General features: G+C 37.9%; 2 pseudogenes; one reads left to right on the plus strand and one right to left on the minus strand.

The window, feature by feature from the left end:
- Positions 1–14119: 14119 nt before the first annotated feature.
- Positions 14120–14220, minus strand: LOC123813163 (annotated as a pseudogene).
- A 23795-nt stretch (positions 14221–38015) lies between these two features.
- On the plus strand, positions 38016–38603 carry LOC123813078 (annotated as a pseudogene).
- The last annotated feature ends 33486 nt before the right edge of the window (positions 38604–72089 follow it).

Here is a 72089-nt window from a genome sequence, read left to right on the forward strand (position 1 = left end):
CTTTCACATAAAGGCATTTAATAACGTTTGTTGAATTGCATTAGAAGCCATAATGGAGTAAGAAGTGTCCTCTTCATTTTTTTTAGATGCCATGACCAACAGGGAAATACCCAAAAGGATCTCCACCCCATCCCCATTCTTAAGCAAGGGCAGTTTCTTGGTACTTCATGCATTTGTGTGCAACTGCACTGGGGTCTGGCAATAAAACTGTAGTGGACAGCCCAAGGGAGCTACTCACACACTTCCTTCAGGTTTGTCTTTATCAAAGCCCAACACTGAAATTACCCCCCAAAATTATCAGAAGGCCCTAGCTCCAGCAGTGGAAACCAACAGAACTGAATTGTTGCTTATTTTTAAATGGACTTGTACCAGGTGGCACAGAGTGACTTCCTTAAATTCCATTTCCTGGGCATATATTATTTCATGCATTTTGCACTTACAAAAGGCCAAAACACTATGCATCAATATAATTGAAATATGGAACTCGATCTGTGCACTGACTAGGATTTCACAGACTATCATTAAGGAACACCCCTGATACACAGGCAAGGGACGAGTTCCCCACTTCTACTATCCTCTGTTGTTAGCAATAATTCAGCTCTGATGAGTGGTAGTACATACGGTAAGGCCACCTATAGTCCTGGCATCATCGGTTGTAGAAATTAGGATCCTTTGTGATGGGCTTCTTAACTGATCAACTTCCTTCACACAGTAGTCAAGGACGAGGGGAAGCCTTTCACAAAAGCATTTAATTAGCATTCTGTGTCTTTTTCAGTGATATAAAATGGAGTCCAATTTTTTTTTCAATGTATGCTGCAAGTAAAAGATCAGTACTTGTGAGCAGAGCACAATAATGCTGATAAAACACCTATTACATGGTATTTCCTGCTAAGTCACTGTGGACAGCAAAATGAGTCCACCCAGTCAAACACGATGAGATTTCCACAGACACCTAAAACTCCCATTATGTGCGCCATCCTAAATATCAGCCTCTAGGACATTTGGGCATATAGAAATATGGAATGGACTGTTTCTTCATTAGACAATATCACAGTAAGCACCTCCTTTAAGTCCCACTACTCTTCTTCTCTTTGCTTAGTTTTAAAAATCATTTTGTGTTTATTTCCTCTCCTAATGCTGTGTGTGGTAAATCTCATATACATTATACCCTATAGCACTTGAGAAAGACCTCAACTTACTAAATTATTGTATAGATATTAAGAAATACATTTTCACCATTATCTTTGTACTTTGCTGTCCATCCACAAATATCAAAAATGCTAACTCTATTACCAACCTGTTTTAATAGTGCAGTTGTATCGGGATGCCTTGATTTTACAAAACTGGGCTGGAAAGGGTGTTTGAAAACATATCATTAAGATATTTGGTTCATCTTTGTACCCAGCCCAAATCCAAAAATAAGAAATGGAGGAAAGTTAACTGAAGTATGGATATGTATTGTGTGTTTTTCAAATTTTTGATTCATAGTTAGGAAATCTGAAAGTTGCTTCACTGGATTTTCATAAAAAGCAAATAATTCTGCCAAAATTGCAGCATTATGATATAAATATGTATATTGACAACTTCAAGGAGACTCTTTGAACATCAATCTAATTAACTGCTTCTCTTCTTGTCTTGGTGATCATTTATTGTTAGGTGCCCCAAGACAGAATTGCTAAGGAAGTTGGACAGTAGAGAAAGCTAATAGTCAGAAGATCAAATGTAGCAGGAATTTATGGAGGTGAGCTATAGCACTTAAATATTCCTAATCCTCAAACATGAAATCTTCTGAGCTTCAGATGACACATTACTAAACTGAAATTTAAGGAGAAAGTTCTTGTCTAATTATAGAGTTGACTTTGAACCCACAGAGACAGTGATAGAAAGTCCATGATAGAAGAAAAATGCGATGGTAGTGGGCTGAGGAAATGGGAGGGTAACGTACAGAGAATCTAAAGGTAAGAAAATACATATACATCATCATAAAGTACCCTCTCAACCCAAGTTTATAACAAGAAATAACATTACCTGACTTTATATTTTACCAGGTATGCCATCCTTCTTATGTAATGACCAGTGTTTTGTTATAAGTAAGAGTAAATTGAATAAGCCAGGATAAAAAGACAATATAGAAAGCTTTGATAGAATTTGGTCCTTTTTATATCACAGTAGTTAAGAACACTTCTCTCAGTTTAATTCAGTAGGACCTTATTTGTGTCCACATTGCGTCTGGCGCTGCACTCAGTACCATAGAGACAAAGATGAATGCAACAAGGCCCCTGACCTCAAGAAATTCAGTGTCCAGTTGGGAAGAGAAACAGTGAAACAAATATTTGTGTTACATGAAAAATCAGAACCACAGAATTAAAACAGAAGAAGAAATGAGTTGTTTGGTCCAGGGGTGGCGATGAGTAAACAGAAAGTGCCTTCTGTCCAAATACTGAAGGATAAATAAAAGTTCAAGGATAAAACAGGAAGGGATTTCTAAGTAGATGGAATGATATGCACAAAACTACAAAGCCACAGAACAGCAGGTTATGTGGAGTAAGCTAGAGGCAAATTTTGAGTGAGTTACATGGAGATAGATAAGGATTGAGACAGGACCAGTGTCTTTAATTCCATGTCAAAGCACATGCTTGAGTGGTGTCCTATGATGATATCCAAGATGGAAAGAGAGGAAACAGGGTCAGGTGTATATCTTACCACTGTGCCCAGGGCAAGGAGAAAGATTGATGAAAGGGCTGTAAGACTGAAGCATAGAACCAACAGGAGCCTCTGCAGCAGAAAAATCTCAAGTTTCCACCTCGTTAACTGTGATCTTTAAAATGGAGATCTCTCTACCTTCTACAAAGCAAGAAAAGGTTTACAAGGCAGCTCATCTTGAGGCCAAAGTTTTAGATATCTAAGCCTTATTAAGATTTGAACATATTAAAAAGGGAAATGGTTATTTTTAAAGCATAAAGTGATTGTGACACTTAGAAGCATCATTTATGTTCAGTATTGCTCGGCTTGTGGCAGGCCCTAAATGCTTATGAAATGTATGCATAAATTAATAAATATAATTGCCCTTCAGATTTGGTCCTTTTTATATCATTTACAGCTCATTCTTAGTAATTTATCACTTTTAATAGTAAATAGAGTTAACTTAAAATACTTTTAAAAATAATCAAACTGAGTTTATTTAATTTTTTTTCTATAAATCAGACTTTTATTTAGTCAGGTTGCCCTTTACCCCAATTAATCCAAATCAGTAAGCTTTTACTGTAATTGAAAGTTGTGCACACTTACCATTTTCACTGACCCTCTAAGAGCCTGTAATGGCAATTGGAAAATTTCCAAGGTGCTCATACCTTTAATTTCTCCTTTACTCTTCTTCCAGACAATAGAAGTTTGCATTGTCAAGTTTAAATCTATGAAGATGCTCCCTCATATCCTAAATATCTCCCTTACAAGTTTGCTGTTTCTTCACCCTGACTTTACCTAGAAAATTCTTACATGAAAATTAAGTAAACTTCTTGCATTCACCATCTCCATTAATTTCAATTACCAACCACCAAGATAGAGACCTGAGTCAGCTTCAGCTTCTCACTCAGGCAATCAGTTATCAAGCCCTTTAATCTACCACTGAAACTCCTCTTGGATCTGTTGTTTCCACTCCATTCCTCGGCTGTTCTCTAAACTCAAGCTGTCACAATTCCTTGCCCAGTTCTCCTCAACGAGTTCCCATCTCTAACATCATCATCATCCCCCAATCCATCCAGAACCATGATCACTCTCTCAGATGCAAATCTGATTACGGAGGCCTCCCTTCCTTATCCTACATTTCTGTTTTCATTGTTTGTTACCCGCAGTCCATCACAGTCCAAAAATATTAAATGCAGAATTCCAGAATTAAACAATGTTTAAGTTTGAAATTTTGCATTGTTCTGAGTACAATCTGATGAAATCTCCCACCATCCCACTCCATCCCGCCTGGGACATGAATTATCTATTTACCAGTATATCCACACTGTATATGCTCCCCAACTGTTGGTCACTTCATACCATCTCACTTATCAGATTGACTATCGTGGTATTGCTGGGCTTGTATTCAAATAATCTTCATTTTACCTATTAGTAATAGCAACAAAGCACAGGAGTAGTGAAGCTGGCAATTTGGTTATGCCAAAGGGCAGCCATAAAGTGCTTCCCTGAAGTGGAAAGGTAGGAGCACTCAACTTAATAAGGAAAAGAGTGTATGCTGAAGCGCTAAGGTCTACTGTAAGAACAAATCTATTTGTGAAGTTGTAAAGGAGGAAAAAGTTGTGCTAGTTTTGCTGTTGTACCTCAAATCGCAAAAGCTACAGCCACTGTGTGACAAGTGCTTAGTGAAGATGGAGGCACTAAATTTATGCACAGATATAAATGTGCCTGTGCCTATTTTATAAATTAAATTTTATCGTAGGTATGTGAATATAGAAAAATCACAGTATATATAAGGTATGGCACTATCCGTGGTTTCAGGCACAAATAAGGGGGGCTACTCTATGTAACTCTCAATGGCTTTAAAATCCTTAAAATCACTTCCCACCATTCACAAGCCCAAATCCAAACTCTGTAGAATGGCCCAAATGGCCCCTTCATATATGGTCCCAGACCCTTTCCATAGACTTCCTTAGCTCTGTACTTTTACAACTTTTTCCCTCTTCCTGAAATTCTTCTCTGCCTATCTCCCTTCTTCAGTCAGCAAATTTACATACATCCTCTCAAGAAGATCCCAAGGGAAAAGATATATTAGTATAGTAGTAAAGAACATGGGCATTAGTGTGCTTAAACCTTGGTGTGAATCTTACACTCTTTCTAGCTTCATCTCAGCTCTACTACTACCTGGCCCTGGGACTTAGGACAAATTACTCAGTCTTTCTGAATCTCAGTGTCCTCTGTTAAAGAAGACTCATTTGACAGGGCGTTGTGAGGAACAGATGAGATCACATGTCCAAAGTGCTCGGTTCCATGCCTGTAACATCATGGCTGCAGCATAGTGACTATTATTTTTAAATGTCATCTCTTCCGTGAGTTTCTCTTTAATCTAGTCACCATTTCTTTAAGTGAAAATTGATTGATTCTCCTCCTGTGCTCTTAGAGTGTTTTGTTTATGCTTCTATAGCTCTTAAGTTTATTATAGGATGATTATGTCTTTAATAATAATCATAGTTAACCATGATTAGCACTTTCTACGTATGCCACTTATTTAAAGCTTCTAATGTATTATTTTCTTTAGCCCTTGGCAACCCTACTCGATGCACATGATTATTCCATATTAGTAATGAGAAAATTGAAGCCAGAGAGGATAAGCAACTTGCCCAATGTAGTGGGCAAGTTGCTTATTTTCTATATTCAGCTAAGTAGTAGTAGAACCAGGACTTGAAACCAGGTAACCTTGTTCAGAACACATTCTCTTAACTACTGTATATCCCACCAGAAATACAAGCTCATTGAGGACAGAAATTGTATCCCTCTCTCTATGTCATTAGTACATGCAGAGCTTCTACAAACAAGGAAGGTTTATTATGAGCTTCTGAAGAGACTCTTAGAACCCAAGTTCTGTGCTGCTGCTGAATTCAGGATGCACAGAAAACCCAGGCACAAAAGCCACCCACTTGACTTATTCTTCTCTTTCTCTCTACAGAATAAATTCCTCTACTTTGATCCAAGGAAAGTATGGGAAATCTTACTATACTAAAAATGGTCTAGTATCCTGCCTACAAGTACCCTGCTACCTTCTACAAGGAAGGCAGCAATGGGAGATTTCTGTGTGTTGAGAAGTTACTCTAAAACATAGGGACCCAGAGTCCAGCTTTATACAGTCATGCACAGCTCGATCATGGGGATATGTTCTGAAAAATGCATCCTTAGGCAATTTTATTGTTGTGTGAACATCACAAAGTGCACTTACACAAACCCAGACAGGAATGGGCTATAGAGTACAGCCTGTTGCTCCTAGGCTACAAGTCTGCACAGTGTGCCACTGCACGAAACAACAGCAGACTGAATCAAGCAGAAGAAAAATGAAGCAATCAGAAGACACAGTAAACCCGAGACTTATGAGTTGATGCCAGCATAGCACAGCACACTGTCTTATAGTGTGCTATACTTATAAGTATAAAATAATAATAAAAGTGTAATATAGTAAATGAATTAACCAGTAACAGTCATTTACCAGTAGAAAGTACTATGAACTGTTCATTATCGCATGTGCTATACCTTTACGTGACTAGCAATGCAGGTTTGTCCACACCAGCATCACCACACCTGTGAGTGATGGACTGCACTACCATGTTAGAATGACTACAATGTCACTAAAGGGTAGGAATTTTCTTAGCTCTATTATAATCTTATGGGACCACCACTGTACATTCTTATGAGACAGTCAGTGACCAAAACATTGTTACATGGTACCTGGCTGTATCTGCTTTAGCAAGGTGATGAATACAAAATTGTATTTGGCAAACTAGTCTCAAAGAATTCTTTGTTATTGTAGGAAAACCTTCCCACTTTATAATGGACTGAACTTAAGAAAATTCTGGAGACAACTGGACTTGAACAACAGTTTAAAAAAATCTAAAAAAAAGAAAACTTTGGATAAAATATATCTCCACATTTACATTCAAGGACAGGGAGATAAAGAAGATATATATATATATTTACATATTAAATTCATCAGTGGGAAATAGGATATTTCTGAAATGTGAAGTTTTTGCCAACTAAAATGACATTCTATTTGATATGGGAGTAGGGTTGTATCTAAAGGCCCAGACAGACACTTCATTAACTGCTTCAGCTACTTGTGTTCTTATTCCCATTTATAAACTAGGTGAAAGAAAAATTCCCTGGGATTACTCCATGTAGTTTACAATATTGTCAGCCTGTGTATTCTATGGGAATTTGCATTCGTGTTGTGACTATGGCTCCACAGATCTCTAATTTAAACACGCAACGCTCTGCTCTGCCCGAGTTCTTGCTGGGTCCGAGGTCGGATCATCAACACGCACACATTCGGAGCATTGCATGAACTATATGATGTTCACAGGTCATTAGTAAAAACTGAAAAAGTAAAAAGCCCCATAATTAGCTCCTGAGGTAACTCTGAATGTAACATTTTCACCTCAGATTCAACACCATTAAACAAAGTGACTGGGGTTTTTGCGCTAATGTCGCCTGAGAACCGTTCCACTACAGTTAAGCGTTGCCAAATGGAAGGACACTTGAACAGCAATATGTTGTGATTCATCGAAGCAAAGGCCACAGACAAATCAATAGAGATAGCGGCTGCATAAAAAAATGATAATGAACAAATGTAACAATATCACCAAGGTTACCTTGAGAAGAGTAAAGAAGTGGTTTTAAACCATCACTAAAAATAGGGTCAATATATCAGCCTTGAATGGAAGGCTCATTAATTTTTTTAGCAGATATAGGAAAAACTAGAAAAAAAGGGCAAATAAGTAATCATTGGGGAAATAATTAATTTATCAAGGTATACTGTAAGAGTCTGATCTCTTAACATTATAAGTAACCTGAGATGTGGTAGACCCACCAGCAATAGCTTAAGACCATAATATGACAGTTATAAAAGCAAATTCTAAGGAGGAATAGAAATCCAGTACACCAGATCAGTGACTCAATTCATATTTATTTTAAATGTCTTGAGGTAAAGAAGCAGCATATTAGTCAAGTAGCAGACAAAGGAAAAAAGAATGGAAATTGTCTAATTCTCTCCTTATTTTAACTCTATTTGATTATTTTTTTTTTGAACCAAAACCAATTCTTGGAAGAGATTATAACATTTCCTTAAATTACTCAAGTGGCTCTTTGCATTATTTATTATTTATTATTCATAAAGAATGCAGTAGCAAATTATCTATAAGCAATTCATTGCTAATCCAGATAAAAATTGTTACACTGATATAAACTCCAACTAGTACTTTAGACAGTTGGTGGGAAACAATCATAATTTTTTCCAGTGACAGAAGTCTAAAATCACGCAGCTAGAAGACACCTTTAGCATAGTTGACTTCAGCCCACCATCAACATTACCTTCCTTTATAGTACCCTTTTCTCAATATATTACAGAATTAAGATGCTTTTTGTACTAAATAAACTAACAAAAAAACAGGCTCATAGAGAACAGACTGACAGCTGTCAGAGGGAATGGGGTGAAAAAAGTGAAGAAATTAAGCAAAAGAACAAAACAAAACCCAGCATAGACAATAGTCTGTGAGTACCAGAGGGAAAGCAGGACAGGGTGGAGTGGGGAGAGAGATGAGGGCAAAGCGGGGATAAATGACTACAGTGATGGAAGGAGACTCGACTTTGGATGATGAGCACTCAGTACAGTATACAGATGATGTACTGTGGAACTGTGCACTTGAAGCCTATGTAATTTTATTCACCAATGTTACCCCAATAAATTCAATAAATTTTTTAAATAATAAAATAAAAGATTTTTTATATTGACTGTTCCAGAGTGAGTTTAAGTATATTTTTTTAACATTTTAAGAGAAACAATATTTAAACATTTTTCTAAACCACAAAATCTCTATATGCAAAATAATTAAATCATAAGGCAGACAAAGCTCATTTTAAAAAATAAAGCTTAGATTTAAGGTTCATCGTGAACCTGAATGTTAGACTCCTAGGAGAAGGCCACAGGCAGGTTAAGTCATATCTTCTCAGTTGTGAGGTCAGCCCTTTTATCTAGAATAAAAAATGTCAATAATGCGCTTTGTATTTTAGCAACAAAAGATGAACAACAACTTCTTACCTGACAGAATGGTTTAGAGACTGTTTTCATTTCGAGATCTTAGAGAAATATTTAGTCTTTAAAAATGAGCATTTTGTTTAATACACATACAAACACAAATTTCTGAACTCTTTTGTCTTGGAAGCCCAGCAAAATGACCACACTGGTATAGTTTTAGAGAATTTGTATCCCAAACCATCCCTAAATAGAAAAAAATTTACAGAGCTTTATAGAAAGAATAGATGTTTATTTATCTAAGGCAGGGGTATCAAACTCATTTTCACCAGGGGCCACATCAGCCTCGAGGTTGCTTTCGAAGGGCCAAATGTAATTTCAGGACTGTATAAATGTAACTACTCGGTAACTAGGGGCAAGGAGCTCAGTGCTGCTGCCAGGTAAAAAAAGGTGCTGGGCCAGAGAAAACAAGGTGGAGGGCCAGACTCTGCCCGAGGGCCTGGTGTTTGCCACCTGTGATCTAAGGAATCACAGGAAGGTTTTGTAAGTGTATGTGTATGAATGACAAAGAAAATGATGACTGTAAATTACATGTGACAATTCCAGTTCATGGCATGGCTTTATTCACCGTCACAGAACCTGGGATTATAAACTTTCCTTTTGTGTCTCTCTGCAGACAGTTCCCAAGGCCACCTGATAGTTTCTACATTATTGATTGTTTTCAGTAGAGCCCAATTTAAAAAGGAAACCCTTTCATTAGAACTATTTAATTTTAACCTCCAAAATGCAAATAAGATGCAAGGACAGAAGGAGAAATACATAATTTGGCTACAATGTAGGAAACAAAGACAAAGCTCTAGCACATGATTGACTAACCCCCCAACCCGAGTGGGACCACCTGAGCATATAGTTTATTTAACTTACTGAATTTTGCCTTTGAAAGTAATACTTCTAAAATGTGGGCTCTCTAACCCGTATTACAGCATTTTGCAAACTGGACGGCTAAAATTACTTGACAGCAGTGGTTCTTAATCATCTGAGAGACACAGGCCCCTTTGACTGCCTGATAAAAGCCCCAGACCTTCTCTCCTACAAATAAGCATGCAAATAAAGATTTTTGCACACCATTGCAAAGGGTCATGGACCACCCTGCTAAAGTCCATGCTCTGATTCTTGCTCTAGGCTACATCAGCAAAATTGGAAACCTTTCTTTTAAAACTGAAAATTAGCACATTATTTTAACTACCATGACATTTGAACATTTTAAATGTGTGCTGGTTTTCATCAATACGATTTCATTCACTCTACTTTATTTGCTAGATATTAAAAGGAAAAAATGACACCATATATTTTGGTCAAGGATCTATGTATGATGATACATAAGAATCATACTGTACATGTAAGCCTTCTTTATATACTTTCCCCAGATCTATAAATACATAATTTTTCTAAAATACGGAGAATCAAGGGCAAAAGAAAGAAGTATTCTGATCATTTTACTTTATATATAAGGTCTTGCAAACATGAAGAAATTGGCATAAATTTTAGGGTGTAAAATTGCTACCCATCTACATTAGCCTGGCCAGTCAAGAAGTGGTTTCCATTTATCAGGAAAGCTTCTACAATAAACCATGACATCACTACCTTCTTGAGTATCTAGCATTTCTAAGCCAAGTCATGACAGTTGCAGCCACATCAGTAAGGTTTGGTTATGCTCTACTGCTGTACTGCTCTACTTTCTCTAACTTGTAGATTCAAACATTCACAGAAGGGCAGCCAAAGAGCCTTCCATGTACGCTTCTAGCCATCTGGACATTAGACAACCAGAAGTAGAATCTACCCAAATCTCTGGATTGGAACTTACTGAGGCCAACATTCCAGCACTCATCCCTGTATGCAACCCACCAACTACATATTGAGTGTTTCTGTGCCAAATGCTATATTTAGGAATGAGTTAATACCAATAAAACAATTAGAATAATGCCTACTCATTATAAGCACTTAATAAATGTTAACTACAATTGTTATCAACATTATTGTATTTATGGTTGTACAAGTTCAAGTAGCTCATAATTCCTGAACTCAAGGAGTTGTGATCTAGAGAAGCACTTTTAAAGGAGAGTGTGATAAGATCATGATAGAAGTATGTAGAGTTGCCACAGAAACCATGAGAGTGGGTGTGGAAGTGTATCTAGTGAGTCAGAGAAAGCTTCTCAAGAGAGAAAGAACAGTGGTTAGCTAGACAAATCAGGACAGACATGTGACCCTTTAGGGAATTAATTATATATGAAAAACATAATATAACAGATAATTGGGTGATTACAGTAACTTAGTATCATTGGAGAAAACATTACATGTGGGAGTCTGACAGAGATAAAGCCAAAAGGAATGAAGAGGCAGATTATGACAAGTTGTCAGGTGCTAAACTAAGGAGTTTAAATCTTATTGTGAATGCCACAGACACACTGAAAGGCTTTTACACAATATAACTCTGCCACTTTTAGCTGTGTAACTTTGATTAATTCACTTAACCCAAGGCACAACATAATTACATTACCCAAGATTAAATATAAGGACAGAATCTTAAAAGCAGCAAGGGAAAAGGAGTTACCTTATCTACTTCCCAGATAACGTCAAGTTAAAGGAGCTCATCATCACCAAACCATTATTATATGAAATGTTAAAGGGACTTATCCAAGAAAAAGAAGATGATCAATACTATGAACAGTAAAATGTCAACAAACTCACAACTATCAACAACTGAACCTAAAAAACAAACAAAAATGAAAGACACAAACAATCAGAAGAGGAACAGAATAACAGAAACAGAGATCATTTGAAGGGTTATCAGTGGGAGTGGAGGCAGGGGAGGATGAAAGAAAAGGTGCAGGGAATAGGAAGCACAAATGATAGTTGGTAGTTACAAAATAGACAGGAGGAGGTTAAGAATAGTATAGGAAATGAAGAAGCCAAAGAACTTATATGTACAACCCTCAGACATGAACTAAGGTTGAAGAATGCTGGAGGGAGGGAGTGCAGGGCAGAATGGAACAAAGGGTAGAAAAAATGGGATAATTGTAATAGCATAATCAATAAAATATACTTAAAAATTCACTTAAACTTTTGGGTTTTGGTTTTTACATGTGACCGATAAAATGGGAGGGTTCATGTTTGTTGAGGACTCATCTGGCTTGAATTTTTTAAAAAAGAACCCATTGTTCTATTTTCAAGAATTGTTGCGCATGGGTCACCGGCCAGCAGTGACCACGGAACGCTGTGGATGGCTCGACGATAAACACGCGAGAAAGAACACCACATGCACAGAGACAAACTAGTTTCTGTGGGGAAGTAGGGACGAAATGGCCACCCTCCCTAGTGGGGAGCGCGCTGATTTACCGTCCATACCTGCTTTTATTGGGCTCATTTTGCATAATAATTCAGGTAAAGTACAGTACTCATTAGGGGAAGTAAGGAACTACAGAAAACAAAGAACTCTGCTGGTCTATTGAGTTGGGGTCAAAGAGCTGTAAGACTGAGGAACAAACTAACTTCCTCCTAAGACCCTTCTCATTCAACTGAGAGCATTCTAAACAAAGAAGGTTTCACAGTAATTTACATATTCTTTCTTAGGCCTGATCACCCCGGGAAATCCGCACTTCTCAGTACCGAGCTGTACTACCCTGTCATTGTTTCAGGCTTAGGTGGAGCAAGGGAACTAGGTAACTGAGAGATAAGGAGATTTTCTCCCAGACGCTGAGAACTCAGGCTATGTCAAAGCCGAGGAGCGAGGGTCCATCACCCCCTTTTGCTGCAGCCCCCCAAGTCCTTCTTTTGGGGGCCTCCCAAAGTGATCGTGCCTGGCTTAGGTCATTCCCCCCGTGGGGAATCTTACCCATCTTTGGCTAACCGACCAAGCTTTTGGGGGTTCAGTTATGAATAAAGCAGCAGAAGCAGCATTCCTGCCAGGAAGATAAGCTTTTGTCTCCTTGCTGGCTTACAGTTCCAAGGGTGTTCCCTTAGCCTTAGCTAGGTGGGGGTTTCAGCTTCTGATACCAGTCAGGGCGGTTCCCAACAAAGAATGACCAAAATAAAAGAAAGATTAAAAAGTTTTCATTTTGCAGTAACCAAATATAACTACAGAAACATTTGCATAACCTTTGAGCTTTACATTTAGCTTATCTCTGAAGTACACAAATGACTTTCTGATTTTGGCTTATGCCCTTTGCTCTATAAGCACATAAAAAACACAAACAAGCTTCCAAAAATTCCAAATATAACCTTCAAAATAATAATCAAAATGTATTTGAAGGCCACTAATAACTTTTCTGTTTTGAATTTGAAAAAAAAGAAAACCCCCACAAATTATTGTTCAATCATTCACACAGTCAGGTACCACTTCACTGGCTGATATTCAATCAGCCGATTAAAATTATCTAGTCAGTTACCTTATGATTTTCCAATTTTATAGTCAGATCAGTTGGAGATGTAAGTAATTAATTCATATCTAAACTATCAACAGTTTTAGTTTTGTAGTGAATGTCACTGAAATTGTAATTCTGATTGACAAGTATAAAATTTAATTTTCTTTGCAAGACTTGAGTATTTCAGTTGTTATATTGAGATTAAAAGGGTTCTTCGAAAGCTGCATCCATGACTCAAGCAGACATATGAATCTTATGAGACTGTTATAAATATATTCTTCCCACCCTCGTCTACATACTTCCCTTTGTAGGTAAGTGTAGATATGGAGTGGGAGGATCATAATCATGTATATTTTCTTTCATTCACTTCTTCTGGCTCTGGAGTCCTCACTGCTGCAAATGGTGGGGTGAAGAGAAAATGAGAGTCTTTAAATTTGACAATAAAAAGTATTTTAGTTACTTGCCAGGGTCTCATCTTCTGTCTTTCTCTTCTGTTTTCCTCTCTTTTCCCTTCCCCTAGTAGAAAGAGTGTTTGAGTGAAAGGGTGTTACTTTGGACTAGAACTTGAGTTCTTTCTTACTCGGTGATTTATTCTTTGTTGGTCTTTAAACTTTGGTTCCCAATAATTTAAGAAAAGTCCTTTAGAATTTAGGAAATTCCTTTCACTGGTTGGCAAATTTTCTTTCCAGATAATTGACTCAAAGAAAAATCAACTCAGAAAACTGATCAAGGTCAGCTAATGCCCTCTTAGTTCTAGGTGGTATCCTTTTCCTCTGGAAGCAGTATTTAGGCACCCAGGCAATGTATTTTGTGGAACATTTCTAAAATACATCCGTCTAGTAATGGTTAAAGGGGATATGGAAGACTGTGATAGGAGAATTAGAAATACCAAAAGAGGGGCTGAATGAGGGTAAAGGTATGGGGAATAAGTAGCATAAATGGTAGGTAGAAAATAGATGGGAGAGGTTACGAATAGTATAGAAAATGTAGAAGCCAAAGAATTTATTAAACTGACAAGAACAGATACTACACTTGATCTTAGCCAAAAGGCCGAGAAGTGATGAAGCCAAATCATTTATATGTACGACCCATGGACATGAACTAAAGGGGAGGAATGTGGGTGGGAGGGGGTATGCAGGGCAGAGGGGAATAAAGGAGGGAAAATGGGACAAAAATATTTTATTAACTTTTAACATTTTAAAAACGATTAGATTTTATTAACTCTAGATATGTCAACATTTAAGTGCTTCTCTTATATATCCTCTATTCTTTTCCTCTAATTTATTTCCAAGTTTAATGGTTTCATATAACTTTACCAAAAACTAAAATTACTTTTATTCATAATTTTATACTTTAGCCACATTTATTCAATTTCTTATTTTTATGCATTCCATTGTTTATTTAAACTGAAATCCTTCCAGTTTAATTCTTTTTCACTTTATTATTTCCTTACACTGCCTATCTCCCTTATTTTAATCTCTGAATCCCCTTGCCTTCCCCCCAAAAAACATGATTATCTTTATTTTGCATTATTTTTATTCACCTAGCTCTTTGAAAACAATGGTGAGGATTTTGTGACTGGGATAAGGAAACAATTATGAAGATAACTCAAGTCCTAGGTAAGAAGGCTGGATTTCTTCTTTTTTCCAGTTAAACCAACAGTGATAGTTTTAAACCCCTCCTCCCTTTATCATTCCTTCTAGAGTTCAACTTCTGACTTTAAAATTTTCAAGCTAAGTAAACTAATAGACCCACAGGTGAAGTCTTCAGGATAACAAATCTTGTCCCAGTGGCATTGCAGCGGAGCAGCTGGAATGGTGTTGTCTTCTCATATTATGTCTATAGGGGAATCCTTGGGAAAATCTCTGTCTGGGGACTACATCTCCAAGCTCCTGCATGCAATGTTTTTTCCTTCCTAAGAAAACACAGATTGTGACCATTTTCTCAACTGAAATCACTCTGCCCATCTCAGTAAAATATCTGCACTGAGGGAGAATAAATAATATGTGAAAATCCCCAACTTAATATAAGTCTTTCTCATCTATTGAGAAAGGTTTTGTCCCTCACATTTGAGGTCAAATGAGAATTTTCATATGAGTAGAATTTAAAGGGGACATTTTCTTTTTAATGGACCAAATGGGGTGGAATGGGAAGGACTGAAACCAGGTTACCCATTTTGCTTGCTGAATGGTAGACCCAAATTTCCCAGCCAGGCATGGCTGTAGACTAAAAGCATCACTCCATCTTCCCCATCCTTGCTTATGGCTGAGCCATGCCAGATATACAGGGAGGTTCCCACCATCAGACAACAGGACATGAGCAAACTGATGAGGTATCTACTACCACATGGGCAAATGCATACAACCTAGAGTAAAAGAGTATTGTAAACCCTTTGACTATGCTGTTCACTGTGGGTATGGAATTTTTTTCTGCATATGATTAAAACATTCTAAATATTATCTGGCCCAGAAAAGGATGATTTCTTAGTTTTAAAAATCCTAAATCAATTTTCATACCTTTGTTTTTATCCCTATAGAACTCATCAGTATAAAATCTACATGTGCACCCCAATACACCCATGGAATAAAGGATGCAGTATAGCAGGATCTTCCATCAAAGCAGGAACACTCAATGTTTTACCTTAGGGTTAATCTTAAAAACATGGACCTTCCAATAATATCCATGGAAATGAGCTATATTAAAAGTCTACATTCAAGCTAATAGATTGTTTTATATCATCCTGTCTCTGGTATAATTAGTTTTAAACATGACTAACTTCCAGTGTTTAGATCTCCTCAACCCTCTTTATCATAAGAGGTAAGAATATTTTGACAATGCCTAAGACAATGCTCAAGAAGAATTAAAACTGAGAAAAAATACATTTGAAAGACTCAGAACCCTAATTTAATAATCCAGGCCTGTGTAAAACTCTAGGAACTAAAAGAACGGGACACCTCAATCAAGGTGAACAAGCTCTTTCTTCCAGGTAACCACTTATTTACTACTGTTGTGAGTTGAATTGTTTCCCTCCGAAAGATATGCTGAAGTCCTAATTTTCAGTATCTCTGAATGTAACTTCAGGTGCACATAAGGTTTTCACAAATGTAATCAAGTTAAAATGAAGTTACTAGTGTAGACTCTAATCCAGTATGTCAGGTGTCCTTGTAAGAGGAGAAACAGAGACAGCAGCAGACACACTTGGGAGAACACCATGTAGAGGAGAGCAGAGACTGGAGGGCCGAAGCTGTGCGCCAGTGAACACCAAGGTAGATGCCACCAGAAAGCCAAGAAGAGACAAAGAAGGGTTCTATTCAGACTCTCAGAGAGAGCATGGCTCCACTAATACCTTGATTTTGGACTCCTGGTCTCCAGAACTGTGAAAGAATACATATCTGTCGTTTCAAGCTACAGTTTGCAGTACTTTGCTACAGCAGCCCTAGAAAACTAGCACACCTGCTTACGAGACAATTTTTAGAAAACAATTTATAGGGCAGATCTGAATTCTTAAAAATGACTTGATTATACACATAGAGTAGAGCTTTATGAATATAATATTATAACCAACTAAAGTGCCCATTTACTGTGCCCTGAGGTTCAACCATCTACAGAACTTGCTCACCTTTCTGCTACCAATATCTGAATGCTCTCAATCTGTACTCACAGTGCTAAACAGTTTACATCTATTGTTTCACTTAATCCTTATAGCAGTACTCTAAGATATTCATTATTTTCCCTGTTTGGAAGATGAGAAAAAATGAGGGTTAGAAAGGTTAAACAAGTAACTTGCCCCAGGTCACAAAGCTAGGAAATAGGGAACTGTGATTTAAACCTTGTCTGTTTGATATTCATTTCCAGACTCTTAACCATAATACTTATTGATTTTACTTTGCACTTTGTGCAACAATATTTAACCTCTTCAAATGTTCTTTTCTATTCATGTCATAGAACACTGCTTCCAAATTAGACAGAGGGCAGACACCAGAATCATCTCATGGGGTACTATTTTAAACCTTATTTAAATCCCTTAAATACTAGCACAGAATTTTATTCTCTCTCTCTCTCTCTCTCTCTCTCTCTCTCTCTCTCTCTCTCTCTCTCTCTCTCTCTCCATTCCACATAATCTTATAACCCCATCCCTTCTCAGGATAGATACCACTCACCCTTCTTTCAGGTGTCCATTTAAACATCATTTATTCACTGATCTTCCCTTGACATCACAGTCTACTTGGGGTCTATAATAACAGCGCACATCACCCTCCATGTTTCCTTCAAGGCACATATCACAATCAAAATAAAACAAACCATTATTTGGGCAGCAGGATAGACCTGCTAACTCGACTCAGAACCTGTTGGCATGACTCACATGAAAGTCTGGGTAACTAACTTCTATACAGGTTCCATTGGTCAAAGAATAGGCAAATATGTAGACTAGGCTGCATTAGCCTGGGGAAGCTGAGAGGGATCGATAAGGAGTCTATTCATGCTCAAATGTGCTCTCAGTACTGTCCTCTGCTGATGTATTAAACATTCATAAAAATGATATGGCTCAAATGAAGGGTCCTGGACATGTCCAGGCTAGATAAACTTTGCTTAAAGGGAGGCAGACTGATCCCAAAGGATCTTGTGTGACTCATTCTGTCTTGCAGCCTACAACTGCGGCATCTCCACGCTATCATCTGCGATTGGAGATTATTGTCATTCTGGGTGTTTGTCTGCCTGTGTTGATTTCCTTCTGAATTCTGCAGAGAGGTAAATCTTATTTAATCCCCCAGGGGATGTTTGCTCTCTAAAATAAATGACTGAATTTCCCAAGATCTAGTAAGCATGATATTTCTCTCAGCAACAAAGATTTCTTTCAGAGTGAAGAATGAAATGATAAATGTAAGTCCAAATCATCTAACTTTTCTCAGGGACTTTAAAAATCTTTGCCTGTAACAAGTATGGATGATACAAAACAAATACCTTCTCTAAGGATTAGGTTTATATGTACTAAAAAATGCTGACAGAGGAAAATGTAGGTTGATCCTGTTAATCCAAGGAAATGACAAGTCTCCCATTTTACTCCCACAACTTCAATTAGTTATATGCCTTAGTTTATATCTCTCTCCTGACAAGGAGCACAGAGGTTGTTTAGGTGTCAGGCCTTAAACTAACAGCCTCTTTTCTCTAAATATCACATGCACCCAACGTTTGACATAATTTTTTCGCCAGAGGTCTAAATGTTAGGATTTGCAAAGATACTGCCCAAAATCCATCTCACAAAACTCAGGCAGTGGCCCACAGGCTGCATGCAGTCTATGGATTTATTTTACTTGCACTGCAATGTTTTTGTTAATGTTTCAACGGAGGTTCCTCAAAAATTTAAGAGTAGAGCTACCATAAGACTGACCCAGCAATCCTTCATCTGGGTATCTACCAAAAAATTTGAAAACACTTATTTACAAAGATATATGCACATCTATGTTCCTAGCAGCATTATTCATGGTGGCCAAGAAAAGGAAACACCAAGGTGTCCTTCAGTAGGGGACTGGATAAAGAAGATGTGGTACATTTGTACAATGGAATACTACTCAGCCATAAGAAAAGATGAAATACTGCCATTGGTAACAACATGGATGGACCTTGAGAATATTATGCTAAGCAAAATATGTCAGTCAGGAAAAACTAAGAACCATATCATTTCACTCATTTGTGGGATATAAAACTGAAAATGATAAATTAGCAACAAAAAAAATAAAGAAACAAAAACTCATAGATATAGACATCAGCATGGTGGTTACCAGAGGGAAAGAGGGGAGAGGTAGGAAAGGCAAAGAGGGATAAATACATGATGATGGAAGAGGATTTGACTTTGGGCAGTGGGCACACAATGCAATGTATAGATCGTGTATTATAGAAAGGTAACACTTCAAACCTATAGAATCTTCTTAACCAATGCCACCCCAATAAATTTAATTTAAAAAACAAAGTAAAACTAAGTATCAAAAATTGTTCCAGTTGGTCAGGAATTGCTGCAGAATGAACAACTCCAAACCTCACTGGCTTCAACCACAAACATTCCTCGCTCACAGGCCTGATTATTGATTTGGGCTCTCTTGGGTTCAACAGGAATCCACTGGCTTCTGCTAGGATTTACGTGGTTACAAACTGAAGGTAAGGTTCTAGTCTCTTCCATCTAGGACTGCAGAAAGAACTTTCTTAAGGTAAATGCAAGAGGACAAGTGGGGTAAAAGATCAAAGTCCTTCTTAAAGCAACAGTTCATGTTTTTCCACATTTTATTGAGCAGTACAAATAATGTGACCAAATTCAAAAGCAATGAGGTGAGTGAAATGTATTGTATCTGTTCTATTGGGAAGCCCTATACAGTTACATGCTAAAAACTAATAGATATGTAATTGTACTACAAGAAAAAGACACAGAGTTGTGAACAGTGACCCATATTAACACAGTTGTCAAAATTTAAAAATTGGGATGGATTCCACATAAATCTGAAGTTCAGCTTCTTGCTCTATTTTTTAAAGATTTTATTTATTTTACTTTTAGAGAGAGGGGAAGGGAGGAAGAAAGAAAGGGAGAGAAACATCAATGTGTGGTTGTATCTCATGTGCCCCCTACTAGGGACCTGGCCTGCAACCCAGGCATGTGCCCTAGACTGGGAATCGAACCAGCAGCTCTTTGGTTCACAGGCTGGCACTCAATCTACTGAGCCACACCAGCCAGGGCTCAGGTTCTCTTTAAAAATAGGAAGACTTAGTAATAATAACCCAGAGTTCAAAAGATAATTTATCCTATTTCCACATAGGGACCTATAGAAATAGGACTTCCAAAAGAAGACAAAGTAGCTCTTGTTTCTTTGAATCAAAATCTATGAATCAGTAATCATCCACAGTAGCAGGCACTCTTAGTGTAAAGGAAAGTGCACTATGTCTGGGCTTCAAGTGTCTGGGTTCAAATCCTGGCTCACCAGTTACTACCTGTGAAACCTTGGACAAACCGTTTCATCTCTCTGAACTTTTATTACTTCATCTCATAGGGTTTTAGTGAAGACTAACTGAGATATTATACATAAAAGTTGGTCTGTGAATTTAAACATGCTACACAAATGTTGCTTGTCATTATTAGCAGGGCTCACCTACTGAAACTCAAATTACTATTTAAGGAAATGACCAATTTGCATAGCCACCTGGATTTTACTGCCAACGACATTGACTGGGACTCAAATGCTTTAGCAGCAGGGTTATTTCATTCACTGAAGATCCAGCTGGTGTAGCAGTTTGGGATGTGCACTAAAAGATGCTTGGAAATACCTGCTGGTCTTTCAGCTATTGTGCTATAAAACCAGGTAGGGGAATCCTTTTATCATTTCCAGAGCTGAATATGCTTTAAACTCCCTAACGGAGCCAAAATTGTCAGACCAAATTCCACTTGTGATGAAATCCAACCAGGTTAACATGCTCTTTCCTTGTTAACCACCTAGGCTTTTCTGGATGAAATCCTGCAGCCCTAAAACAGGGAAAACTTGACTTAACTTCAAGGAAAGTTTTGGATGTCAATGGACCTTTGAAGTCCTTTCAAAAGATATAAGGACTTCAATGAAAGGTTTGCCTACACAGCAGACAACAGAGGCAGGCCATTTGTAGAAATTCAGTTCATCTAGGAGCAGAAGTTGTCTGGTGTAAATTGGTTCAGTAAGGAGGGGCTAAGTGAAGCATGTAAGTTCAAATTCAGTACAATGAAAATGAGTCTATTTAAGATGATCAGATTTGTTGTTTTATATTTTTACTCATGAGTTTATAAAAGCAAGCATTTTATTTTTACTACTATAAAGATCAATCAATTTAATAACTGCGGTTAAATTAGAGCCACCATATATTATCCAAAATTTAGTAAATACTCAGCACATGGTTTTTGATATATTTTTAAAAATTATTTAACAAACAAGTATTTTAAAATAAAGATTTCCACAAAGGCTATGAATTCAGACTTTGACTCATGAATAAAGACTTCCAACTTATATTAAGTGCATTCTTCAACACCAGATAAGGTAAAGTGGCAATTCTTCAAATAGTTCTTACCACACAATATTTTCCAAATCAAGCTAATAATAATTGCATATTGGGGATCTTTATCTCAAAACATTTCTACAGTGCACATTATGCTGTAACTAAATCATTTTTACTGTGAAAGTTATTGTTTTCTAAGCTGCAAGAAGTGTCAAATTGTGCCACAGGAAGTTAATTATAGCAAATGTATTTAACCAGAGCTCCCTGCAGAAGAGATTCCTTCAAATAGCTGTGGTACATTTATGTATATATAGTCGACATTCCATAAGAAGACTTTTCTTTCTGGAAAATGAGATTGTGTATATGTATTGAAATTCCTGTAGAATGCAGTAACTCCATCAGGTATGAACCAAAGGATGCTCTCTCTAGCTACAAAAATTGTTATTATACTAACCCATATCTGCTGGGGATTTTTAGAATGTTTTTCATCTAAAAGTTGTACTAAGATTTAGCAACAGTTATAACAGGAATTCTAAAATACAATATTTTTCCAGAAAAAAAAGAGCACATTGTATTCTGCGTTGATTTCTAATACTTCTTAGGAATCTAAGGATTTTATTTAGTCCACAGATTAAGATCTTAGAGTAAATATAATAAAAATATTTTAAAGGTGATGTATCAATAAGGTGTCAGTGTACATAAGGATAAAGTATTCTAGTCATAATTAAATTTTAAATCTAATTATAATGTGAGGCATCCTTTTAATTACATTGCAATATTTTCTTTTCCTAGGAAGATGAGTGGTATAGCATCTTTTATCTGTAATTTTCATTTAATTAAAAATGTAAATAAATCAAACCTTCTTAAAAATATTTACTTTGCACATATAAAAAAGGATTCATGAGTTAGGTTTTATCTAGTTAATCCTATTTACTTTGAGCTATAAACATATGATGTATGAATATATAGGACTAGAGGTCTAAATTTTCCTAAATATTATGAAACAGAAAAAAAATGTTGCTGGTAATTATCTTTCTTACCAGGAAAAAGCTCTTCTCTTACTCCAGGCAAATTCCTATTAATTTTTCAAAGTCAAGTTCAAATGTCACCTCCTTTGCATTAAGGTTTCCCTAGTTCCCAAAGCCACCATCAAGGGTAGGCAACTATACAATAGCCAGTGACTTAAATCCATAAGGGGCACGAAAATATCCCTGGAATTTTACTAAATTCTTGGAGAAGGGTCTTTACCAGAGTCCCTCAGAAAGAGAACTGCATGCAGTTAGGAGACCAACTACTCTCCTCCCCGAAGCAGCATATGTCAGTATCCCGGAGCACTAAGTTATTTCTTAAAGATCCAGCTCCTTAGCAAACTTTGATTCTCCTCTGTGAAATGTACAAGTTTAAAGCCAAAATGTGATTCCTGAACCATAGGGAACAAGCTTGACTATTTCTCTTCCACCTTATCCCCAGACAGTGATAGACCTTTCCTCTAAGTTAATATTAAACAAACATTTGCAAACACTACCTGGTTTCATTTGCTTATACTATTCCAACATCAGACCACTGAATATAAACTAGGAAAGAAGGGATATGAGGGCATGAAAGGGTAAATCACAGTGATAAGATGATAAGATCAATGAATAGCAAGCCATACCTATGAGGTGGGAGCAATTTTGGAGTGAGGAGTGAGCTAGAAAATAGGAGGGTTGATCAGAGAATAGGAACTTGAATTCAGACTGTAGACAGTCTGTAATTATTAGTCATAATGAAGAGTTGTCCATGACAAGAGAGCCAGGGGCTGAGGTAAAGGGGAAGATAGGTCATTGGAACAAAGAAGGCCAAGAAATGCAGGAGAGTAGGACTGTCCTCAAAAAGAATGAAATCACTAAGAGTTATGACAGATGATGCTGGAATCAGTGACCGTGAGCCAGGAACTCAAATCTTCAAGGAATTAGGGAGAGTGGCAACAGCAAGGAGAAGGTAATAGGTAGTTTGGTGATGTGATGACTTCAGACTTGAAGCTGGGGTTATAATCAGGAAGAATGACTGAAAGTAGCAATGAGGAGCAAGGAAGGCATCTAACCTCCTCCACACAATAAGAGGTATGGGTTAAAAGAGGAGGCAGTGTCTTTAGGTGTGAACCAGGTTTTTCCCCTGGTGAAATAAAGAGTAATGGGGATTTGGCAGTAAAGGCATTGTGCACAGAAGTTTAGGATATGAGGAATTTTTCCTGATTGCTGATTATGAGTCCCAGGAGACGGAACAGAGGTGTGGGTGGTATTGAAAAGCAATGGGTCATGGGGTGGTGAAAGGAGATATACAGAGCTATATGTATGTGGAGTTTTGGCATTACCTGGCTGTGTTGATTTTCTTTAGGTACTAAAACAAATAAACAGAGTTAAAGGATGAAATTAAATTACTCTTGATGGTTTCAAAGCTGATGGTTGTGATTAGGTTCTGAACGTAGTGTAGGAAGAGGGAAGATGGGTCAGCCAGGATGCATGGAGCCCTAGGGTGTTTTCTTTATCCCCACCGTGTGGAGACTGTGACAAGATGTTCCCAGCCATAGTGCCAGGACCTCTGCAGCACCCTCTCTCAACAACTGGTGCACTCGGGGCAGGAGATTTTACCCTGAGTTTCTAGGCTCTTAACTCCTATGGCACTATACCCTTTTTTTTTTTCATTTTAAAAAATGGAGATGCATTAAATATTTTTGAGGGTAGGAATGATAAAATATTTTTGAGGGTAGGAATATTTTTGAGGGTAGGATTTTTAGGAAAATCCACTAGTATTTATTTTTAATAAACTATTTATTTATTTTTAGACTTGGGGGAAGGGAGGGAGAAAGAGAGGGAGAGAAAGCATCAATGTGAGAGAAACATCCATCAGTTGCCTCTCTCATATGTGGCCTGACCAGGGACCGAACCTGCAACTCAGGCATGTGCCCTGACCAGGAATCGAACCAGTAACCTTTCACTTTGTGAGATGATGCCCAACCAACTGAGCCACACCTGTCAGGGCTCTACTAGTTTTCAGAGGTTGGTGTCAGAATAGACAGTGAAAAAACCTTAATTTTATTAATGCAAGTGGGGACAAAGAGAAAACAGACAGCTGCAGATTACTTAAAACAGAAGTATTTATAGCTATACATGGGGGAAGAGAAGAATCTAGAATAAATATTAGGTTTCAGGTTTAAGACACTGAGTAGATAGCAGCTCCATTAATTAGGACAAAATAAAGGAGAATGAGTTTGGTAGAAATAGAATAATATTTTAATTCAATACATAATGAATTTGAGGTCTCTAAGAAGCATTAAAGTATAGATGCCTAAAAGGATTTGTTTTTAAGAATAAAGATGCTGCCTTGGCTGGTGTGGTTCAGTTGGTTGGAGCGTCAACCTATACACCAAAAGGATTGGAGGTGGATTCCCCATAAGGGCACAAACCTAGGTTGGGGGTTCAATTCCCAGTTAGGGTGCATATGGGAAGCAACCAATTGATGTTTCTCTCTTACATCAATGTCTCCCTCCTCTTCCTCCCTCCCTCTTTGTAAAACCAGTTAAAATATTTTGAAAAGTAAATAAAGATGTTCCTGTCTGTATTGTGAGCAAGACACTTACTGTTCTTCTTTTCAGTCTGTACCTTAAAGGATTTTTATATAGCAAACAACCTTGGAAGATAGAACATGTCTCCCTCTAGAGCAAAGGGAAGGCATGTGTACTGCTTATTATAAAAGATTCAGGTTCCCTAAGTTCAATATTCCTCTCATGTGATATAGCCCACCAGTGTGCAGGTATTATCACCCAGACCTCTTTGCATCATTGAATGGGACCTGGGGTCCAGGGAATCAGTGCAAAAAATGCAGACACTCTGGCTACTGCCAGTGCTACAATAAACTATCCATTTTCTCTGACCCAGAAACCTCATGTCTTCTAACAGCATCAATAAAACTATGGTAGGTTAACATGTTCACTTGCAAGTTTAGAGAAATCTTAAACCCTTAACAGTTCTTGACATTTAAGATAGCTCAACATTTTAATTTATATAAAGCATCTTACTTTTTGCAATTTCAGACCTCAACATATTAAGGTCTTAACAATAAACTGACAGTCTCTAACATTTTTCAGACCCTTACCATATCAATACGTTAACTCTGACAGCTAATAAAATAATTGTCAGCATTCTGTGGAAGGAAAAATCAAAATGCCACTCATACATGATTGTTTTAGTATTACAATTATTTGGCATCTAATGCACTATTTTGTATATGGGCTCAGTAAAATGTGAAATGAATCTAATTGGCTAAAATCTAATGAAAAATATTTAACTAAACTTCTTCAGAAGTCCATTATCCATTGTAACATGAATTAACAGAAGTCCAAGGAGAGTAAATATCAAAAAGAGCCACATAATGATGCCCTTCAAATACGTCTATATCCTAATCCCCCAAAATGTGGAGATGTTACTCTGTATGGCAAAAGTGATTTTGCAGAGGTGGTGAAGTTAAAGATCTTGATATGATGATATTACCTTGGATTATCTGGGTGTACTTATTGTAATCATGAGGATCTTTATAAGGAAAATATGGAGGCAGGAGAGTCAGGGTCAGAGAAGATGTGATGATGGAAGTAGGGGTGAGAGAGAGAGAGAGAGAGAATGAGATTTAAAGATGCCATGTGGCTGGCTTTTTGCATGGAGGAAGGGCCCATAACTTAAGGGATGCGCAGCCTCTAAAAGCTTGAAAATTTAAGGAAATGGATTTTACCCTACAGCCTCCATTAACACGGAATGCAGCCCTACTGACACCTCGATTTTGAGACCTCTGACATCTTCACAAATGCAAAAAACAACAACAACAACAACCAAGTTTGTGTTGTTTTAATCCACTACATTCCTAATAATTTAACACAGTCTTAATAGAAAACATCTTTGGTTATTTTTATGCTTAGATTGCTTGCTATTTCTAATGTACATCCTTTGGAAATTGCTTTCAGAAAAGAAGGAGAGGGAGTTGAAGGGGAAAGAGTGAGTTGTGCTCTAAACAATAAAAAAAAATACATTTTTAAAAATACATCTCTGAAGCTTCACAGTTAAACAAATGAACAAAACAAAAATACTTTTCAAGGGTCATGATTGGTTTACAAGAGGAAAATAAGTGGAACAAATGTATCTGTACATAGTAGAAAAAGGAGTCAGACTTCTTAAAATTCTCCTGACTAGATGGTTTTCTTAGTAACCAGTTTAGGCTGGGATTCTAACTACATTGTCTGGTAATTTTCTCCATATAGAAGGAGGTCTTGATACGGGGGCTAGAAACTGAGGTCCAGGCAGGAAGCATATATTGGGGCATGCACAGGGGTGTACTATTTATATGGCTTTCAGGAACGAGATGCAAAGTTCTTGATAGAAATATAATCCCTGTGATGTGGTCTACCTAACACCCAACTGAAAAGAACAATGTTTATAAGGAGAGTGTTGATACAAGTCACTAGAACAGAATCCAGACAGTGGTGGGGTATGGATTTGAGAAGAATATGGGAAGGACAATCTAAAGTAATTTTTTATGTTAACACAGTTTCACAAGATTTGTGTGCTATCAGACACAGACAAATTCTGAGGACCTAGAAAAGAGCTTAGAGCTGGCCAGAGCTGCCCCAGAATGGTACACTTTGCCCGGTGCTGAGCTGTTAGTACGAATGCACTAATATGCATTTTCTGTACATGCTGCTGAGCAGTCTTGAGTTACCTATTCAGAAAATGCCTAAACTTCAGCTGCTCCCACTTATGCTTCACTGGATGTGCCCTCCCTAGCAACCACTGTTCCTGTGGATCATCATGCACCACCAACACCTCAGGAGTGTCCTCTAGCTACTGACTTTCACTGGGCTCATTTCTTTGTCTCCTTGCAAATAGTCAACACTTCTTACACAGTTCTCTGCCTCTTCTTGGTTTCAAAATGTAGAGCTAATTTTGATATTTGATACTCCTAATAGAACCCAGAATGTTAATCCAGTTCAACTTCACAATAACCTCTTACTATGTGTTGGAAACTATGCTAGGCATAAGGAGATCATGCTCTTTGGTGCAAAGGAATTGACAATTGAATAATATTTTAGCTCTTTCTTTATCATGCACCCTCTCTGCCATAACTAGAAGGGCAAGGGAAATACAGTTCCTGTCCCAACACGCCTGCATACAGTTCATCCTCCCATATGGCTACGTGGCTGGAGAGATGCTTCACTTTTCTCAGTTATGCTCAGTCCATCACTCAACCCACAGGATCTTCATCTGTGGGGTCTAACGGGCCTCACTCTGTGAACATTCTTTTATTATAAAATTTCCCTATTTGGCAAAGTGAGGAAGTATAAAATTATATTTCCCACTTTCCCTTAATCAAATTTTATTTTTATCCTAGACTTCTGGGTCCAGTGGAATAAACATTCATGAGTTCTCATGTTTCCAAAAAAGCCACATAGATTACAGGAAGAGCAACATGAGAGGTCGTCACAGAGTCCCTAGCATTTTTTTTAACTTTGAGTCAAAATATGTATACGATCATTGTCTTTTTTCCTAGAAATCAGCATTGCTAAACATTTTTCAGTGACAAAGCTCAGAGCTACATGTATATTAAAAGTAAAACCAAGCCTCCCACAAAAAAAAAAAAATAGAAAGAAAACTAGTATTTCTCACCAAACAGGCTCATATACAGAAAAAAATAAAAGCAGGTATATTTTTACCAAAATTGTCATAGAATAGATTCAAAACCTTTCCACATCAAATGGAGGGCCATTTCATGGCCCGTTTCGGTTTGACATACACAAGCAGTTACAGGTGTAAGGGTTTTTCTACGCTTCAGATGAAAACCCTCCGAAGTAAGTAATCTTTCTTCATTTGGCATCTTATTTTTGCACATGAAGTGTTTTGGATCACAAAGGCAGCTATGGTAGTGATCAGTGGTAGTGTTCTTTTTCTAACCTGGCTTGTGCAGCTGCCATTCCTCTTGCTTCTGTGAAAACACACTCAGTTACATGACCCTGCCCCTCTCAGCGTACAGTGCCATCCTGCAGGTCTCTCACAGAAATGCCAGGACTCTCCTATACTATTGTCTCTCAGACAGTTGCCGTCTCTTCTACAGCAGTCAAGCCAGACTTTCTTGCAGCCTGGGCATATTTTCCACTTCAGTGTGTAGTGCCAAAATCATTCCATAAGGCCTGTTCCACGTTTTCCTGTCAGATGAGCTTCAGCCTGATGCAGTGGATTAGCATAGAGCATGAAGACCACAATCTTCTAAAACTGGCAGCACAGCATCCTAAGTTGAACAGTGCAATGAATATCCCCTTACAAAGTGAAAGGTAAAATAGACTTTCAGAAAAGATACCCATTTGTATAAGATGATGTACAGAACTTAGATAAAAATAAATTTTAAATGTATTATTTTATACCTACAAGAACATAGTAATTTTCTATCACTTAAAGTTAGCAACCAACAGCAGCACTTTCAAATACGCCCTTTGTTCATTATATTACATTTACTTCTATTGCATCTTCACAAACATAAATGTCCACGGGCCAAGGCCCTTCTGTTGGTATGCATCACTTTAGGAATAACCAAAGAGCAAAACTATGCTGATTTGAACCACCTAGAACAGTAGCCAGCCGTGACAACAGTGACGACTGACCACTCTGGCATGGGATAAATATCTTCCATAAAGTCAAACGATAGATAACAAAGGTCTACCTGTAAAAAAATATTTCTGAATCCCCATTATCTAGTAGCTTGACTGGCAAGGAGTATATTTATTTATATATTGAATGAATGAATGAGAGGATAAATGAATGAATGAGCACCTCCATTTTCCTGAAAGCTGTTAATTTAATAAATTCTTGACCACATTCCAGGTCCTTGGCTCACAAGTTCTCCGTATTGACTACTCTTACCAAACCACTTTAAGTCTGTATTAAAAACCCTGTTGAGTTTTCATTCTGCTTAAGTTATATTGTTCTGTGGGGTTTTCTTTTTTAAAAAAATGAATTTGCCTAACAAGGGCTTCCAGAAAACAATCCTGGCAAAATTTGAGATATTAGAATCTCCAAGCTGTGTAAAAGAAAGCTTCTTGTCACTGGGAGAACTAGGAATGACTCTTCTCAATTTTAGTGTCACTTCTTTCAGGACCTTTGAACCTTTGAACCTTTATCTCCCTCTCTCTTGTACTTCCACCCCTGCCTTAAACATTTCTCCCTGCATCTCCCAAAATTCTTGTGCACTGTCCTTTAATTGTCTCCCTTCCTGGACTGTGGAATCAGGGTCTGCAATGACTGAGAATTATTCTTGGTACTGTCTGTTTCTGGCATAGGTACTGGTACTCAGGGAGTGCTCAATTTGTGTCTGAACAAATAAACGAAGGATTGAATCATGATAGTATATTACCTGAGATATTTGTTCAACTAGAAGCTAGAAAATGTTTGGATTCTTGAAGAGTGGAAAAGTTACTTTCTTCTATTTAGAGCAGCGATTTTCAACTGCTGTGCTGCAAGAATTTTTAAAACATGCAACACCTGACTATTTAGTCAGGGGCCCTGATCTTTTTTCCCTTAGACTGTCAAAGTTAAAAATGACACCAGCCAACACAACAATAGCCATCCGTTACAAATGAATCAAAATTATACCTGTTTTTATCAGATCTATAAAAAATATAACATTTTTTGGTGTGCTACAGAATTTTAATAATTAGTTTATGTGTGCCATGAGATGAAAAAGGTTGAAAATGGCTGGTTTAGAGAAAAGATCAAAGGATTTCAGCCTGAGAAGAGGACTCCATATGGTTTTTATTGTAATCTTTTTTTTCTCCTACTGATTAAAAATAAAAAAGAGAGAGAGTCCAAAATAATCTAAGAGACTGGCAGAACTGTGAAAAGACTGTGAAGCCATATTTTTTAAGGCCTTCTGGCAACCCTTGTCAATCCAGGCAAAGCTGGCCCGAGGCCCGAGGCCATCAGCTCTTCGATGCATCGGTGGACAGCTTGCCTCTTGAGGACATGCTTCAGGAGCTCCTCAGAGGCTGCTCTGTCAACTCTGCTCTCTCTTCCTGCCACTTCTTCCTGTCTAGCACTCAGCAGGGCCCACTGACGCCCTTTTGCTCTGTGGTCTCTCCAGCAAATTTAGTCGTGCCACTATGTTGCCTTTCAACCCGGATTCTGCCCGAGTCCCTGCCAATCCCCTGGCCTGATTCCCCTTATTTTGTCTGTCTACCTTGTCCTTTCACTCTGTTTCCCTTGCAGAGATTTTGATTCATATCCTGATCTTGGACAAAATCCACCCCTTCCTTGTGCACAGATTTCTTCTACCTGGAAAAATCTGGCAGGTGTGTGTATTCAAAGCAGACAGTTTTTGCACAGCAAAGGAAACTATGGACAAAACAAAAAGGCAACCTACAAAGTGGGAGAAGATATTCACCAACAATACATCCAATAAAGGGTTAATATTCAAAATCTAGAAAGAACTCATATAACTTAACACCAAGCAAATAAACAATCCAATTAAAACATGGATAGAGGACCTGAATAGACACTTCTCCAAAGAGGACAGACAAATGGCCAACAGACGTATGAAAAGATGTTCACCATCACTAATCATCAGAGAAATGCAAATTAAAACCATAATGAGATATCACTTCACACCTGTCAGAATGGCTTTCATCAATAAATCAATAAACAACAACATGAGGAGAAAAGGAAACCTCATGCACTATTGATAGGAGTGTAAATTGGTGCAGCCACCATGGAAAACAGTATGGAGTGTCAACAAAAAATTAAAAATAGAACTACTATATGATTCAGTAATTTCACATTTGGGTATTTATCTAAAAAAATCCAAAACACTAGTTCAAAAAGATATATGCATATCTATGTTCGTTGCAGCATTATTTACAATCACCAAGATATAGAAGCAACCTAAGTGTCAACAGATGAGTGGATAAACAAGATGTGGTACATATATACAATGGAATATTACTCAGCCATAAAAAGGTAATGAAATCTTGCCATTTGCAACAATGTGGATGGACTTAGAGGCTATTATTATAAGTCAGACCGAGAAAGACAAATGTCATATGCGGAATAAAAAAATAAACAAAACAGAAACAGACTTATAGATATAGAGAACAAACTGATGGTTGCCACAAGGGAAGGAGTTTGGAGGAATGGGGAAAAAGAAGAAGGGATTAAAAAATACAAATTAGCAGCTACAAAGCAGTCATGGGAATATAATATGTAATAACTATGTACAGTGCCAGGTGGGTGCTAGACTTATTGGGGGTGGGGAATCATTTTGTTAAGTTATACACCTGAAAATAATGTAATATTGAATGTCAATTATAATTTAAAAATAAAAACATTTTTTTTAAAAAGCAAAGTCATCAGACAAAGTGCTCTGCATGGGCAGGTATTAAAGACCATAAAGGCAACAAGCTCACGTTTGAGGAAGACAACCAGATCAATAGGAAATCGAGAACATGAGCAGGAAGTCTGCTCCGGGGAATTAAAAGCTGAAGTCAAGAATTAGTGTCATAGAGGGAGGGCCAGGGAGTCAAACAAAGAGCCTGGGCAGCAGCTACAGCTTTCAGCAACATGCCCCTGTTTCTGCATTAATTCTTTGCTTCTGCCAATTAATTTGTGGTTATGTCCTACCAGTAGAAAGGAAGGAGTGCAGGAGGAGAACTCTTTTTGGTTTTGAATAAGGACTCTTCACACTTGTGTTTTTGTGTTGGACTTATTTCATAACCTCTTAGCCTTGATTTCTTCTTATGTAAAATGGAATGAACAATAGTACCTACATTAGGAAGTTTTCCTGGGCATTAAGTGAGATAATATTAGACAAAGCATTGCCATAGCCCTGTTCAACAGAAAACTCCTAATGAGTATTAGCTGTCCTTAGTATTATAATGAAAGCAACAGTGTTTAGTGTGATGAGCATGAGTCACACAGATAAGAGTTAAGGATTTATGATCCTCTAAACAATAGCTAAAGGAGTCAGCAGAATAACATTTGATGATAGGTATCTCTGAAATGGAAAGATATTAAAAGTTTAGTTATTTTTCTTTAGCATTATTCTTCCAGATTTACTGAGGCATAACTGGCACACAATAAACAATAAACTGCATATTGAAAGTCTACAATTTGATGAGTTTTGACATATGCAGACACCCCTGGAGCCATCACCACAATCAAGATAATGAGCATATGCATCACCCCCAAAAGTTTCCTCCTGTTCCTTTGCAACTCCCGCTCACTTCTCCCTGTCCTACTGCCTATCATCCGCAGGCAACCACTGATCTGCTTTCTGTCACTGCAGATTAATTTACATTTTTCTGGAATTTATATAATGGAATCGCACAGTATTCTTGTTTGTTCAAGGGGTGCCTGGCATCATTGACTCAGTGAAATTATTTTGAAATTAATATATAATGTTGTTTATGTCAACAGCTCATTCCTTTTAATTGCTGAGTAGTATTCCATTATAGAGCATGATTGGTTTATCCATTCATTGGCGTATGAACATGTGGGTTGTTTGCACAGTTTGGACCTATTACAAATAAAGCAGCATTGAACATGCACGTACAAATCTATGTATATACCTTGACTTTCACTTAAATAAATATCTAGGACTAAAATGGATAGATCACATGATAAATGCAGGCATAAGTTTTTAAGAAACAGCCAAGCTCTTTTCCAAAATGGTTGTACCATTTACATACTTAATGGTTAAAGACTTATCTTTTGAATTATTTTATTCTATAAAAAAAGCTTTGGTTTTTGTCTCTATATGGATCTAAGTTTGCTGGCTGAGTCCGTGGGTCCTAAGGTCTGATCTGTCTTGGAAACATAACTTTACTGTCTATTCTTCTGGGGGAATAAACTTTTAAAAATGTAAACTTACATATTTAAAGAAACCAAATAATAAAATCAGACATCATAACAACTATTGGGCAAGGCATTTATTTACTTAAATTCGAACTGTCTCTTTTAAGATTCAATAGGGAAGGCCTGGACCAAACAGTCCACAATATCACCTATTAACCCTCATCCCATAGCCTTCCAGCCAGCTTCTGCATCAATGTTACCCTCTCTGACTGAGAAGAGTCATGATTTAGTGCCAAGTCAGAGGCACTATTCCATTTTTTTCCTCAAGGTTACCTGCAGACTTTACCTCTGAGGGTCCACGGCAACTGCCCCAAAAGTTACCTGTATAACTGGATGGGAAGGAATTCTCAAATAAGACTCAAAAAAATTCACACAGTATTGTTCAAAAGAACTGGTCATCTCAATTCCAAAAGCTTTAGAGATTTGTATATCATATGAGAACATGTGGAGCCCCCTTTTGGGATCTCTCAGGAATAAGATGTGGGTACCTTGAAGAAAGAGGGAGGATCCCTCCTACAATTATGCTTTTGCTTTAAAGAGGAAAAATATCCAGTGGTGTCACTGGATGCTCTAGTAATAGAATGATCAGTATTACTGCATTTTTGGCTGGCAGCTGCTAGTGTAAATCAGTCCGCTCCCTCCACATCCCCCTCCCACACCCATAGCCAATCCCCCGCCCCCCCCCCCCCCAACTCTCTCTCTCTCTCTTTCAGGCATGGAAACTCTGGTTTCCTAAACAAAGGAAGAAGGAGACTTTGGTGAAGAAAAGGGCCAGGAAAGTTGAAGAGGAAAATGAAAAGTAAGAGCTTATGAACTGGGTTTAAGCACCTTCAGTTACAGGAGTGAAGGCCAGAAGCTATTGGAGAGGGACTCGGAACTCCAAGTGTAAGTCAGGCTTCTTCAGAGCCAAAGCACAAAGGTGCTGACTCACTGTCCAGTATGAAAACAGTAATCTTGGTACCCTGAGCACAGAACACGGGGAACTTTCAGAGGCTGTTCCCTGGACATGGATACTGGTCTACCCAGTGAGAAAAGAACTTCACCAAGTAACTTTGGCAGGCAGTGGATGTGGGTTGTGACAACAATAATAATAAAAAGAATAGCTAACATTTATTAAGCTCTGCTGTATATTAGGTATCAGCTAGATGTCATATGAATATTATCTCATTGCACCCTCCAAATGAATGTACTGTGACAGCATGAGGTTAGGTAACTTGCCTGGGCCACACAGCTGGTATGTGCTGGAGCCAAAATTTGGTGCAGTCAGTGTGCTTGCAGCACCCACGCTCCCAGGGAAAGAGGATGGGGTGGGAGGGGATTAGACGCCCATGGCACTGCAGTCGGCTGGCAGTTGTATACCGTATGAGAACATGTGGAGCCCCCTTTTGGGATCTCTCAGGAATAAGGCGTGGGTACCCTGAAGAAAGAGGGAGGATCCCTACAATTATGCAGATATGGACTGTCCAGCACAGCCATCTGGGCACCAGAAAACCCTGGCACGTGTCATTTCCAGCAGAATGCCTTACCCACAGAAGTATGTCTATTAGGGATTACCCTTTCTGAAAGCGTGTAATAACTTTAGAAAATGTTGTTTGTAATGGGAGGTTTAATTCGGTCAGTTATGAATATCTCTGAAGGCAGACATGCAAGTGTAACAATCTCAGGCACACCTGCAGCAGGAGCACTGGTTGAAGCAGTTACTGGAGAGAACATTCAAGCACAACTGACAGAGGAACACAGCCACCTGACAGTGTCTGAACTCAAGGCGGAGGGTAGTCATCAAAAGCTCCTTTCCTGAAAGGGATCTTTTCAACCATGAAAGTAATGACCTCCCAGAGAGATTTGAAGGTTTAGGAGACCGATTACTTTGAGGCCTGAGAAGAAATCTGTCTCTGACCTGAGAGTTTTTTCCAGCTTCAAGTCCCAACTTCAGGCTTAAGGAAGAAGCAAGTAATTAAGCTTTGCCAAGGGCCAGGATTGAGCTCCAGTTCCATTCCTCTGGCTTGCCCTCCCACTCCTCCTCTTTGCCAGGAGTGCCCCAGGCCCCTTTGTCACCCACCAGGTCTGTGACTCATTTTGGAAGACACACAATCAAGCACCTCCTTGAAAAAACCTTTTCCAACACTCTCCTTTGTGCCCACTCTCCCCTAGCCGGTGCTCTCTAGAGGTCCTACAACCATGGAGCATATTAATTTGTTCTCAAGTCTATCTCCCCACACTAGACAGAAGATTCTTTAAAGGCAGGAATGCTATACTATTCACCTGAGTGCAGGGAACCATATTTTTTTAAAGGAAGAGAGGACAATAAAGAGTTGGTGCAAGCTTCAGCAAAGGAAATCAGACTTGCAAGAAATTCTAGTCTCTTTTCTGATTCTCTGTACCTTCCCCTAGGCCAGAATCACTCCTTCCTAACTCTAGGGTTTAGGAAAACCGGTAATAATATGTGACAGATGGACATTGTCCTCAGAATATCTTCAGTAAGCCCCAGGACTCAAAGGCACCCAATTGACAGTTCCCATGATGGATGAGATTACTCAAAAAGAAGAGACAGGCTAGAGCTGGCAACGTGAGGGCTGATACAGACAGACCAGGGCAAATGGGAAACTTCAGGATGTCAGAACAGAGAATGTCAATGTAACCCCTATTCCTATCTAATACACTGTAAAACAGGCCAGAGCCCTGTTTTGAAGTCAGGAATGACTTCAAATTTGGCATATAAAGACAAGACTCTCCTGACAATGACAGTTGGCACCATAGTATTGCCACCCTTATCACCAAAAGTTGGGGCATTCTTTTGACATGCAGACATACACTTCAAGAACAACTTTTCCCATCTCCCTCTTAAGAAATGGGTAAAGGGAGGGCAAGAGGAGTGTTGGTTCAGAATATATGTACCCTGGCATCTTTTGATTTTATTCCCTCTGCCTTGCCAGAGTCTCAACCATGGTAGTAAGATCCATATCTTCCTAAGTATTCAGTGTATAGGTCCACAGAGCATGGACCACTCCTGTGCAGCTTTGAGCTTTTAAGAATAATATTTAATAAAATGTAAAATACCACAAAAATACAACTAATGTTAATTATATGTAAGATGTTATAAAAGAGGGTACAGGCCATCCTGAGGCTTAATTATACCTAAAAAAAGGTATTGTTGTTGGGTGGCCAGGAGGTGGATGTTAATTTACCATATTGATTCCTTTGCCACCTGCCTTGAGCTATAAATTGACATTAATTATTCATAGCCTACAGGTGTCTTATATCAGGAGAAATTTCTTCCATTAAGACTTAATGTATCAGCTCAACACTTCAGAAAGTTGATGCCTGGGCTATTGAGAGGTGGAGACGCACTCTAATCATGATAGTGTGAGGATGAGTCCGACGTCTTTGCCACAACGATAAGGGAAATAGAGTGCAATTGACAAGGGAGAGAGAAGCAAACTAACAAAAATCCCCCTCCTGCCTACATTATTTACAGAGAGAATCATTATCATTATCACCATCCAGATAAAAAGACTCTTGGCTGAGCCCCCAAGACCATCTTCCTCAATAATAAAAGATTTTGTTCCCTCTTCTCAGACAGCTTTTCTGCCTACCCTTCGTGTTTTTAGTATTTCCTGACAAGGACAAATATGCTCACGAAAAATATTCCCCAATCTGGCTCCTCCATAGGGAACTGACCACAGGTCATGGACCATGGAATGACATACTACATTATCATCCAATCACACACAAAAATAATAAACACGAGGAGCTAGCTATGAGGTCTTGAAAGCACAGACCTCATAGCCAGCTCTGTCTTTGAAGTTTCACTTTTTTGTTCAATACTGATGTGGTGTTGTTCTTAGCCTATGACCTGTGTGCCGTCCCCTGCAGATGGTGGAGATCTGAGGACCATTGTTGTGGAGTGTGTTCATTAGATATGAAAAAAGAGACTGTGAATGAATGAAACAAAATGTCAACTCCCTTCGGGTTCTTTAAGAATAAAAGCAAGCAAGCCAGATATTGAATACTGCTAGGTTTTATGTGCATTAGGAAACAAAACAAATGCTGTCTATTAAAGTATTCTGTCAAAGGGGAAAGGAAAGAGGAAGTGATCTTCGAATTAAGATTTTTATGATGTTTGCCAAATCTAGGTGATGTTGTTACATCCTTTTTTAAATAAAGTACCATTTATACCATGTGTAGAGTATATACCAAAGTCTCCATGTGACTTTGAAAGGGGATGAAATTCCTCAACAGATGGAGAAAGAATAGATGCCACAGACAGAGATAATCCATATGCTAGAGAATGTTGCTAAATAGCTCACTTCATGGAATGGAAAGGTCAGTTGTTAGAATGAAAATTCAAATTCAGGCAGCCCATCTCTGAGTTTCTATCTTTCTTCACTTATTCTTTCAAATGCTGTCTGCCAGCACTGTACTTGGCCTTACAGATCCAGAAATGAGGAAGAACACAACCCTACCCTCAAGAAGATGACAGTCCAGCTGAGTCTGACTGTCTACCACACCCTTGTCACTCCAATTCATTCTCATCAAGGACACATAGTAAGTCCAGATCCTTATTTTTAATGCTTACTGCTATTTCTTCATCAATCCCTTCCTTAATCCTCCACAGGACCAGAAGTTAACAATAGTCCTCCAATTAATGTCCACTGCCCGCCTCCTACTCTAACCTATGCAGGGAGGTTTCTCTCTATGCACTTAGCTTCTTCCTCTCTCCCACCCAAAAGGAAGGATCTAGTTTCCCTGTTCACTTACTTTTGTGGAAAAGAATTGGGAAAATGTGTAGAAAGTGACTGGGGTGGAGGGTAGTGAAGGAAAGGGTGATAGGGAGAGGAACAAAGATAAGTGCCTCACCCCAGAGTTAGAGGATAGATTGGGGGCCGAGTCCAGAGCCATGTTACAGGATTTTCTTCTCCCACTGCAGCTACTGCCATGAGCATGCTCGGGCTTCAGAAGAGGCTCACCCCCAGTATCTTTCACAGAGGCCAAAAAAAGAGGTCTGGTTGGACCTTAGTGAGACCAATGAAATAGCTGATGCCAACTCCTGTTAGCAGATCCAGAAGCTGATCAAAATGGGTTGATTGTCCACAAGCCTGTGACTGTTTATCCTGAGCTGGATGCTGGCAAAACACCCAGGCCTGCCAGCAGGCAGGATATCAGCACAGGTAAATGAAAGAGGATTGTCAGTGCTCACATGCCTGAGAAGGTGACCCAGATGAGGAGGATGAGAATTCTGTGCCAGTTGCACAAGACACACTATGAATCTAAGAAGACTGACTGCCACATGGATCACAGCCTGTACATGAAAATGAAGGGGAGCGTGTTTAAAAGCAAGTGGGTTCTCATGGAATGCATCCACAAGCTGGAGGCAGACAAGGCTCGCAAAAAGCTCCTGGATGACCGGCTGAGGCCCACAGGTCTAACATCGAGGAAGCACACCAGCACTGTGAAGAGTCCTTCCAGGCCAAGAAGGAGGAAACCATCAAGACTCTGCCCAAGGAGGAAGAGACCAAGATATAGAGCTCCTCCTCTCCTGTCTTTATAGTAGCATTGGTAATCACACACACAAGTCATTCCATAAAACAAGACTTTATCTGCCTTAAACAAAATGAGTGAGGGGATGAGAAAGCAGTGCACAGGCAGGATGAGAGAGATGTGGGTGAGAAAACGAACGCGAGATTTTAAAATATTGCCCTGGGCTTGCCCTATGACTTTGATTCTCCTTAACACTATTCAAGAGATCTGAGTAACAATTGGAAACGAATTCCATTTGTCTTTTCACTGGGCCATAAGAGGATCAAAGGTTTTCTTATTTATTTATTTATTTATTTATTTATTTATTTTTAATCATTGTTCAAATACAGTTTTCTCCTTTTTACTCCCAATCCATTCCCCCCCACCCCCTCCCCACTTCCCTCCCATTACCACCCTCCCCTTAGTTTATGACCATGTGTCCTTTAAGTTTGTTCCTGTGAACCCTTCCCACTGTCCCCTTAAATTCCCTTTACTCTCCCCTGTGGTCATTGTCAGCCTGTCCTCCATTTCAGTGTCTTTGGTTATATTTTGCTTGTTTCTTTGTTTTGTTCTTTAGGTTCCTGTTAAAGGTGAGATCATATGGTATTTGTCTTTCACTGCCTGGCTTGTTTCGCTCAGCATAATGTTTTCCAGCTCCATCCATGCTGTTGCATAGGGTAGGAGCTCCTTCTTTCTTTCTGCTGCATAGAATTCCATTGTGTAAATGTACCATAGTTTTTTGGATCCATTCATTTACTGATGGGCATCTTGGTTGCTTCCAGCATCTAGCTATTGTAAATTGTGCTGCTATGAACATTGGGATGCATAGGTTCTTTTGAATTGGTGTTTTAGTATTCTTAGGATAGAGTCCCAGCAGTGGAATTGCAGGGTCAAAAGGCAGATCCATTTTTAGAATAGAGGGAACATTCCTCAACATAATAAAGGCCATATATGAGAGACCTATAGCCAGCATCATACTCAATGGGCAAAAATTAAAATCTTTTCCATTAAGATCAGGAACAAGGCAAGGCTGTCCACTTTCACCACTTCTGTTCAATATAGTACTGGAAGTTTTAGCCACAGCAATCAGACAAGAAAAAGAAATAAAAGGCATCCAAATTGGAAAGGAGGAAACAAAACTGTCACTGTTTGCAGATGACATGATAGTATACATAGAAAATCCTATAGACTCTACCAAAAAACTGCTTGACCTAATAAATGAATTTGGCAAAACAGCGGGATACAAAGTCAATATCCAGAAATCAAAGTCATTTCTGTACACCAACAATGAAACAGCAGAAGCAGAGATCAAGGAAAAAATTCCATTTGAAATAGCAAAAAGAAAAATAAAATATCTAGGAATAAACCTAACCAAAGAGGTAAAAGACTGTATTCAGAAAACTATATAACACTCAGGAAAGAAATCAAGGAAGACACAAACAAATGGATCAAAGGTTTTCAAGTTAGTGGTTCTTACTCGCATTTCCAATTGAAATCACTGAGGCATGGAGAAATAGAGGGACTTGTAGGGGTTTGCAGCTACTTAGGCGAGGGTTTCCGATTAGAACCTGGATCTCTAAACTCAAGACCTTGAACCTGTTTTCACGAACAGCACAGACTCTGGAGTCAAACTGCTTCTATTCAAATCACAGCCCTGCTACTCACTAACATTCCTTAGTTTCCCTAATGATAGTTCCTACGTGAGAAGGCAGCTGAGAGGATACATATGTCAATATATGAGAAAATCTTACAATAGCCATGGTAAGTACCCAATAAATGTAGGTAGCTATAGGGGCAGTACTAGTAATAATAGTAATAGTAATAGTAATAATGGTAAAAAATAGTGATAGTAGTAATATTAGCAGAAACCATTTTGCCCCAAGTCTTTAATTTTGGTAAAAAAAATTACAAACTTCATTCTGGCTCCTTATATATACATGGGAATATTATAAACTACTTATGTTTACTAGAGGTACATAATAATCTTTAAAAACAGCTCATCTCCCTTCCAAAATTAAAGGTACATGTAAGCTCTTTAGCCATTTGTATTACAATAGAGTGTCAAGTGAACAAGGAAAAGAGTCTTCTAAAAACTCTATCCTGAAAGGGGATTTGAGGGGCTCTGAGGCTTGGTTATAGGAAACATACCTTCCCCATCCTACTGTCCTCAATGGGATGATGTTCATAATTCTTGATTTTGGCACATGTGGAAAGCAACACACTTTATACTAATTTTTCCCTTGAAAAGAAAGGGAATTTGGCCCCCTTGTTGGAAACCAAGACGCACAGCTAAAGAAAGGTTCACGCTGATCAGACTCCGACAACAGTAAAGGACAAAAAAAGAAGCTGTTTCTCGTCCATCTCTTCCATTTGGGTCCAGCAGCTTAAAAAGCTCTAAACAATCTCCTTCTTGCCATGGTTGCCAGTGCACAGGCTTCTGAGAGGAGGGCTCAGCAGCTACTCTGCACCAGTCAGTTCCATCCACGCTCTCTCCTTTAATCCTCACCACTGTGAAACGTAGGCATTCCTTACCCTCACTATAAAGTTGAGGAAATTGGCTCTTAGAAAGGCTCAAGTGACTTCTCCAAGGTCAAAAACCATAACTGGGTTCATCTAAGGTCACAAAGCTCAGAAGTCATACATGTTCAAACCCTGACTCTCAACTCCAGCTTCTTTGTATGACCTTACAACTCCCAGGAAGCATGAGACAGGACGGGACTTTTACAAAAGTGCAGATACCGTTCGCTCTTATGCCCTGGTCATCGAGCCACCCCCACTTGCTGGTCTCCTTGCTGGACTTCAGAAAGTTGATTTTCACAGGCCTAAAATATCCCTCCCTGGTTAACAATATTTTCCTGCATCCAACCTATTCTTCCACAGCTCCTACAAGTTATAACTAATTTGGGTTTTACACCCTCCTCACTCTCCCATCTGGGTAGCATATGTTCATCTGGCTACTGAACATTTATTGAGCAATGTCATGTGAAAATATCCATGTTAGGTATCTATACTACAGAGGAAAACAGGTAAGACAAAGTGCCTGTCCTACAGGAGTTTATAATCTGGTAAGAAAGTAAAGAGGAACAGAAATGATCACAGCAGAAAGCTCAAAATGCTGAGTACCTCATAAGCATGACGAATATAAAGGTAAAACACACGCAGAAAATCTACTGGGTACGTGCACAGCACATTGCTGCAGGAGCTGTGCTCGTTCCAGAGACAGAGCATTTGTGGGGAAAAAGGAAACAAAACAGGACTTGATATTGATCTACCCACACTGCCATCCAGAAACAGCAGGTTATTTTGTTCCAAAAATCTATAATGCAATCAATTCCTGATTAAGAATTGTTTATTATTCTTTACAGAGATGATTTAGCATTTGTACATCCATACAACCAACTAATTTCCACTTATTCAATTTTAAAAAGAGATGTTGACTATAGATGTCTAAAGAACAAAGAACACTCAGAGATTAAGCTGAAGTGGTGTTTGAATGGGTGTTACACTCATTTAGTATAAAAAGACATAGCCTCAGTGCCTAAGTGTCATTTCTTTTTTTAACCTGCCACACTTGAAAGAGTCTACAGAAATCTGATTTTAGTTCTGTGATCACAAAGTATTTTTTGAGACCAGTTGGGGAAACTGATGAAAGACATTAGATACAGTGAGGCATGTGTAATCACTGATTTATGGATTTTCTCCTCTACCTGCTAATTCATTCTTGCTGATAGTCAGGATTCTCTGAGTCTTAACTTTTTTCCAGATCCCAATTATTCAATGTAAACAAATGAAGAGCAAGTATGGGTATTCAGCGTGATTCATTTGAACAGAAGATAGGAAACATTAGTATCGATGTATTCCAGGACTTGCAAGCAAAGCACAACTAAATTTAGCAGCCAGTGATATTGATTTGATTAAAAATGGTTTAAGACTTGTAAATGTCACTGGAACTTAGCAAAATGAATATTATTAAATCCTTCTGGTGATGGGGAAAACTAACAAAGGGATTTGCAGTGGTTTCTGTAATTAATTGCTCTGTCATGATTTATATTAACTTACAGTACAACTCCATTAGCTCAGACCTGTCATCTCTGCTCAAGGAACCACCAAGTAATCACTAGCACATTAAAGAATAAATTAGTTTTTGGCTTGGAGCCTAGTTGTAGAATGTTTCATTTGTGTCTGCTGCAGACATATGTACCTAATAAAGTTGGGACGAATGAGTTAAAGTACATATATATCAATGTCGGCAGGTTATATTTTAGAGACAATATGCTCAGCATTGTTCATTAGGGCTAATGAATCATGGTCTTTCAGCTGCATCACCTTGTGTTTAGCAAATGCCTTCAGGTAGGCTGGGATGCAAGATTCCTTGAAAATAGGTACATCTCTAGAGAGTTTACCCTCTTAGCAGTCTGTGGCCTGTGGTTGTAATAATAGCTTCATGTGGTTTTTGTTAACACTTCATTACCCTAAAGTTGGATAAATTATCCTCCTGCTTCTGCCCTATGTGCAAACACAGAGCCAAAGCCTTAGCTACTACTACTTACCCTAGATTATGGGGATTTGTAAAGTTCTATCAAATCATCTTTGACTTTGATAGTCGGATGATGCCTTAAGCAGTGCTTGAGAGAGGACTGTTTTACATTTCAAAGAGAGCCCCAATTGCCTTGCGGGTTTGTAAACTAAAACTTGAACCACTTCCTTTTCATTTCAGACCCAGGAAGGCTAAATTGGCTGGCCAGGATGGTAACTGACACAGAGGACAGAACCTGTGGGGCCACATCCCGTGAAGGCTGTGCATACGAAAGCTTGTGGCCCCAAGAGTTCACCAAAATCTGCAAGGCTCCAAGGGCAAAGTCATTTCAGCTCAAAATCTTTGGGCACTACCCAGACATTCGTAATTTGTCCTGGATCATTTCTGCAATTTGAATCGTCAGATGTCAGTGACTCCTTCACAGATGCTGTGCCTGCAGTGCAAAGAGCTTGCAACACGGGGGCTTCTCCTGCCTGGCTGAATAGAGTGACTAAAGTCCAAAATGCAGAAAGATTGCAGACTGAGCCAGCTGGAAAATGCATACATTATTGAGGATAAAATATGACGAGTGTGAGTCAATTTATGAAATATGGGAAGCTTATTTTTGCTCCTATAACGTGCTAAGTGATTAGATTTCATATTTGTAATGAGTGGTGCTGATGGCTTTGCATTTAATTGGAGGAAAACCTGGAAACACCCTACCCCCCAAAAAGAAATTTCTATTTGTGTCCTGCATATTATTATACACCCTTTACTCTATTGTAAATAACTAACAAAGTAAAAGAAACATGTTTTTAAAAAGCGGGGCAGGAGAGGAAGGACAGCAAGATGAGAGCTGACAAGACTCGAGGAGGGGGAGGCACGCTGACTGGGAAGATGGCAACACACGGAAAGGTTCAAGGAGGACACTCAGTTCTTTTGTAAAATAAGAATTCTTTCTAAGTATTTCTAAACATTGGTGTCAGCTAACTAATAAATGAAGAAGAAAACACTCCAGAGCCCAGTCTTTCTGTGAATTTTTCCACTTTTTCATGTTAAGTCCTTGCTAAAATCATTTCATGTATGCAGACAGGTTTTTTAAATGTCTGAAAAAGCGTGTCTGAAAATGTCTAAACTACTAAAAGCTAAGTAGTCTCACGTTTATTTTTATTCATAAAATAAAATCACAGTGACTTACCTTTGATACTAACATATCAGTAATTAGATACAAAGAGTATGTCCTAAACTACACTTTAATAGTAATAACAGCCAGTACTTAACATTTGTTCAGTATGGAGGGAAACATATCATCAACGTAAGAACAAAGTGAAAACATGGGAGGCAAAGAAGGAAAACAATCAACCAAATGGCTTAGTTTGGCTGATTAGTTTCTATGAAATTCTTCCTCATTTTCAGGTCTCTCGTACTTTCCGTGCTTTTACAGCCAAACCCAAGTGCGCTCAGAAAATTCACAGACGCTCCTGTGTAGACAGAATTAAGAGGCACTACATGTAACACAAAGAGAATCCTTTCCTTAGGCAGTGCTTTGTGATTGCTGCCCTTTTGTTTATGCCTCCCCAAAGGATTTGAAACTATCATAGGTTCAAAATCTATTAGAACAGTAGACTCGCCGTGGACAAAGAAGAAGCACATGCAGATCAAACGACCAGATTTTCTAATCTTTCCTTGATGGGTAACACAGAAGCAACTACATTATCCGAACAGTTAGAAAAATACTGGTGATTCAGAAGGCACTGGCAATCCCTTCTTTCATATTCTTTTGAGTCAACTAATTAATCATCTAGATAGAGAAATTAAAATACCATTTTTTTCTTGTTTCTTACATCTGTTGGGCAGTTTTTATGTCCTTGACGACTTCAAACAAATTATATAGCCTTCTCCCTTTTTTTCCCCTCCACTTTGAGCTCTGGCGGAAGTTTCACATGCAGGGTTGAGCCCCAAGTCCTTCGGCAAAGCAAATGTTTCATTTTCAGCAGACACCACATATTCCATTCAGACTCATTTCTTTCACTTCTAGCTGTAAAGAGCAGCTGTGTCTCCCGAGTTGCTAAAGAAGATCCTATGTACAAAGTTAACAAAACACGGCTTGGACAATGGATTTGATCTCTACAGCAGGGAAGCCGTACTTTTCAAATTCAGCTCTTTCTAGCTCCAACAAATTACAGGTCCCTGAAAAGATGTGGTGACCCTTTTTAAGTGTGTTTGTTGAACGAGCTCAGAGGTGACCATATGATTTAGTGCAGCACAGTAACATTTGCCAAGCGCTATGGTCTAGGATAGACCATCTATGGAGTACAGGCTCCCTCAGTTGGTGGCATTTAGGAGCTCCAGGAACTCTGCACAAACTGTAGTTATTCAACCACCTTGGACTGATTGGCAGAACTGTTTAGCCCTCCATCAGGGCTGAATGCTGATGCTGATATGTGGGGTACCTTCTCCCCTCCCCTGACAAGATATTCTTTTACCTCCACAAAATGATGTTCTTTAAACATTTGTTCTTCATTTATTTATTCATGTATTAGTTATCATCCCAGCATAGCCTGGGAACAATGTACGCCAACAAGTGTGGACAATTTAAATCTTCCAGACACTGCCACTAATGTATTTTTCCCTATCTAGAATGCACTGTAATATAGTGAACCCAATTTAATAAAATGTATATCATAAAGAACTGCCACTATTATTTCAGGTTCATAGGCAAATTTATGGCTGGTAAAATTACACGGTCAGAAGCACTACTAGGAAGACAATTTGAGAGGAGCTAGCTACTAAGTAAAGGGTAATTTTCTGGACTAGAATTTTAGCTATACTAATTCCAAGCACTAGCAAATCTCTTTATGAAAAGTAAGAGCAACAGCCAATGTTATTATTATCATACAATATAGGAGCTGTGAAAAATTGGTATAGTAATGTGCCTTAATGAATCATGCCTCCTTTATTATAACCCTTGTATCATTTCCTCCCACACTGATTTTGAACTTGGCCATGTGACTTACTTTGGCCAAAGGAACATTGAAAAGTACATTGCTCTGGGCCTTACTTGTTCTCCTGGAATACACCTGCCATGTAAAGAAGTCTGATTTAGTCTCCTAAAGACATGTGGTTTAGCCAATGGGCAGCAACAAGTGCTTGACATGGGAGTGATGCCATCTTACACTTTTCAAACCCATTTGAGCAGCCCAATGATTGTAGTCACAGGAGTGACCCCAGCAAGAGTTACAGAAGAACCACCCAGCTGAACTCAGCCAGAGTTCTTGATCCACTGATTTGTGAGCACATAAAATGATTATTGTTTAAGCTACATCATCTCAGTGTAGTTATAATTTAGAAAGATATAACTGATGGGGCATCAAACTGACATGGTCTCCATTTCTTCTCTTAAGGTTTTATTATATTTTTGCTCATATTTCCAATCTTACCAGTTTCTTCAGCTTCTAGACTATTCCACTCATTCTCCATTGCACCTGTCCTTGGTGTCTGAGATGCTATTAGTTCAATTCAACTCAATTCACCAAATATTTGTTGAACACTTATTCTTTGTCCAGCCTTCTAATAAGCTAATAAAGATGCTATCAGTTACCTGTTCACTAAATGGGCTTTTATTTTGGTCTAGTCTCTTAGTGAATTTATGTTGGACAATACAAGTATTACCCAGTTAATTTACATGAAAAGTGTTCATTTATAAGAGAGAACTACAGCCTATCAAGGGAGCTTAATAGGGTCAGGTGAAAATAAGTGTTGGAGAACAGGAAGTGTGCTGAGTCCATGAACGTATAACTATGGGTACTGGGACTGAGTGTTAAAAGGAAAATTAAAAATCTGCAGAAGAGCTGTGAAAATCAACATCAACAAATTTCTTGTCTTTGCTTTATAGCTCCAGTAAACCCCCTTCTTGGTGTCTTTTCTTATAATTCCTTATTTTATTTACTCAATAGTTTACTATTATTGTTTTCTTACACTTTTTCTTCTGAGCCTATTCTAAATATCATGAAGCTTCAGATAGAAAACTATGTAAAACACATTAATTTTTTTAAAAAATCCTCACTGGAAAAAGCACAGTAGTCCACTGGCATCTCCTCTACCATCGTGTTTATATCATCATTAGCCACAAAAATCTGGTTAAAAGTGCAACAAAAATAAAGTGGTTGGTGAAGATGAGCCACATGGCTGGACATGCTTCAACAGCAGGCGTCTGGCCAGCCGTGTCAACAAATGTGGTCCACATGGCACAGAGTTGTGTGGTAGAAATGGGCCATGCGGTACGGGGAGGAGAAATGGCCGGTCCTCTCTCTCAGCGTAGATGCGGCCCACAAACGCACACCGCTTGGCTTCCATCAGCACCGCCACATTACACAATTTTAGGCAGAATCATCTGCAGTGCAGCAGCTCTATTCTGTCACTGGAATTAAAATTTTAATCTTTTTCTTACATGCTATGCCTTCTCCTTTGCTTAATTGACCATGTCTACCTAAGTAACTATCGAGAAAGATAATGCTTCTAAAACAGAAGCCTACACCGGGTCCTGCACCACAGCACAATGACCGGGTAAAGTGGAGCACTATCATTCTGAAGATGGGACAACAAAGTCATTTCATCCCACCAAATATTGTTATGCTTCTTTATGTCCAAGCAAGCTTAGCCACAATAGCCGAAAGCCATGGCAGGTTAGATTGTCTCAGCATGGCAAATAGGAAATGGTTAGTTTAAAAATTCTACCTGGCTGGCGTAGCTCAGTGGATTGAGTGCGGGCTGCGAACCAAAGTGTCGCAGGTTCGATTCCCAGCCAGGGTACATGCCTGGGTTGCAGGCCATAACCCTTAGCAACCGCACATTGATGTTTCTCTCTCTCTCTCTATCTCCCTCCCTTCCCTCTCTAAAAATAAATAAACAAAATCTTCAAAAAAAAAGAAAAAGAAATCCTATCTCTTAAAAAAAGTAAAATTTTAAAAAATAAAAAAAAAGAAATTCTCACAGGAAATTGTAAAAAAGCAGTTACAATTCAAAACACAGTATCTTGGTAATCACATGTCTATTAACTGTGTTAGTCTAAGTCTTTAAACCTTTTGCTGAAAAATAGTAAAATATTTCCACATAATTTTCCTTTTCATGAAAAAAATTAAAAATTGTTTTATTCAAGGCAATTTGTTGAATCAAAAAATAAATCAAAATCTGTAACACTACCATACTGATTCCAAAACAGCAAAACTGGATACACATAGATTTTAATCTACAGACCAAAATTACTTTTAAAATTACTCTAATTTAAAAATATTTTACCTTTTTAATTTCATTTTTATTTATTTTTCCCTTACCTTCCTCTCTAACTCCATTATTACAGCTAAAAACATGTTTTTCTAATAACACTTTATATATTTTGTCCTTTATTGTCATCCAAACAATTTTGTAAGTATGTCCTCATTGAATACACACAGAACTGTTAGGTCATTTTTCAGACTGAGGTTTGGCCCATTTTAGTGAGTTGGCCAGACCCACAGCAGCGGCCATGGGGTCCCCAAGAAAGGCTAGATCTCAGCCTTTTCTCCTACACCAAGCTTCTCCGCTCTCTGGAGCTTTCCCTTAACATGGCCACAGGACTGCTTCATGTAACGGATGCAGGCAATGTCCGTCATGGGTGTGTCTATGGAGGATGTTTTATTTACATAGGTTCTGTCTTTGTCCATTTTTACTGTCTATCTGTATTCACTACAGCTTATGTCTCTCCTCTTTTTATAAATAAGTTGTATTTGGAATGCTCAGGTAAGGAGACTTTTTTAAGAGAAACACATTTGTCACATTCCAAATTTAAAATGTAAACCATGATAGAATAATATCTCTTTATCTCAGTACTTTATGATTTTTCTGGAACCTGAGTAGACCAACAATTCTGGAAGATAAAATGAATATGTGAAAAGAGTGTTCTTTATCTTTATAACTGTAGAAAAGATTTGCAAATGGAAATCTGAAAAATATCAAAAATATATTTGGAGACTCCATGTTATAATTCATTTTAAAGTGTTTTTTTTTGTTAACATGAAAAATAAAAAATTTCTATAAAATATTCTTAGCATTATTTCTAAAAGTATTATTCTTTCCATAAAACCAGTGATTTTTATAGGTTATCAAAATATTAAACCAAAATGACCAGAAACAGCAATAGTCTAAATAATTAAAGAAATTGGATTATAAGATTGAAACTTCTTACACTAAAAAAGAAAAATACATTCTTTTCCTTTAAGGACATTTTTGCTTGCCTATGTAGAACTGCTCAGCAGCTCTGATATACACAATAATATGGAATAAAAGTATGTAGTTTTTCCTATCTAGCATATTATATATGTTAGAACTGTTGAGTATGTTATATCTAACATAACTATTGTCCCTTATACTAGGTATTTTTATCCTTTAGAGGTATTTGAAATCCATAGTAATATGGAAATCATAAAATCACACTAAAGATAGAGTATGCTTGCTAATTCTTTTTCTTGAGTGAACTGAAACCTACAAAATTTTCAAGACTCTCAATGGTAAACATGAAAATATTTTCTTATTAGTAACTTGAATGAACTGTGTCATTTAGCCTTGAATTAACACAAATATGTAAAATTTTCATGCTACTTTATTACTTACAAAGTGCTATTCTAAAAAAAAAAACCTGTTTTTTTTTTAACAGAAAATAAAGGCAAGTACTTAACCCTGGGGTATCTTTTTGCCTTTCAATTCTCTTCATCATAGGTGATTGCCAAAAGGAGACACTCCAGACAAGAGATATGAAAACAGAAACAGATCATAAAAGAGGAGGAAAAAAGTGCTTTCAAAAGATAGGGAAATAAGAAAAGGGGTTTAATGTAAATGTGATACAGTCATGAGGATTTAACTCACACATAAGTACACAGGGCAAAAAAAATGGCCATATAAATGTGCTGGGCAAACTTTAAGGATACAGGAAGGAGCCATTTATTGCTCTGTAACCTAAGCAGCAAGCAAAAATTATTTCCTAAATAACAGATTTCCAGTCTTGCTGAATTATTATGTAACAGAGCGGCAATAACTTCCACTGAATTTCTCCCTTGGCTATCTGTAAAATGAACAACATGTGCTAGATCCAGGTAATCTTAGGTGCCATTTTCAGAAAACTGAATCTTTGGAAACTTTCTGTGGAAAATAGAGTTACCAATAGTTCAGGTTTGGAGAGCTTTGATTAATTACCTAAGTGATTAAAATCTACAGAATGAGAGAAAGTAGCATCGTGCTAATTTAAAAATTTTGATAACACTTTCACTATTGTCCTTTTTACATCCTATCATCTTAAAGGAGTAAATTCTTAGGTCAGATATTTTTCAGAACCTCTATTGCTAGAAGTTAACTCAGATATCAGAAAAAGTTTATCGCACTGAAATACTGAGCTCTCCAAAGAATACTTAAATCTAACAATGTCATACATAAAGTTTAATATTTGCTTCTATTAGTAACAGGAACAATACTTGGGAGATGATAAATTTACATTCACTTTTATATTCTTTCATATGTCTGCTTTATAGGTATTTAACCTGATTTAGACATATGGGTTTAGTTAATAAAATCCTTTTTTTTTTCTTTTAGTATTTATATAATTTCAAATTCAGTACAACCTATCTTTATGGCTTTACTGGTTGGTGGTAATTTTGTCAAACATTACAATTTTTATTTGAAAATTCTAATGAAAATAAACCATGAAATATAGATTCAGGTAAGTGCACATGTCCTAAATTATTTACATACAGGGTTTAAAATGTAATCATTTTTTCTCTGTAAAGATTTCAAATTGTTTTATAGTCCCATATTGTTACATTGTGCTTTTTAAACAATAATTCAAAAAGCCAGAGAAAATAAAACTTAAACTTAGATTATATGCCTTGTAAATAAAAAAAAACAAAGAAATTACAGTATTTAACCCAGTAAAAACATTACCATTTTGGTAACTGTTGATCCATCCTTTTTTAAAAAATCAAATAAATATTAAAACTTTAAACCCCAACATCTAGTTCTAGCCTGAGAAGATAAATTGGGGACCTACTGTGGACAACCATATTCCCTGAGAAACCATTGTTCATATAACACAGAAACTGTTCCTGAAAAATGGAATAATGGAGAAAAATTACAGCCAAGAATATGCTATTTTCAGAGCTGCAGAGGAAGTGAATACTGCTAATCTGCCCATTGGAAAGCTAGACACACTTTAGATTCAGAATTGAGACATCCTATGGAGGAAAGAATTATAAATACAACTAAAAACAAAAAATTAATTGAAGGTTTCTTTATGCATTAGATAGCCCATATTTACCCCCAGGCAAAAAAAAAAAAAAAGTGGTGGAGGTTGGGGGTGGGGAGAGATGTTTCCTGTAAATAAGTGACAGAAGGTGTTGGAAGAAAGCTCAGGATTCAAGTGAGGATACTGGTCCCCCTGAGTAATTGCACTTCTGGATTTGGAAAGCCCTCATCCTGCCAATAGGACTTTTTACCCACTAATCCTAAGGTGAAGCCTTCTAAAGGAAATATCTCACCTCACCCCACTCCACTTCACATAAGACTGCGAGTTATGGGAGATACTTAGTGAGACAACTGTCTTCTCTAACAGCATAGAAAACCTATACCATTCTACAGATAGTCTTTCTTCTTAAAATATGAGTGAGCACAACAATGTATATTAAGGGAGCATGGAAAAAAAGATGAAGATGAACAAAAAACCTCCACAGAGATAATTCAAGAAACAAAAGAATATTTATAAAATCTAATAAATACTCAGAGATTTAGATAGATGTTATCCCCATGAAACAAGAATGGGTTACAATGAAAAGACTCAATCAGAGACTAAGAAAGAATGCTCAAAAATAGAAACTAATTGAAAAATATTTTAATTCAATAAGGAAACTAAATAAGAAAGTCAAGGGAATATTGCAAAATACACGGCAGAAAGACAAAGAGAAAAGATAAATGAGAAAACAAATAATGAAAAAAAATGTATATACACTCACATACACACCAACGTAGGCATCCTAGAAAGAAAGCATGAAGAATGTAGAAGGGAAAAAATTATCAAAGAAATTATGAACCAGACATTCTCAGACTAAATGTAATCACAGGTCTGCAGTTTGAACTTATATACTAAGTGTTCAGAACATTAAATGATAAAGACCTAGGACTAATCACATCCTTGAGAAATCTGAACACCTTAGTGGAAAAGAAAATCCTAAAAGCTTTCAGGGATAATAATAAGTAACTACAAAGGAAGAAAAATCAGATTAAAATTAGACTTTCATCAGCGACACTGGAGGCTAGGAGGCAGTAAAACAATGCCTTTAGATGTCCAAAGGAGCATTATGTCCAACCTAGCATTTCCTATCCAACTCAATGATTAGTCAAATATGAGAGTGGAAGGTTAAGACATTTGAATATATGCAAGAGCTCAGAAAATATAAACCAAACCACTTTATATTTCTCAGAGAGTTACTTGAAGATACACTCCACTAAAATGAGAAGGTAAACTACAGAGCCAGCCAGAAGAGTAGGGCGTACTGAAGAATGGTGATACACTGGCCTTAGTGAGGAACCAGGCAGGGCAGAGGAGGAGGGAGGGTGGGCTTCATAAAATGTGAAGAGTAGCTCCAGGATAAAAGTAATGAAGAGCATGGATAACCTTTAGGATTCCATAAAAGTAAATTATGCCAAAAAGGGAATCAAAAACTTTATTAAATTTTAAAAATATTTTTTATATGCCCTGGCTGGTATGGCTCAGTGGATTGAGTGCCAAAGCATCGCCAGTTCGATTCCCAAGCAGGGTACATGCCTGGGTTGTGGGCCTGGTCCCCAGAAGAGGGTGCATGAGAAGCAACCACACAATGATGTTTCTCTCCTTCTCTTTGTCCTTCCCTCCCCTCTCTCTAAAAATAAATAAATAAAATCTTTTTAACATTTTTAGAAGACACTCTCAGACTAATTATTAAATAAACCAAAATGTAGTCATTAATGGGATATATAAACAAAAAATTCATTTTATTTTGATGCTAGCAGCATTGTTCTATTGGCTTGGAACATTAGATATGAAGAGATGTAAATATAACCTTAGGTAACTGGCCCAGAGGGAACAATATTTGCAAAAATCACAATACTATATATGTAATTGTTATATGCATGTGTACATGTATAATTATTGGTTCTAGAATCTTAGGTTAACACAGAAAGAGCCCAGAATTCTTGACTATGATTACAGGATAAAATGCAAACATTAACCACCTTGCAGCGTGGAGGTGAAAGCGGACCTGACAGGATGTGGGATGTGGCAGAAAGGGCAAAACCACCCTCGTCTTTCACTTTGGGGAAGTAGGAAACATTGTAAAAAGTTCGTGAAACAAAAAAATACAAGTTTTAGTGTGTTTTTAATGTTATATGTAACACCAATAAAAACATGTAAATATATGATATAATTAATATGTAACTAATAAACATTGAGAATAGGAACAGAAGGAAAGCAGTCAGCAGTGATCTAAATATGTGACTTTAACAGGAGGTGGTCAATGGATATAGAATAAAATCAATAAATCAACAAATACAATGTAAAGAAATATTATCCAGAAATATGAAGATAATAATCAACAGAAGATCTAAACATGAAAGCAGTTGACTCTGACTCTGTGGAGTGGGCCTGGCATTGGCTAACAGTTTCTTTGAATGGTGTGCCCCCTGTACTGTCTGGACAATGGCCACATGTTACTTTGCTAAAGCTGTTATTTTCAAAATGAAATAAGTAATTTAAAATCATACAGATTTTGCTTCGACATAAAAAGAACTGTCAAGACTTCTGGACTGGTCAATACTTCTGGACTGGTCCACCTGCTTGAGAAACTGATCATACCTGCTACTTCCTGAGCACCTACTTTGTGCCAGACAGGATGCTAAGAACTTTATGCTCTTTGTTTCCAAAGATCACTAGGGAGACATTATAATGCTCATTTGACAAATGTGGAAACTGAGCTTTAGGGAGTTTATGTAATTGATCCAAGGTAACAAAGGGGTTGAGTGGTAGAGCTGAACCAACTCCAAAGCTGAAATAAAATTTAAAAGCAAAATGAGAGAGGTCATGTTAGATCACCCCTTTTGGAATATTTCAAGTCTGACATTCTCTGATCCTACAAGCAGAACAAGACCAAAGTCTACTCTGTTTTCCATGTCAACCTACGTATCCATCCAAACATTCAAAGAATGTGGATAACTAGATAAGTTTTCATTTCGGGGGTGGGGCAGAGGTCCAAAAGGTTTGTTATCTAGCACAGGTGCAGGGATTCACCCTTGCAGACCCTTCCTACATCTTGTGTGTCTGCATCACATTCATATATATTTTATGCAATTAACATTATCCTAAACCTCTAACATTTCTGTATATAAAAATATTACACTGTTACAGTATAACAGTAAATCAAACAAAACAGGTCCCTTTATCAAAGCTTAGTTTATGTTTATTTTAAAAGTGTTCAAAAATCTACTCAATGTGGTTAGATTTTACAGCTCTTAAAAACAAGCTCCAAATGTACAGATATTTCATCACATTCCTATCAGCATATAAGAGCTTCTTTCACAGCTGGCACAGGGTGTCCTTTCTTCTGTCTCTGCTAAATCAGTAGGAAGCTCCTTAGATCTCCTTTTGCGAACATTTTCTCTCCTGGCAGTGGGGAGTCACAAAGGGGACGCTATTGATCTGGCGCTGAAGTGAAAATTTCCACATGATGAGATAGCTAACATAAGCACAAGTTCAGGCAGGAAACCAATGATTTTATTAATTATTGCTGGTCTTGTCATTATACAAAAATACTCAGGCCAAAAGGAAAAAATACAGAATGCGTGTGTGGTGTGTGTGTATGAATGAGGAAGGGGGAGAGAAGGGAAAGAGGACAAGGAATGAGAATGAATGCCATCCTGTAGACACCCCACCAGCACTCACCAGAGGAAATCGAGTTGCCGCCAGTTTGGCTGTGGTTCAGCGCCATCTGCATAGTATTTAAAAGTGAGAGCCAAACTCTGAGCTATTTTATTGGACTTAGTAAGGAAGCTCTCCAATCTATATCTGAAACTCAACTGTTCCAGCTTCTGAGCATCACTAAAAAGAGCTTACAGAGGTCAAGGAACTTAAAAACAGCATGAGGAGCCGCTTAGCAGTCCATATAAAACCGGGAATCAGTAACCTAAGCATTTGATTAGACCACTTAGTCTCTAATGAATGGTGGGAAGATCCTGAGGCAGTTCTTGGGGAGAAAGATATGACATAGAGGGTAATAACAGTACTAACATTTATTATTACAATGTACGTACTCAGATACAGGTACTGCTTTGAGGTTTTTACATTCGCTAATTTATTCTATCCCCACTAACCTAATGTGGTATTAGTATTATTATTATTATTATTACCCACAATTTGCCAATGAGGAATCTCCTAGAAGTTCCTGGGATATAAATTTTTTCTCAACGTTAGTTTTCAGTTTTTGATCTCTCAAAACCCAGTGCTCATTTTTGTTCCCACGGGACTCAGACATGTGCTAATGTGATTCTGAGTTTCTTTCAATATCCATGAGGCATATAAGAAAAACACAGATTCTTTTTAAAATAACAGATTAAGATTTATCTAGATATAGTTAATAGTAATAATAGCTAACATTTATTAGATGCTTTTTAATGCCAAGCTCTGCTTTTTACATAATTAATTATATTAATTTCTGCCACAAACCTGTAAGGTAGGTGCTGTTATGATGCCCGATTGCAAATGAGAAAACTAAGGCACAAAGGTAGGTCACCCACCTGAGACCACAAGGCCAGCAAGTAAACGAGCAGGACTTAACCCAGGACAACTGGCTCTTGAGTTTATGCTATTGCTCTGGTATCTATTGCTGCTCTCAAAAATTGGTGGCTAAAACCAACCATTAATATTATTTCTCTCAGTTCTGTGGGGCAACTACGCTCAGTAAGTGCTCTCACTTAGGGTTTCGCAAGCAGTTACAATCAGATGGCAGTTGGAGCGGGAGTCACATGAAGACATAACTGGGCTGGACATCTAAGATGGACATCATTTTGCTCACATGATTGGCACCTCAGCGGGAATGGCTAGAATTGTCAGGGACTGGCTGTCCTCACTCTCCGTCTCCACACAGTCTATCAGTGTGGATAGCCTGGGCTTCCACATGGCACTGTGGTCTCAAATAGTTGGACCTGGCTTTCCCCTGTGTGAGCAATCCCAGAGACTCAAGAAGCTAGAAAGTTTCTATTTACCTGGCCTTGAAGGTCATGCAGCATCACTTCTCTACATCCAGTTGATCAAAAGGAAGTCACAGGCCCCACCAGATTCAAAGTAGGGGATTACACAGGAGTATAAACATTCACTGGAGCTCTGTCTTTGGAGGCCAGTACCATAGCTCTTAACTACAATTATTTGTTGCCTATACTGTAAACTGCAGAGCTGGAGATTTAAGTCCATTTTCAATGAGGAAAAACAATGCCACTGAAAATAAGCATATGGGAAACCCTTTCCAAAATAATTGTCTTTTTCTACTAGAGAAATCTGGAGAGATGGCACTGTGTTGCCTCAAGATGATATTAGTGAGAGGAATTCCAAAAATGTCTTGAAAGATTCTAAGCCTCATTAGGTAAGATAAAAATTTGCATTTTTCTTATTCCTCACTCTTTAGAACAAAGTTGAAAGTCTCCCTAGAATGCTGGCATTTTCCTGATGGAGTTCTTGTCCTAGCTCTGCTAATTTGCATTGACCAAGTCACATTACTTCTCAACAACATTTTCTATGTCCTTTAAAATTTATACTACTATTCTCTGTCATGGAATTAGTGGTAGGATCAAATGAGATTGTGCACATGAAGTCACTTTGAAAACTAAAAGGCAAGGCACGTCTCCCTTTTGGAACTTTCCATTGGTGGGTTATTGGTGGGCTACTGGATTGATGTACGTCTCCTCTACTGTGCTGTAAGTTCCATAACACCAGGGACCATGTTGTGCACTACAGCATCCTCACTGCCTAACAGCACTGAGCCCCTAGTTAAGAAGACCATATGCTTTATCATCCAAGCAGGAACACTTCCAAGAGTGAAAGGGGACTTTCTAAATAATTATGTTATAAACCAACAGATGTAAAAAGAACATATGTTCATCCTACCATAGTAGACACTCAATAAACACTCGTTCAATATACATATTATTTTTTATTAAAGATTTTATTTATTTATTTTTAGAGAGAGAGGAAGGGAGGAAGGATGAGAGGTTGAGAAACATTGATGTGAAAGAGAAACATCGATCAGTTGCCTCTCCCATGCAGCCTTACTGGGGATGAAACCTGCAACCCAGCCCTGTTGGGAGAATCAATGCAGAGCTGGATTCCCTTGCAGGGCTGGGTTGCATGTGTCCTGATGGGGAATCAAACCAGTGACCTTTTTTTGCCTTGCAAGACAATGCCCAACCAACTGAGCCACACCAGTCAGGGATAAATATTATTTATGTAACTTATTTTTATTGTTTATTTTCTCCCTTCTCATTATCAATCTCATCATTCTCCTGTATCCCATTCTTCCCTCCCTGTCATCGAATTTTATCTTTATTTCCAAAATAAAGAACTAAAATTATATCAAATCTGTAATGACATACTGATTCTTTCATTAAATTATCACTACTCTGAATGTTAAGCTACCTGCCAGGGATTAGAGTTACATTTTATTAATTCCAAATATAATTGCTTAGTGCCTACTATTTAATAAGCTTTGTCTCACATGAGCTAGGCAGCAGTGACCAAAATAAGCAAAATCCCTGTCTTCAGAGAACTTAGATTCTTGTGAAGTTAGACAGACAATATTCATACAAGCATTATAATGTTGGGTTGTGGTAAATTCTGCAAAGAATGTAAAATAGGAAGACTTGGTAGTCAGTGATGCAAATTTTAGAAAAGAAAGTCCAGAGAAAGGAGACATTTAAGCTGAAATTTTGATGAATAAAAAACCCAGGCATAGGAAGGGCTGGTGTAAGTGCTTAAAGCAGAGGGAGCAATAAATACAAAAGCCTGAAGGAGGATGAGTTGGTCAGTGCACTGCAGAATGGAGAGGTCATAGGGCTAGGGCCTGGTGAGCAAAGGGGAGAGCGGTACAGTCATGGTTGATGAACGCTGGCCTGGGGGTCAGATAGGCCCACATCAGGACTGCTGACTCTCCTCATCCCAGTGGCATGACCCAGACACATTATTCATACTCTCTGAGTCCAAATTTTAGGATTGATGTGAGTGAGGATTAAATAAGGAAAATAAACAAAAAGGGTCCTACACACAATAGATGCCATATGAACAGAGGATGCTATAGTTACAAAATTACCTTGAGTTTCTTGAATGGATGCTCTTAAAATAATTCATAAATAGATGTAAGACTAGACATAAAAATTGTAACTAATATCATCTGTAAGATTTTTTGTTTTGTTTTGTTTACACCATTCCCTGATGGTCACTGAAAATCCATGTATGTATCCAATCTGAATACAGACTGGGCAGAATAAAGATTAAGATAAGTCACTTATTATTCCTCAAAACTCCTCAGGCATCCCAGGCCCTGTGTCCTTCACCTGTTTCCTAATCCCCTTGTCTCAATGGCTCCTACACATCACTATTAATTCTCCAACTAACAGAACCAGTGCTCAGGCACCCAGGTTCCCTATCCCCTTTTTAACCCTCGCCACATCCTACTCTGTATCTTTCATAGAATAAAACACTGCTGCTTCTAAAGAAATCTCAGCTAGTCAATCCCTGCTGAAAGGGATTAAGCTTTCTAGTTAGAACTTGGCCTTTTGTGCTTGTCCTGAGCTGCACCTGTTGTGCAGGTGCCATTCCAGCCACTCTTCACTGAAATGGACAGCGTATGAAGTCCTTTGTGCAGCTCTGCAGGTGCATTAATTACAGACTACCTGAATGCATCTAGAACACTTGGCAGTAGCAAAGCCGTAGTTAATGTTCTGTTAGGCAATGTCTCCAATGGTGGATATTTAGAGAATTATAAGAGACCTTCAGATAACAGTTTAGGATAATCCAGGAGTCATCTGATCACCCCGGTTGTGTCCCTACTCAATTTTGTTGCAAAATAAATCTTTTTCTTTGTTAATAATTCTTCAAAACTGATCATAGGTATCAGCCTTGGAAAAAGGTATGAGAGAGTTATATTTACTGCCATGAAAATAATCTCTAGTCAGGGAAATTTCATTAGCATTACTGAAATGTTGGCTCTCGCATGGATGTGCCCGCAGCTCTTCTCTGAAGCCAGGAATCCCTAAGGCATTTTCTTACTTTGATTTCAAATGTGGAAAAACTCAGTACTGCCAAAGATTGCATTTTTTTAAAAGATGAATCTGAGTGGATTTTTTCACCAAGTGCATAAGAAACTGAAGCAATTTAAATGACCTGTGTTGGAAATTAAAAAGCACTCATGTGGAAGAATAAGCCTGTGAATCTCTCATTTGAAAAAGAATAAAGGTAATTAAGTCATCCTTTTTTAGTTAGTCCAAGGAAAACCCACTAAGATGAATCCCAGTTTGCCAGCTCATTAGGCAAAAATACATAAAGGTGGTCAGGATTATCTCAGCTTTCTTGAGACCAGGGTAAGGGAATGAACCAATCAATACACAGAGATTGGTCTGATACCTGTGCCTCCAGCATCCCTTGGAGAATACCATCTCTGCCTAGGGATAACTTATTTTCCTGGCCTTATTTTTATTTAGCTGATAATGGATTTTAAGTGATTCCTTGGCTCATGGAGAAAGAGGCAGGTGACAGCAGGAGCTGTGGGTTTTCATACCAGAAGGAAAAGAAACTTAAAGAATGGCACTGTCATCGTCACCAGTTCCAGAGAATGTGAGTTTGCCATTATGCAATGTCATTCAGCTCGTGCTAACAATAAAGAATTATCAAGGAAGGGCAGGCAGAAGTTTTTTACAGCTGTTTTAGTAGCTCCTCCAGTTTCCTCATCAGGCCATTACTGATGAACAAAAGAAGAGGGGTAAAGCAGAGAAAACAAGAAATGAGTTATTGTGAAGGGAAACAAGCAGACCTGTGCTAATACTTAAATTTTACACTAATTGAAGACAATGTCCTTTTCTTGTCTCTCCATGGTCACTGAATCTAAAGGACATAGCCCAAGTCTCATGAGAAATAAAAAGTCTGCCTTCATCTCTCTCAGCTTATTTAAAATCCTATCACCAGGACTGGAAATAGCATAATGGTGAGTATTCCAATTATCTCTGGACTCACAGAATCACAAATACAAGGAAACATTTTTTTCTTCAAATTCAACTTTTAAAGTGTCCATCAAAAACCACAATCATATTCCCTAATCATGAGTATCTATGGGATAGAGGAATTGTGGGATATTCTCTCAGGAATGGTGTCTCAGGCCCGACCACACTCTCTATTGCCCTCTACGTGTACAATGTGCTGTGAGCTACAGGCCCTGAGATCTCTCTTCAGCACTAGAATGTACACTGAGCCCACCGCCTCGGCAGCCATCCCGTTATGGCACAAACAGACCTCCAGATTCTTACACTTCGACCCTTGGAATCGTTCTGGAGACACTGCTCCTCTTCTTCATGGGAAATTTAATTCCACTTACTGCAATGAATATGTATTGGGCCCTAATAAGTGCATGAGCTATAAAGCTAAATAAAAGAACAATCCTACCTTCAAGAGACTCAGAATGTGGTGTGAAAGAAAGACACATATGCAAGTGACAGCACAAGTTGGACTAAAATCAGTTCGAGCGTAGACAGAAAGAGTGAAATGACTGAGGAGTAGAGTTTCAACAGGCAGAATGTGAGGGAAAGCATGCGAAGCAACTGTGACAACATGAGCACAATCAAATATAGTGAGTGTATTCAAGGAAATGAAAGCGATCTGTACGTGGAATGGATGGTGGAATGTGGTCCGAGTGGAGGCTGGAAAGCTGACTCATACCCTCTGTCTACCAGCACAGATCACCAGTTGTGATACTTCCTGTACCCTGTACTCTTTAAAAATGTTTCTTGTATTCCTACTGCCAGAGGATTTTTCAGTCAGTTCATCTCATGTTTGATCTGTTTTAATTAGACTATAAATCCTGAGGGAAAAAAAAGTATTCCTTCTATTTTTTTGTGTGTGTATTCCACATAAGAACAAGTATTGCATACAAAAAGCAGTTTTTATTTCTCAGTGATTCTGTGTTGCACTGGGCATGTTCTTCCAGAGCCCACGTGTTTACAGGTAATTTTCTTCACAAGTAAAGATGCCAGGAGAAAAGTCAACGTCACTTCCACCAAGGTCGGGGTAGGGGGAGGAACCCAATTTTTGGTAAACAGAAGGAGGCCTGGAAGATTATAACATTCACAGTTCCTTGATTATCAGAAAATGGGGGAAATATTAAAGTGCTAAGAAACTCCTACTGCCCGTTGCCAGAACCATCTCAAACTAGAAACAATGGCTCATGAAGTCCAGTTTCAAGATCTACTAAAAATCATCAGCCTAAGATATTTTATTCCTTTTTTTATCTCCTCCTACAACAATATTTCACAGTTCAAGTTTGTCTTTACTTGTCCTTTTTACAATCTTTTTCACAATTTTAAATAATGTAATATGCATTCTGTGGAAGAGAAAAAAAAAGACAGGATAGCACCAGATTTACTCTGACCTTTTTAAGGTTCCAAATTTAGTTAGTTAGCCATTTCTATCCTCTTAGCTTTTCAGAAGCTCGTGTGCTAGAGAAAACTAAAAATGGCACACCCCTCCACAGCACCAGCATTTAAAAGGTTAAACGGTTTATTTTTATCCCACTAAGCAGAGAATTAAAACTCCAGTGTGTTCAGGCTTGCTATAACAAAGATCACAGCAAGAATCTAGAAATTTGTTCTTAACCCTTTCCGCCTACAGCCCTCAGATCTCGCTCTGGGGGTCGGGAAGGTGGGTGTTCTTCCCAGATTTTACAAACTGTCAAACTGTGACTCTCAAAATTAGTCACAAGGCAGCAGGGCTGCTACCTTTGTTCCCCAGAGTTGATCACCTCGGTCTGCAGGAGCCCAGAGTGCAGGATTCAAAGTCCCTGAATGTGGGACTGTCACTGGCAACAAACGAACTCCACCCTCTGGGCTGCTTCGGGAGCGTATGATTTTTGTATATAGGGCACTTTTCCCTCAAATGATCCTTCTGATTCAGCTTGATGGATGGCTTCCTTTGTGATCAGAAGTAATGGTTTTCAGCGATATTGAGTGAAACAAGAACCAGACTCACAAATCTTTCGTGTAAAGAGGCACAAGGGCATACACAACAGGAGCTTGGGAAGTACCTACGGTACCATTTATAAGGTGTATGTTTTACTTCTCTCTCTCTCTCCCCCCTCTCTCTTTCTCAGATTAACTCCCACAATTGCCCTTCTAAATTCTCCACACTGGGACACACATGGGAAAAGTGAAAATCCCACCCACAGATGGTGGAGGCTTTGTCTTCTCACCTGTGAATTAGACACGCACGAGGCTTCTTCCAGTTCAAGAGAAATGAAGTCACCCACAGGCAAGCCTCAGCAAAGCAAGGGAGCATCCAGCCACTCAACAGCTTTGATCCTTCTTTCCCCTCCTCAGTACTACTCTCAGTTTTTAACCAACATAGCCATGGCTTGTCTTTTCTTACCCATTGCAAAACCTGCTTTGAGAACACATAATGGGTGGCATAATTTCCAAGCATGAGAAAAGTGAACTACCCACTCTCACAAAACAAAGAGAGCCCACTGGGCTGTTAAAAAATGAAAGAATTAAAAATGGAGGCTTTTGTTTCCAGTAGGAGAAGGCTGGCTTTGGCCTTCAGAAGCACAGTTGAAGCTTTTGTGACCTACGCTCTGAGAGCTGACCTGGAAAGCACATGTAGGAGGTGTGGTGAAAACACAGGTCTTACATAAAGCAAGTCGCTGCTTATGTAAAACTGATGCTCTCTGGGGTCCTAAAACTACACCTCTATTCTCAGAAAACGAAAATGTAAGTGATAATAATGCGTTACATTCCTTGAATGTATCAGCCTTACAAAACCACACTAGCCTAGGTTTTAAAATTGTATTTGCTCTCTTCAAGGGATTTTCCTGCATAATATAAAAGTTCTCCTTTTTGCCACCTTTAGAGCACAAGAATGATGAGAACACAGGGGAGTCAGATCTTATGTGAAGTTAAATTCTAAATTCAGCATGCAAGGTAAAGAAAATTACATAGTCAAAATTACCCCTGAAAATTCCTCAAATTATCCATAAAGTAGAGTATGCATATTTTTGTATATACAACATTATACAGTAATTTTTACTCTTGCTAAATTGTGGGAACTTCCACACTGGATTAATGCAAGGAATAAAAGAAAAATCTACACAGCCCTCTGGGCATTCAAAATAGGAAAGATAGGAAAAGATAGAGAATTATAAATCTTTCATTTGCTTGCATGGTCGTTGAAGTCTCTGTTAATACTTAGCCTCAGTAACCTTAATACATGTTAATAGAAATTTTTTTGGTGAGCATTAAATAAAATTCATCGAGTCAAGTCATACCCCCAAAATTGCATATGTAGGCTTGATGTGACTCTCCTGTAATCAGTCATGATTTTTCAACCCTAATCATTTTATAAATGTATCTGCATCCATTATGTTATCTGATCCTTATCAGGTCACAGGGACAGGTGTGAGCATTCCCAAATGTAGATGAGAAGACAATCTGAAGTTTAAGCCACTTATTAAAGGTCACTCTGATCATTAGGGACAGACAAGGAATTCAAACCAGAGCATGTCTCCAGGATAATGCCTCTTCCAAAGGACCCCACTATTCCAAAGGCACTTGACACAAAAATGGTGCACCTTTACATGGGGACTGTAAAATGTGAAAAAAAAAATGGAAAGAGGAAGGAAGGAAAAGCATAACTCGCTGTGACCACTCACTTTGAAATTCACTTTGAGTGAAATTCACTTTGAGTGAAATTTGTGAATAAACAAAAAAAAGATGGCTTTTAAAGAAGGTATGGATAGTTTCTGAGAATTCTAAGAAAAAAGAGGAAATAAAATCCTAGTAATCTGGCAATGTTGGGACCTTCTATTACCTAGGAAGATTTATCCCGACACTAACCACAGCTGAAACACAAATTTTTGCCCTCACCCTAAATAGTTCAGAAAATATATCAAGGTGGAAGAAAAGAAGAGTAAAGAAGAAAAATGCAGTGATATACCTTCAGGAGTCATTTTCTCAGACTGGAGCTCACTTAAATCACTCTCTCCACTCAAGTCTTCTCTAACCCAGCCCCCCCACACAAATATGAAATAACTGTTCCACAATTAGATTAAGGAAGTGCAAAGAAAAGGGATTTGGGATTATTGAATAAAAACAATAAAAATGATGTTTATCATTCTCATTCCCATAGTAAAATGGAAGAATTAGTTGTACCTCAAAAGTTTTTGGAATAATAGGACAAAACTGTGTTTTGATTTTAAAAAATTAGATAAATATTTTATCACCCAAATAAGAAAATATACTTTAATAAATATTAACCTGGACTTGAAAAGATCCGTTGAATCTCACAAGTAAATGGTAACCATTTATATTTGTAAGGAGGTAAAGGATTTGTTACTTTACCTGAGTGCTGGAATTCCCATTGACAAGCAATCTGGAGAAAAGGAAACATAAATGAAAATGATGACAGCAGAACAGGGAAAGGGGAATCAGCAAGAGGAGGCCAACACAGAGAATCCTTAGGGAAGTGGTCAGTGAAAATTCCACTGTGGTGAACCTTTAAGAATTTAAAGAATTTTTTTTAAGAATTTAAGAACATTTTAGGTGCAAAACTGTCTTCTTCCTAAAAAGCCCTGCCCACACCACATCTGACAGATCAGGTATGCCGGCAGGCAAATGGCAGCCTCAGGTGCTCAGTTCCTTTCTCCCTGTGAAGCACTGGACATGTTGCCAAAACCTCTGTGTTCTCAGTTTTCTCGGGTGTAAAATGAAGATATAATAGCCATTTTACAATGTTATTGGAAAAATTACATACACAAACATCCAGAGTAGTGCATCCCATCAATGTTTACTACCTAAAAAAAAAACAGAATGGAGTTCTATAATGTTCAATTTACGGCATCATTTGACTTCCTTTCTGTCGCTTAAAGATCTTCACTGTCTCCCCACCCCACTCTGTGTGTGTGTGTGCAGTGTGTGTGTATTGGGTAGAAGCTAAAGTCTGTTCTCTTTGTGAGTGCTCTATACAGAAAAGTTTTTGGTCGAAATCAGTAAGAGCTGAGTTTCTCATCATAGTTTTCCAAGTGTAGGATAAAAGAACTAGAAACACAGGAGCAAAAATTAGACCCATTCCTTCATTTAATCAGAAAATATTAATTGGATACTCATTATTCTAGTGAGCAGGGAGAACAGTGAACAAAAACACAAATTCCCTTTCCCCATGTAGCTTAGGTTCTAGTAGGTAAGAAAGATAGCAATAAATCAAAATACAAAATAACGTCAGGTAATACTGAAAAAGATAAAGAGAACATTTTGAAAGAAAATCAGAGAAAAATGACGTATTACAAATCATGGAACAATGATAAGTATTTCCATTCCATGGACTTCTCATCTGAAAGGGAGGAAGTCAGAAGACAATGGAACAAGGTTTCTAAAATGCTAAAAGAAAATGACTGTCATTTCAGATTCTTTATCACAAAAATAACCTTCAAAAATAAGGGTGACTAATCTGAGAAGGCTACGTACTGTATGACTTCAATTATATGACATTCTGGAAAAGGCAAAACTTGGATGCAATAACAACGATCAGTGGTTGCTGGAGGTGGTAGGGAAGAGATGACTAGGCAGAGCACAGAGGACTTTTGGAAAGTTAAGACACCCTGTTAGATACCATAATGATGGACATCTGTGGTTACACATTTGTTCCAACCATTTTGTGTACAACACCCAGATTGAACCCATAGATAAATATGAACTTTGGGTGATTGTGATGTGTCAATGTAGCATCATCCTTGGTGAGATGCAAGGACATTTTTATCTCATTTGATTTTTATAACAACCTTAATAAATTAGAGACTTACATTCCTGGGCGTGGGAGGAGGGGAAGCATACTCCTGGCTCTTAGTCAAGTATCAGGCCATAGTACATACTTAATAATTGTGTTCAATGTATCAATTAATTCTAGTTTAAAAAATAAGCAATGAAAGCCAGAATGGTTACAGAATTTTTATAAGGCCTAAGGGCCAAAATAAACAGAGCCAGTCTTGAGCACAGTCTTCTGATTTCTATACTAATTAGCTTTCCACTGTTCCAAACTACCCTGGGATAACATAAGCCTGGCAGGGGCAGTGAGTTATCCTAAAGGAAACAGCTTAACTTCCTAGGCTATTCCTAAGTACTTCTTCCACTACTGATCTGAAGGAAAGTACAAGGTGCATGAAAGACTGGGAGTGATAGGGAGGGTAAAATTCAACAAATGATCTAACATAGCCATATCCCAGAGCAGTGGCTTCTTAAAACTTTTGGACTGTCATGCACTGATAGATAGATATGCATTATCTTAATCACCTCAGACTATGATAACAAATGTCAGAGACTGAGTGACTTAACCAACACACATTTATTAGGGTGTCAACATATGAATTTTAGGGAACACAAAAATTCGATCTATGGCATACACATTACACCACACTCAGCATTTATAGACACACAGACACAACACACACAATGAAACAAGTTTAATGAAGCACTACTTGTGCTCACTGATGTATATTTGCTATAACTCATAAGAAAGAAACACTGATATTTTCTAGCCTATTCTATTATTGTTTATACCAGTAGCAACTAATTAATGTGATTTCACAACTCTAGCAGAGAGCAATCTGAAGTGAAGAAAAAAATCTGAAGACTTTTTTCAAATGATTATTGAATGATTTTTCCCTGCTATTTTCTCTCTTCTGCTTTCCAAGTTGAAGGCAGTGGTCTCAACAGTTTTTTATAGGCTATGGGATAGCTCATAATCACAGTCATAATAATGCAGCCACCTTCCATTTATAAAATGCTTTATACCCTTTTGAATGTTGACTCTCGCTTTCTTTACTATGCCACATGGCCAGCCCCGTGATTTAAAAGAGAAATGCATTATTTACACTTTATAACTTAGGAAATTAAGGTTAAAAAACATCAAATACCTTGACCAAAGTCACAGAGTCAATTGGCAGCACATCTGTAACTGGTAGCTCTTCTACCTCTAAATCAGTACTCTTAACTGTGCCTATCACCAAAAAAACAAACATAAGAGACATTTACTGAATTCTATCTACCATACTTCTGGGAGACCCAAAATGAAGGAAATACATAAGGTAACACAGAGGGGAAAAGGACCCTGGTTGGAAGTCAAAGGAGTGGAGAGAGGCATTTGAGAAGCGAGTAAATGCTAACCGTTCTATGGACAAAGGGATAATATTAATATATATGTGTATGTATACATATAAAGCAGGATAGCTTACCACTGAGAACATTTAAAACAGTAAGTTCTTATCCTTAGTTAATATCTAATTTATGCGGGACTAGCATCCAGACCTAAAATTGATGTCTTTGTATTAATTACCAAGTTAACAGAGGTCTGGTTTCCAACAATAAACCATGAAAAAGAAAAGGTGATTCAAAAATAATCTTGCCTTTGTTTAAAACCATGCCTTCATTCTCCTCGGTATCAAGAGAAATATTCCCTCAGGAAATTAAAAATCGCCCACTATTGCGTGCCTGTCTTACAACCACGTGTGTGGCTATTGGTTACAATTACAAAAGCACTGAAGATTGGAAGACAAAGGCCTAACTGTTTTAAGAGACAAATTTACTACCTGTAAAAACATAGGCTATCTCCTATTACTCATGCACGCCTTTTGGATCCTAGGTAAAGTAGATGGTAATAACAAAATAAGCCTCTATTTAAACTGAATAACAGTAGAAAGTTAACAAGTACTGGTTCCTGATTCAAAAAAAAAAAAAAACAACCCAGAAAAACAAAGAGAAGCACATGTGTTTTCCTTACACCACTGTCTAATGTTTTTGGACAACTCACATACAACAGTGATCTACCCTAGGAGCTTTCTGCGTTGCCAGCCTTGGCAAAGCAGCTTCTCTATAAGATTTATCAAGTATAAAGTTGGACTGCTTCTGTAAAAAATGAACTAGTCTGGAAATGCAATAATACCAATCATAAAGTTATTTCAAGGAAGGTTTTAAGAATGTGCATTGGAAGCCAGCGGATGGGTCAGAACTTGGGAGCTACCAGGAAAAAATCTTACATTAACAACAGTAGGAAACCATTTCAAGGTGATTTGAGGACAGCACTTTGGAACTGATTTTAAACAATGAAAACAAATTCAATGTCTCCATATGGAAAAATAGATTTAATTGGAAAAGCACTTAACATTGTGTGCTATAAGAGTTATTTTGTTGCACAGTTTTTATTATTTTTAACTAATCTCTTCATATAATCTTGCTCTGCATTTTTCCTAAATACAGACAAGAAGATTCTGTTATTTTAGCTTACTCAGTGGCTCTGAGATTGTTCATAGAGATCACATCACATCTTACCACAGCTGTTGGCAACGTCTTGCCTAAAATAAACAGATTTCATTTCTTCACTATAGAGTTTAGCTAATTTATTTTACCAGGGAACCCAAATGTCCTTTTAAAAACCTGAGAGATTTTAAATGCAAGATACATGAGTATGCCAGTCTCTAATGTATTTTTGTAGGGTTAGGAAAGGGACATGAATAGCTATAATACTATTTATACATATAAGCTAGATTTTTTAAACTAATGAGTATCCTGCATCCCACATTCAATTTCTAAGTTTCTGCCATAAAACCTGTTATACCAAATGGAAGCTGAAGTACTTCCATTCACTGTCCATTCAGCCAGGCTACCGGCCTCTGTTTCCAGAGCCAGCACAGTGCACCACCCTGTTGCCTGATTGGTTCGAAGCTGGACAGATAACTCAGCGAGGCCAATCAAAGGGATTATTGCTGGAATGTTAGGACCAGGGCATTCTTTTTTCTTTTTTTCCCCCCTGAAATAAAAGGTACTAAAAGATCAAGTAATCCTAGAGTTCACAGACTGGTACCACCTTTACCAATGCATAGAGGCAGCCCATCTAAGAAGAAAGTCGACCTGGAAAAACGCAAAGGCAGGAATAGAAAGAACCCTGCCCTCGTGATAGTGGGTCACCACCTGGATCCAGCTGTGCTTCAGATGGATATGAAATTTGACTTCTACTTTTACATACCCTGGGTTTCTGGCACTTGCAAAAAAAATACTTCTGGAAAATGTTACGGATGGCAGAAAAAAAAAAGACTAAGTGTGGCCATTATTTTATGGTATATTCATAGAAAGTGACTTAAAGCAAAAATGTCAAGTTGTCCTTTTTGCCCCCAGTCTCCCATTACGTTCTTTCCTCTAGGCCTCCTCTCAGCCCCACACCACCACCCTCATCCAACTCTCTGCGCTTCCCTCTCCCCTTTCCAGAATCCAAACCTGCTCAGGAGCAGAGTGGGGATGGAAATCAGTTACACTTTAATGTAAATGTAGTCACTTAACAGCTCTCTTCGGACTATTAGAGTCATATTAGAGGTTTCCATGTTTTCCTATTTTATTTCTGCTGAGACCACCACTCAGTCTCCAAGGCTAAAAGTCCCAAGTCACATTTCACACTGTTTCTTCTTCATCATCATAAAACCAATCTAATACCAAGTCCTATTTTTAATTCTTTTGTATTTCTTTAACATTTGTCCCTTATCTCATTCAATTCCTTATTATTTGAACCCTAGATAAGTTCAGCCAACTCTTACCTAATTTCCCTGCTACATCCCTTCTAACTCATCCTATTGTCAAAATAGTATTTCATTATTACCATTTTCATCATGTCTTTTAACACTGATTTCACCTTCTCAGTTACATGAGTCTAAAACCTGGATAAAGCATCCATTCTTCTCTCTTTATTCCTGATGTTAAGCTGATCACCAAGGCCTATCAAGACTACCTCTACTGTGTTACCTCTAAATATCTTTCTTGAGGGCTAAAATATGAGTATATAATTTTTAAAAGAAAGATATACAAGGTGTCCTTAATCATATTAAGTCATATTCAGCTTCACTAATAATGAAAATGTACATTAAATTACACTACTTCAGATCTGCTAGGAAGTCTATTATTTTAAAAAGTGTTGACAAAAGTGGAGAAAAATTGCAGCTGTTTTTTATGGTTTTGGGGGATGTAAATTGGTGTAGCTGCTGTGGAAAGTAGTTTGGCTATTCCTCAAAAAGCTAAAGAGAATTTACCATATGATCCAGCAATTTCACTGCTAGGTATATACCCAAAAGGATGGAAAATGGATTCAAACAACTATTTGTACACCAGGTGCACTGCAATATTTACAACAGCCAAAAGATATAAACAACCCAAATGTACATCAACAGATGAAGGGATAAACAAAATGTGGTATATACATACAATGGAATATTATTGAGCCATAAAAGGAATGAAGAGCTGATACATTCTACAACATGGATGAACCTTGAAAATATTATGCTAAATGAAATAAACCAGTCACAAAATGAGAACTATATCCATTTACATGAAATATCTAGCATAAGCAAATTTATAGACAGAAATTAGATTAGACTGTTTTTCTGAGAAAATCTTCAACCTCTCTGTTACTTTTGAAGGATAATTTCACAGGGTAGAGAATTATAGATTGGTGGGGATTTTTTTCTCTCAACACTTTAAATATTTCACTCCACCCTCTTCTTGCTTGCATAATTTCTTAGAAAAGTCAGATGTAATGTTTATCTTTGTTCTTCTATAGATAAGGTGTTTTTTCCTCCCTGTGGCTTTTTTCCAGGATTTTTTTCTTTATCTATAATCTTCTGTAGTTTGAAAATTATATGCCTGGGTGTAGTTTTGGGGGTATTTTTTGGCATTTATCCCTTTTAGTGTTCTCTAAATTTCTTGGATCTGTGATTTGATGTCTGACATCAATTTCAGGAAATTCTCAGTCATTATTGTTTCAAATATTTAATCTGTTCCTTTCTTCTCTTTCTGGTATTTTCAGAATATGTATTTTTTGTAGTAGTCCTGCTGTCCTTGGATATTCTTTTCTGGGTTTTTTTTTTCAGTCTTTGTTCTCTTTGCTTTTTCAGTTTTGGAAGATTCTATTGATATATCCTCAAGATCAATGATTCTTTCCTCATCCAAGTTCAATCTACTAATTATCTCATCAAAGGCATTTTCATTCCTATTGCAGTGTTTTCAATATCTAGCATACCTTTATTTTTTTAAAAGTTTCATTTCTCTGCTTACATTGCTCATCTGTTCTTAAATGCTGTCTACTTTATCCACAGAGCTCTTAGCATATCATTCATAGTTTTAAATTTCAGGTCTCATAATTCCAACATTCTTGTCATGCCTAGTACTGAGGCTTCTTCTGTCTCTGCAAATTGTGTGGGTTTTTTGCCTTTTAGTATGTCTACTAATCTTTTCTTGGTAGCTGGATATTATGTATGAGGTAAAAGGAACTGCTTTATATAGGACTTCAGTAATATGAGGGTAGGGTGTAGGGAGGGAAAGCTTTCTATAGTCATATGATTAGGTCTCAGTCTTACAGTGAGTTTATTTCTCTGGACTGTGAACGTAAGTATTTTTCAGTTTTCTCCCCCCGCACTCCCCGCCCCACCCCACTTAGTGGGGACAGATGGCTACAGCTTGCTGGAGTTGGGTATTTTCCTTTTCCTGGTCAGTTAAGCTCTGATAATACTCCATCAGACTAGGCTCTGGTTAATTAGTTTCTCTTAAGGGCAGACCTTGTTAACAGTGCTCAGGTGCATGTGCACACACACATATGC

Source organism: Phyllostomus hastatus, unplaced genomic scaffold (assembly GCF_019186645.2).
Source record: "Phyllostomus hastatus isolate PE091 unplaced genomic scaffold, TTU_PhHast_1.1 phas_scaffold_93, whole genome shotgun sequence".
NCBI classification, from domain to species: Eukaryota; Metazoa; Chordata; class Mammalia; order Chiroptera; family Phyllostomidae; genus Phyllostomus; species Phyllostomus hastatus.